General features: G+C 39.3%; 2 protein-coding genes across 2 annotated transcripts; one reads left to right on the top strand and one right to left on the bottom strand.

Moving 5' to 3' along the window:
• The first annotated feature begins 27,131 nt into the window (after positions 1-27,131).
• LOC584236 lies at positions 27,132-31,726 on the top strand. Its single transcript, XM_030983647.1, has 3 exons — positions 27,132-27,136; positions 28,424-28,922; positions 30,260-31,726. Exons 1-3 carry the CDS (start codon positions 27,132-27,134, stop codon positions 31,724-31,726), a joined length of 1,971 nt encoding a protein of 656 aa, XP_030839507.1.
• Positions 31,727-42,897: 11,171 nt separating this feature from the next.
• Positions 42,898-49,459, bottom strand: LOC115923241 (C4b-binding protein alpha chain-like). Its single transcript, XM_030983649.1, has 6 exons — positions 49,456-49,459; positions 49,022-49,216; positions 48,201-48,395; positions 47,426-47,620; positions 46,651-46,845; positions 42,898-43,148 (listed from the first exon to the last, which is right to left on the bottom strand). Exons 1-6 carry the CDS (start codon positions 49,457-49,459, stop codon positions 42,898-42,900), a joined length of 1,035 nt encoding a protein of 344 aa, XP_030839509.1.
• Between the last annotated feature and the right edge of the window lie 22,630 nt (positions 49,460-72,089).

Raw genomic sequence — 72,089 nt, forward strand, 5'->3', positions numbered from 1 at the left:
TCTTATGCCCGTAGCCAAGGGGAAGGGGGGGGGGGGGCACGTGCCCCCAAAATTTCCAAGATCGATTGAGCGTTTTTAGACCCCTCCCCAGGACGTCGATCAATATGTGCCCCCCCCCCCCCCCCCCCCCCACCCCCCCCAACATCAAACTCTGGCTACGACCCTGCTACCTCTACTACCTCCCCTACGCCCTAGCTCTACCACCACCCGCCCTCTACCACTACCCTACATCTTCTACCTTCCTATCTCTACTACCTTCCTATCTCTACTACCTTCCTATCTCTACTACCTTCCTACCTACACTAACTTCCTATCTCTACTACCTTCCTATCTCTACTACCTTCCTATCTCTACTACCTTCCTATCTCTACTACCTTCCTACCTATACTAACTTCCTATCTCTACTACCTTCCTATCTCTACTACCTTCCTATCTCTACTACCTTCCTATCTCTACTACCTTCCTACCTATACTAACTTCCTATCTCTACTACCTTCCTATCTCTACTACCTTCCTATCTCTACTACCTTCCTACCTATACTAACTTCCTATCTCTACTACCTTCCTATCTCTACTACCTTCCTATCTATACTAACTTCCTATTTCTACTACCCCCTACCTCTAATACCATCCCGCCCCCACCCCGAACCGCCTCCACCACCATCCGCCTCTAACACCACCCCACCTCCACCAACACTCCACCTCCACCTCCACCACCACCACCACCACCACAGACACTTCCTCTAGTATGATATTGCCTCTAGTACAGTGGCGTACGCAGGATTTTTTTCAAGGGGGGGGGGGGGCGGGGCCCTCTACTACCACCCTATCTGCCACCAACCTCCTTCTACTACCATCCTACCTCTACTACCCCCTACCTCTTATGCCCGTAGCCAAGGGGAAGGGGGGGGGGCACGTGCCCCCAAAATTTCCAAGATCGATTGAGCGTTTTTAGACCCCTCCCCAGGACGTCGATCAATATGTGCCCCCCCCCCCCCAAACATCAAACTCTGGCTACGACCCTGCTACCTCTACTACCTCCCCTACGCCCTAGCTCTACCACCACCCGCCCTCTACCACTACCCTACATCTTCTACCTTCCTATCTCTACTACCTTCCTATCTCTACTACCTTCCTATCTCTACTACCTTCCTATCTCTACTACCTTCCTACCTACACTAACTTCCTATCTCTACTACCTTCCTATCTCTACTACCTTCCTATCTCTACTACCTTCCTATCTCTACTACCTTACTACCTATACTAACTTCCTATCTCTACTACCTTCCTATCTCTACTACCTTCCTATCTCTACTACCTTCCTATCTCTACTACCTTCCTACCTATACTAACTTCCTATCTCTACTACCTTCCTATCTCTACTACCTTCCTATCTATACTAACTTCCTATTTCTACTACCCCCTACCTCTAATACCATCCCGCCCACCCCGAACCGCCTCCACCACCATCCGCCTCTAACACCACCCCACCTCCACCAACACTCCACCTCCACCTCCACCACCACCACCACCACCACAGACACTTCCTCTAGTATGATATTGCCTCTAGTACAGTGGCGTACGCAGGATTTTTTTCAAGGGGGGGGGGGGGGCGGGGCCCTCTACTACCACCCTATCTGCCACCAACCTCCTTCTACTACCATCCTACCTCTACTACCCCCTACCTCTTATGCCCGTAGCCAAGGGGAAGGGGGGGGGGCACGTGCCCCCAAAATTTCCAAGATCGATTGAGCGTTTTTAGACCCCCCCCAGGACGTCGATCAATATGTGCCCCCCCCCCCCCAAACATCAAACTCTGGCTACGACCCTGCTACCTCTACTACCTCCCCTACGCCCTAGCTCTACCACCACCCGCCCTCTACCACTACCCTACATCTTCTACCTTCCTATCTCTACTACCTTCCTATCTCTACTACCTTCCTATCTCTACTACCTTCCTATCTCTACTACCTTCCTACCTACACTAACTTCCTATCTCTACTACCTTCCTATCTCTACTACCTTCCTATCTCTACTACCTTCCTATCTCTACTACCTTCCTATCTCTACTACCTTCCTACCTATACTAACTTCCTATCTCTACTACCTTCCTATCTCTACTACCTTCCTATCTCTACTACCTTCCTACCTATACTAACTTCCTATCTCTACTACCTTCCTATCTCTACTACCTTCCTATCTCTACTACCTTCCTATCTCTACTACCTTCCTACCTATACTAACTTCCTATCTCTACTACCTTCCTATCTCTACTACCTTCCTATCTATACTAACTTCCTATTTCTACTACCCCCTACCTCTAATACCATCCCGCCCCCACCCCGAACCGCCTCCACCACCATCCGCCTCTAACACCACCCCACCTCCACCAACACTCCACCTCCACCTCCACCACCACCACCACCACCACAGACACTTCCTCTAGTATGATATTGCCTCTAGTACAGTGGCGTACGCAGGATTTTTTTCAGGGGGGGGGGGGGCGGGGCCCTCTACTACCACCCTATCTGCCACCAACCTCCTTCTACTACCATCCTACCTCTACTACCCCCTACCTCTTATGCCCGTAGCCAAGGGGAAGGGGGGGGGGCACGTGCCCCCAAAATTTCCAAGATCGATTGAGCGTTTTTAGACCCCTCCCCAGGACGTCGATCAATATGTGCCCCCCCCCCCCAAACATCAAACTCTGGCTACGACCCTGCTACCTCTACTACCTCCCCTACGCCCTAGCTCTACCACCACCCGCCCTCTACCACTACCCTACATCTTCTACCTTCCTATCTCTACTACCTTCCTATCTCTACTACCTTCCTATCTCTACTACCTTCCTATCTCTACTACCTTCCTACCTACACTAACTTCCTATCTCTACTACCTTCCTATCTCTACTACCTTCCTATCTCTACTACCTTCCTATCTCTACTACCTTCCTATCTCTACTACCTTCCTACCTATACTAACTTCCTATCTCTACTACCTTCCTATCTCTACTACCTTCCTATCTCTACTACCTTCCTACCTATACTAACTTCCTATCTCTACTACCTTCCTATCTCTACTACCTTCCTATCTATACTAACTTCCTATTTCTACTACCCCCTACCTCTAATACCATCCCGCCCCCACCCCGAACCGCCTTTACCACCATCCGCCTCTAACACCACCCCACCTCCACCAACACTCCACCTCCACCTCCACCACCACCACCACCACAGACACTTCCTCTAGTATGATATTGCCTCTAGTACAGTGGCGTACGCAGGATTTTTTTCAAGGGGGGGGGGGGGGGGGGCGGGGTTAACATTTTGAAATCGGGCCGAAAATTTTGCAACGACTCAGCCATCCACTGAATAAGCGGGGGAGGGGGGGGGGGGGGGGTAATTTTGACATTTTTCTTCGTTGGGGGGGGGGGGTGAGGTCAACTTTTTTAGGTCAGCCATGGTCATATTTTTTTAATTTTATTTTTTTTAAATTTTAATAATAAAAAAATAATAATAAAATTTAAAAAAAATTACAAAAAAACGGAGAGGGGGGTTTAGAGGGGTTTTCCTCAAAAATATACACATAAAAATACCAAGGGGGGTTCAACCCCCAACCCCCCCCCCCCCCCTGCGTACGCGCCTGCTCTAGTACCATATGGCCTCCGACAACCATATTGCCGCTAGAACCATATTTGGGGGCGCAATCTTTCGAGGGAGGGTTTGAGGGGGGTGTCCCCACTCCCACGGTAGGGAGTTTTGTTATTTTTTTTTACTTGAAAATGTGCAATCTGGGACATACCTAAGAAGGAAATTTGACTTCACGACATGTACTAAATGGGTAAGCGTGTCACGATTCGACCGACCGAGAATTTTTTTTTTCTTCATGAACTCTAGAACATTATTATGAAAATATGCACCCCAAAATAACCTTCGCAGAATGTCAAAGACATGCCAAAGTTATACCAAATATTACATTGCTTACAATATCTGAGAGGTTCCCCTCTTGCTTTGACAAGTTTCCCTTTTCCTTTGTAAAAAGTGCCCCTTCCCCTTTAAATAACTACCCCTTTTTAACTTGGATAAGCACACCTTATATTTTCACATGTGCCCCCTTTCCTTTTTAATAAGTGCCCATTTTTCTTCTGATAAGTGCCCCCATTTAAAAAAGAGCCCCTTTCCCTTCTCATGAATTTTCATCTATGAAAATAGTTCCTTTTCATTCTCATAAGTGCCCCTTTTCATCTCTTGTAAATGTCCCCATTCAATTCTGAGAGATACTCGTTTTACTTTGACAAGTACCCCTTCCCCTCCTAATAAGTGCTCTATTCACTCTAATAAATGCCCCTTTTATTTTGGCACGTCCCCCTTTTCCTTCCTATTAAATGCTCTTTTTCCATAGATCTTTTCAGTCTTCCGTTACGAGCATGTGCTTATCACCCCATTAGGATTGGGTTTTTCCACTTTATAAGATGTAATTTTTCGCACTGCGACCTCAGGAATCTTAAAAAATTTGCTCGCTCGCAAATGAAATTTTTAGACCATCACACCCAACTGTAAGTTATAATACTTAAGCAATATCTTATATGATGTACAAAGAGAAACAATTTTGAAATTATCCCCGATAATGTTATCACAATATAGGGGTATATACCAGTGTCTAAAAAATTGTATATTTTCCCTTTGAGATTTCCCTTTGAAGGTGCCCTTTTTTTCCAGAAAGTGCTCTTTTTTTGTTGGTGCCCCCCCCCCACTTTGGAAGTCGCTCCGCCACCTCTGCTTAGCCTCATAAAAAATGGTGCTACTTCTTGTTCTTGCTTTCCTTTGTCAGAGCAATATCAAAGAAGTAGCCCTCCTGAACAAGGTATTTTTCCAGGATAAAAGGAGCATCACCTTTGGTAGAAGATATGAAAAGTTATTTATAAACGCAATGCAAGGCTTTATAGCGGGGTCGGATCGGATGGAGCATATACCTGATTTTAAGTTCCTTTGTGAGCATCGCATTTTAAAGCTTATCTGTACTAGTTTATAGGAGGGATTAGACCACGCTGCAAGGTCACTGGACAGGTTGTAATCTCATCAACTCAGCTCTCAATCAACATAAGAAAAAGAGGATCATGGGGGACCAATGGTCATCGATTAGGCATTGTTTTCTATATAGAGGGAGCAAGTAGCTACCAGAAGGACGGTGTGACTTTAAAGAAACGCCACAAGAATACAAAGGGACACACAAAAAGCCATGTTTTTTTAAATTTATGCTAGTTTGGCCAATTCTCCCCCTTAAAGGTAATACAAAGATTTCGGAAATTTTGAAAATTAGGTGGATTGTGAATCTTTACAATTTTGATATATTTGGATGCCCCTGTGGATGTATTATAAGCACTACAAAATTTAGCCCCTAAAACACTTCTGTTTTCGAGAAAAAATGAATATTAAAATTTACCGGTGCTCCCGGTAAATTCTGATACATTTCAAATAGCGCCTACGGCCGTACAATGGTAGCTGCGTCCATGAAAATCTTAGAATATGTAGTTGCGATATATAATTTTCAAACGGGAATAGCTAATCAGTCGATTTTAGACAAGAAACATTGTTTCATAGCTAAAATAATATCTTTACCTTGAGAGGGAGCTATACAACTTAAAGAGTTTATTATTTATAATTTCATAACTTTAGACTCGATTTCAACCGCGACAACGATCAATGTATATTGTAGGAACGGATAATGCTTCCAATATGTTAATTTGAACCAAATTCATGACCCATACCAAAACTTTGTAATACATCTAAATACGTCACTATTTTATCGAAAGTCTGTACGAGCATTGAGGGAACCTGATGAAATTGGGACTTTTGCTGGTAGGACTAGTCTTACTTTATCTTCATAACTTTTTCCCGTTTCCTTTTTTGAAATAAATTCTATATTAATTTCCTTTCTTTTCTTTCATTATTTCTTCTTTTTTTCTTCTTAATTTGGTAAAAAAGGGTAAATGTTTCTTTGCTACCTTTCTTTTCTTTTTTAAATTTCTCTTTGACTGTCTATCTTTCTTATTTTCTTTAGTAACATAAACAAGTCAGATTAAAAGTAGTTGAAGATTATACAGAAACAAATGGTGAGATTTATCAACTGTTCTGGTCCAAGAACTCATGTTGGCTACTTTTCTTCTTGTACGTATTATCATTTCTATCATTAGTTTAATGTTGTTATTATTATTATTATCTTTAATAAGTAATTCTTTTATTTTTCTTATCTGTCTGTAAATATTACTAATCTAAATTATTAATTTTATGCATGTCTGTAAAGGACCCCACTGGAAATAAGCTCTCGAGCTTTCGTGGGTTATCCTTTTCAAGCTGACTTGTTATTGATCTGTTATTATTGTATATTGTTTTATGTTGGAAGCTTGTCGAATAAAAATCAATCAGTCTATTCGTTCTTAATTTCTTTTTCTTTCTTTCATTTATTAATTCTTGTTTTCTTTTTCTTTCTTTCATTATTCCTTTCTTTGAAACTATTCCTTCCTTTTCTTTCGGTCGTTCTATCGTGCTTCTTCCTGCCCCCTCCCCATCAGTTAACAGTGAGCCTATTAGGAAAGCATCTACAATTCAATTCAATTCATACTTTATATTGATTATAATCCAAACAGATAGGATCATTCTCATTTTTTTTTACATTGGATAACAAATTTTAAAGTTAAAATGTAACATAGATTATTGAGTGTAAGAGTAAAGATAACAATAACCAGGAATGACACTCATTAAATTACTACTGCACGTCATACCTGAAATATAATACATGGATTAGAAAACATTACAATACTTGTAATACTTTATACAATTTTACCCCTTTTTCTTTTCTAATAAAAAGGGGGGAAATACATATATACATGTACAACATGATAGTAAGGCAATATACATATTACATATGTTTTATGATTACCAAATTTAGATGATCCCGACAACTTGACCCTATTCCTATTCCAAACTAGTGGGATTCCAAAATCCATATTGAATCCAGTTAACTAGTTAGAATCAACTGGTACCAGTACCAGTTGGTTCAACTTGTATCTAACTGTTTTTTTCGACCTGGGTTGGCTACTGGGGCTCGGCCCCTGGACCCCATCAAGGGACTGATGCGGCCCCTGGATGCTCATCTGACCGTAATTAATTACCTAAAGCCCCTGAGCTTCCGGGAGCTCTGCCCCTGGAAGAGCTAGGACCCTGATGCTCATCTCATTGTAATTAAATGCATAAAACCCCTAAGCTTCATGGGGCTCGGCCCCCCTGGACTACCCGCCATTTAGTGACCTGCCAGTGTCAAAAACATGGTATCTGAATATGCTTATCTGACCGTAATTTCATGACTAAAACCCCTGAGCTTCCGGGGAAATCCTTCCCTTGACCCCCCCCCCCCCCCCCCCCCCCCCCCCCATGACAAGACCACAGGCTCGGCTCATTTCGCTCGCTATATACGCTCTACCTGAACATTAATACTCCACTCTGAAAAACGTTCCGCGGGGCCTGCATGTAATAATAATAATAATAATAATAGCTCGTTCTTATATAGCGCTTTTCAGGACCGGAGGCCCTCACAAAGCGCTTTACAGATAAGTATATTCTTACCCCGGTCATTGGATTCAGGGTTACCCGCACACAATGTATGCACATTCTCCACTCCCTGGGGAGCATTCCAGCCAGGCGTCATTTTTACATGCGCACACTTGCTAATCTAACCACATTAGCTTTCGCATCCTACCGGGTACCCATTTAACACCTGGGTGGAGAGTGGCAAATGTAGATCAATGTCTTGCCAAAGGACATTAGTGCTGCGGCGGGACTTGAACCACGGACCTTGTGATCCACTGTCCGGCGACTTATCCACTCGTCCACAACACCTCTACAACATGTAAGAGTGGTGGTGATGCAGTTTTTCTGCCCGGCCCAAACGGTTTTGCCCATTAAATCACTGCCCCTGGAAGGTGATCCCCCCCCCCTCCTGGAATGTTTGCCCCCCCCCCCCCCAATCCCAAAGGAATTCCGGCCATGCCGGCCGCAAGCTTAGGGGTATATTAAGACATTTAATTACGATCAGATGGAAAATTGTTGATACCTTATTTGTAACCCTGGCAGGTCAAAGGTTGGCGTGGAGTCTAGGAGGAAGAGCCCCCAGAAGCTCAGGGGTTTTAGGCATTAAATTACGGTCAGATGAGCATATTTTGATACTTCACTGATATTTGCAGGTCACCATTCTTTCTTTCTTTCTTTTTTCTTTAACATATTTTTTCAAAAAAGTGAGGGGGGGGCTCGAGCCCCCAAGCCCTGTCGTTCTGCAGACCCTGACATGTAGCCTTCGAAATAAGCATACTTTTTGGCCTGATTGTACATTTGGGAATTTGTCATTTTCCAACAAACGCATAAAAAGTATAAATAACAAAAAAGTGAGAACAAATCTCGGAAAGTTGCATTTTGTTGCAAAACATAAACGCTCTATTGGCAATCTATACCGCTCGTGACGGCTATCAAGAAAGGTTATGAATTGTACCGGGGGCTTCGCTCTCGGGCTCTAAGGTGGGCCCGTGAATCCCACTAGAAGAGTTTGCGCTATAAACGCCTCAAGAGCTTCAGGGGGCTCCACCCCCTGGAGCCCCGGAATTGACTCTGCCCCTAATATAGACACCACCCAAAAAGGATAGTTTGAAGTTGGTATCTCTCAAGACGGCTACAATGTATGTATTGCTGATTGTGATTGCTTAACCCCGAGAGTGTCCAGGGGCTCTACCAGCTCCTGAACGCCACACTGGCTGAAGGGCTCAGCTAATAAACGCGCAAGGTGTACTACGTACACTGACTTTGCCCCTTTTTGAAGTCCTGGATCCGCCGCTGATTTAAAGGTACTATGTCCCATTTGCAGGCCAAAAAAATGAAAACGTTAAATTCCAACGTCATTTGAAAGATAATACCAATTTAAAACTTCCCTGAAAAAGGCGGGGCTTGAAAATGTCTTAAAGTGGGAAAAAACGACTATTAGTTGTCGAATCGACTTAGGAGCTATAGAGCCAATAAGTAATAGTCTTGATTTTCAGACCATTGTACCGAATGATCATACGTTTTAGGCTGCGCAAAGATTCAATCAGTTTAATAGTGTCTGACAGTGAAGTCTAGCAAGTTAACGGGTTTCCTTGCATAATTTGAATATTAGGACACTGCTAACGTTTAAATTTCACAGATAGGACATACAATATATATTAATAATTCCTGCAAAGTTCTACAGAATTTGAGGTTGGCTGCAAAAGGGACAAAGTACCTTTAAGGCACTTTGATGACACAATCTCAATACTTTTCTCATGGCAGGGATGAGTAATAAACGGTTTTTTTTCTTCGGGGGGGGGGGAGGTGAGGGGTGGGGGAAATGTTAAGCGTTATCCAGGGGGAGCCGTCCTCTGTCCCCTTGAATGAATGCTTTTTGAAGTATTTTAAACCGAGAAAAAAGCCATTATTTTTTTCCTTCCTTCCATTCCTTCCTCTCTTCTTTTTCTACCTTTTGTGTGTGTTGTGTGTGTAATTATAAATGCTGAGGGCAGTACGCAGTTTTACAATTACCATAGACGATTGGGAAGACCCTAACCCTACGCCCCCATCTCCAACAACCATGGCTGGGTTTCAAAAGAGCCGAACCATCATCAAGGAGAAGAAGAAAAAACAGTCCCTTATAAGTATGAAAATAATAATAATAATAGTTCAGTTCTTGTATAGTATTAAAATAATAACATCTCTATGCGCTTCCAATGAGCTTTGGACAATTACCCTAGCTTTAGCTCCGGCAGCCTTATCACCGCACAGTGCATTTCAAGGAATAATCCTACCAGATACCCATTAACCTAACCTGGGTTGATCGAGTGTGGCAAATGTAGATCAATGTCTTGCCAAAGGACATTAGTGCCGCGGCGGGACTCGAACCGCGGACCTTGTGATCGACAGTCCGGTGACGTATCCACTCGACCACAACACCTGTACATATAGTGAGAGTTTTTTTTAAGGGTTTTAGTATGAGCTAAAAAAACGGCTTTAATTTTTATAACGCTTGATCTGCAAGACTACATACAAACTAAAGTTTAAGTTCAATTTTAATCTGTTTCTATTCTGACCATTTGAATTTTAGTCCGTTTCTATTTTGATTATTTAAATTTAAACGACTTAAATTTCTATTCCTTAAATTCTATCATAAACGACTCATGTGGAAAACTAGTCACCGCACCCTTTCGGCAAACCCAGGGGGGGGGGGGCTTTGAACGAATGGTCGCGTTCTAGTCAACGCGACGCGACGCGACTCGACGCTCCCACCCTTTCGGCATAAGACTACATAATCCTACCCTTTTGTTTTGTTTGGGGTTATATGGGGCTTGAACACTTTCGGACCTTGAAGGTTTTCGCGTCATGTAGGTACGAAGAGGTAATGTGATCCGAATATGAACCAAACATATACATCTTTTTTGTCGGGGTGGGGGTAGTGGACTTGGGGTCAGGGGCATCGCTAAAGGGGCGGATCCAGCCGGCGGCAGGGGAGGGGGCCCAATTCGTGAGAAAATATTTAGCGGCGAAACACTCAGCCGGCCGATATTTTGCTCGGGGGGGGGGGGGGGGGTTGTAAGCTGATAATTCTCTCAGTGAGTGGAGGGGGGGGGGGAATGAGCACTAATTTTTGTTTTTGGCCCTCGAAAATTTGAAAAATCGCACACCCCCCTTGAGCACCAGGGGAGGGGGCCCATCTAAAAAAATAAGGTAAAATTAACGTGTTTTTACACGTTTTTTTTCTGCAGGGGCTGGGCCCCCGGGCCCCCCTGGATCTGCCACTGCATACCGACACCAGATTGACAACAGACCGAACGATTTAAAAAAAAAATTCTAATTACTTATTTATTGCTACCGAATTGCTACCAAAATGCTCTCAAATACAAATAGATGGATAACAAGGTTAGATATAATGTACATTAATTATTCTTATTATTTATTTATTTTTACGGAATTGCTACCAAAATGCTCTCAAATACAATTTAGAAAGTACAAACAGATAGATAACAAGGCTAGAACTAATGTACAATAATTATTCTTATTATTTTTGTATTATTACCGAATTGCTACCGAAATGCTTTCAAATACAAATTAAAAAATACAAACATACAGTTTAATAACAAGGATAGAAATATTGTACAATAATTATTCTTATCATTTCTTTATTGCTACCGAATTGCTACCAAAATGCTCTCAAATACAAACAGATAGATAACAATTAAGGTTAGATATAATGTACATTAATTATTCTTATTATTTCTTTATTTTTACGGAATTGCTACCAAAATGCTTTAAAATACAATTTAGAAAGTACAAACAGATAGATAACAAGGCTAGAACTATTTACAATAATTATTCTTATTATTTTTGTGTTATTACCGAATTGCTACCGAAATGCTTTCACATACAGATAGAAATCAAGGTTAGAAATACAGTACAATAATTATTATAATATACGGTGAGAGTCAAAAAAAGTTTACACCTAGATAATTGCTGATTATTTTTAAGATCATGTATGTACAGTAAATTATTATACATCTTATGAAAGAGTGTTTTATCCCAAATCATTTGGTACCATTTTTGTGCGGTATTTGTTCACGCTTTGATGAACAGGAGGTTTGTTTGCGAGATTGCAAAAATCGACTTGCCGATTTTACCATTACAAAAAAAGAAAAAAAGAAAAGAAAAGTAAAAATTTTGTTAAATGCTTAAGGGGGGGGGGTTAACAACACTAATTAGTGCCCACATCATCCCCGGCTTATTCGGCCGGCTGGCTGAATCGCCGCTAAATATTTTCTAACAACCAAAAAAAAAAAAAAAAATAGGGGTATTTTTTAGATTTGCACTATTTGCTTAAATATGTGATAGAATAAATTTCCCGAACATAATGTTGATAGTTAGAGTATATATTTTAACTGCGCTATTTCAGACCAGGTTTTTACCGGGGGACTTCATTTTTTTGAAAATTTCTCACATTTGCATTTTTATGGTAATTTATGCAAACAAGGTCATAAAATTCACATTTTATCCAGAAATCATAATTTATTCATATTTAAACATTTTTTTTCACTACATATATTCGTTAAATCATTTGGAATGATACGACCCAAAAATTGGAAGAGCCAGTTTATTTTTATGTTATCTCTTGTTTTGATAATTTCCTATGTATTTCATTATTTGTTTTACTTATGTCTTATAATGTTTTTGTTGTTTTATTTCATTTCTAACTACAATTCAACTATTTTGACCCCAAAACGAACACCTAAGACCAAATAACCAATGTTTATCTCTTTTTAGGAAAAATGATATTTCCATATGTTTTGTACACAAATCACAAAAAATTGCGATTTTCGGGCTGACATGCAAAGACAAAAGGGCTTGGACTTTGTAACTATACGCCCGATTTTCAAAAAAAAAAATTGTTCTTAAAGATGCATAAGATTTGAAAGAAAAAAGTCATGAATGTAGCAACAGCAAAGTAGGAGTGAATGCTATCTTTTGCAACAGAATGCAAATATTTAAAATCCGAAAAAGTCATATTTCTAATTGTAATGTAGTCTGACTAATGCTGAGCAAACAAAGACCTTTAATATCACCACGATAACATTATAACATAACGAACTATCTGTACAATCAGAAGATTAGACATCCATTTCTGTTCATTGTGATTAAATACATATTTGAAATACAGATACATGTATGGTATACTCTATAGGATACATACGTATATATATATATATATATATATATATATATACATGTACACGAATCCCTTTTAAAACATAAATTAATTGATGAAGATATATTTATGTTCACCCAGTAAACTATAAAATTAGATTAGCTTTTCGTCATCATCAATAACACCTATGAACATCAAATTTGATGAAAATAAGATATCAATAGACTGAAATATAATGAACAAGTATACAAATGCTTTTAACCGGTTTACCTAGGTAAATCATTTGATAATTCAAGTTACACTTCTGCATTCTCAAAATTTTATCGAGACTGTATTCAAATTCCGTACATTTTGACATTGGACAATACGAATTGTTGTGTTGTTTTTTATTGGGGGGGGGGGCTAAGATATAAAAATCTTAGTAGGGCCTAATTAGTATGGACATTTTGACAGCAAATGAGAGTTTGAAAGCTATTATTCGAGCAAGCATGATAATAACCAATCACTTCAAGATTTTGAACCATATACAGACTTGTTACTAAAAATGTCTGAAAATTAAGCTTCGTGTCTCGAGGTTTACATGGTTCCGTTAATTTCATATTGAAGAAGCAAAACACAATAAAAAAGAGCATATTAATTAAAAGCAAAAACTCATACAGGACATAACATGAAAAAAAAAACGTTTCATTTGAATCGTTTGTCTAGAACAACCAATCGATTTTCGGCGTTAGCGTATAGTATACATTATAGAAAATATAGGCTTAGTTGCCATTCATTGAGAAACCAACCCCGCTCCCCAAAAAAGAAGAAGAAAAAAAAAAGAAGAAACCACCCAAATAACAAAACACACTGGTTTTTCTTCGGTGGTTTTCCATGTCATATCTGATATGCCAATGTTGACTGCGCTGAATCAAATAATCAATAGACAACCTGACTCTTTTCTGTCAAATATCAATCATGGATTTACATTTGTGATGTGCAAATGATAGGGTTTCACAATCCCAAGGTTTTCTTTGACGTCGAATGATCGACTGCTTTGATCGTAATTAGTCATTACAGCGATGCCTCTGTGACTGCCTGTGTTAATTACTGTCCAGTAGAGCTTGCCATTGAAGTAGCTAATATCTCGCCCGAAGTTATTATCGTTGATGTCAGGGTCAATCATGTAGTCTGTGAGCTCGTGATACGATTGGTTCAGGTCCTTGTAGAAACTTCTTTTTTTGTCATTGTCTGAGAAAAATATGCGTCGTGGATCTCCTGTCAAAACAAAGAAAATCAGAAAATCTTACAAGAAAAATTATTCTCCTGAATAATTTAATCTTTAATCTAATACAAATTTAATAACAAAACACAAACAACTATATATTGAAAAAAGTCAAATCCTGAAAAGACAAGTCAAGACTACATACAAATTGGAGATGCTGCATGTATGTGGTATACGTGGCGTATAACATAATGATCATTTCAGTTAAGTTTGAATCATATTCAAACATTCTATAGTTTTCTCCTTTTTTGCTAGCTCATGACATATCATAACAAGGGAAACGCTATCGGCCGATTCGCCTGCATTACTCAATTCGATATGATGAAAAATTGAGGTTGGAACATTATTTATAGGCAGGGTGGCCCATTAGCAGGCCCCACAAAATGAAATCCTCTAAATGTAATCAGCATTTTGAAGTGAACATTGACTAAGAATCATCAGAAGAATTATTTAATATAATTTGCACCAAGATTTATGTTTAATGAAATTAGATGAAACTAGATGGAAGTTCGACTGCGAGCAGTCGAAAATGATGCCTCCGCCATAGAGCGATTTCACAAACCAAAACAGTAGCAATTTTCAAATTCAAGTTTAATTGTAATCCATTAACAGGTTCTCAGAAGATCGTGATTACAAGCTATTTTTCATATACATGTATGACCCTTTTATCTTTGACGTCATGACATTAAAATCTACTCAGTTCATTGGCTTTGCAAGATACATAAATTTTCTTCGTTTGATGGTAATCTGTCCATCGGTTCTATTGATGTGATTACAAGCTATTTATGCATACATTATGAGTCCTGTGACCTTTGACCTCGTGACCCCCAAAACTAATCAAATCATTGGCTCTGCAAGATACATACATGTCCTTCGTTTGATGGTAATCTGTCCATCGGTTCTAATGTGATCACAAGCTATTTTTGCATGCATAATGAGCCCAGTGACATTTGACCTCATGACCTTCAAAACTAATCAATTTATGGGCTCTTACATACATGACCTAAGTGTGGCAGGAATTCATCCATCAGTTTGTGAGATAACGCGATCACGAGCTATTTTTGCATACTTAATGAGCCCTGTGGCCTTTGACCTCATGACCTCCAAAACTAATCAATACATTGGCTCTGCAGATACATACATGACCTAAGTTTGGCAGGAATCCATCAATCGGTTCTTAATAAAAAGAAAAACAAGCTATTTTTGCAAACATAATGAGCACTGCGACCTTTGACCTCGTGACCCCAAAATCTAATTAATTCATTAGCTCTGCAAGATACATCTAGGACCTAAGGTTGGCGGTAATCCATCAATTGGTTCTTGAGATAATGCGATCACGAGAACGGGACGGACGTACGGACGGACGGACAACCAGAAAACATAATGCCTCCGGCTACTTTGTAGTGGAGGCATACACATTTATTTATTAATCCTCATTTTTAAGTTCTGAAAACATAATCCAAGTCTACTGACCTTTTACCTTGACTTTGTGACCTGGAATGTGTGTCATATGATTTGTAATACCTGGGGGGGGGGGGGGGGTTATAAAGAGTTCGTAAAGTAACGCATGACTTTACGAACGACTTGTATATGAAGTGCCAGATAGGATGCCCAAATTTTTCCTGATATTTTAGATAACCTCAATTAAATTATGGCAAAAAATATACTTTGCATTAAAAATGTTTGTTATAATAAGAATGTTAATCTACATCTGCACAGTTCAACTTAATAAATAAAAATCAATAATGATTGAGCATCCCATTTGGCTTTTCATATACAAGTCGTTCGTAAAGTCATGCGTAACTTTACGAAAAGCTTTATGAAACACCCCCAGATAATCTTTGGGTACAAGTTTCATTGATTTCAAACAAACACTTTTGAAATTATGCTAAAAATTTAAAATCTTGATGTTGATGTCACAACAAAGTCTAAGTTTGCAGACCTGAAATGAAATTTGACCTTGATTTTGTCACCTAAAAGACTAATCACATGATTGGTGATACTTGATTACCCTAATGTTCAAGTTTCATGGAATAGGAATGTATACTTTCAAAATCATGAACAAAATTCGAAATCTTTTTTTTTACTAAACTGCATCATGATGATTGAAGTAAAGAAAACAAAATAAGTCAAAGTGGTGTCAGCAAAAGAAGCTGGAGAAGAGAGCTAAGCCATCACAAAGGGCAAAAAGCCAGAGGGGAAACGCCAGCCACAGAGGCCGAGCTCGGCAAGACGGTCCCAAACTACAACCGGTACCGGCTTACACCAGACAAGCGTAACTGGGCTTCAGACCAGACAGATAGAACCAGGGTAAACCCTGTCGTCCACCAAGACGCTTCGACACAGTGAGAAGCCCAGTCTTAACAGTTGGAGAGACGTCAGGCCGAGGTCTAAAATTGCCACAGCCCTCTCCGTCTAAGCCACAGTCCTAGACTTGACATCAGAAGGCTACAATAAACCTCATAAAATACCAACTACAAACTTCTTACCCCTTGCCGAATCGCCGGACGACGAAGCTTGCTCAAGAGCCTTGCTAAAGCTGGAAGGTTTAGCTAAATAGGCTCAGCATGGTCACCACTAGACCACGCCTCACCGCATCAGAGGCTGCAAGAGCTTGGTACAAAAGGCTTACATGTGGTCGAGACCTTTCTGTTGAGTGGTGAACTCAACTGAAACAACCGCGAGAAAAAGCCCCAGTCAGACTGACGGCCTAGGAGCACCCATCCCTACGGGTGAGGGAAGGTACCCAAAGCAGATGCCGACTTCCTACCTGGAGGAGCGTCAAGGACAGCAAGAGCTAACTACAGGCCCAACTCCCACCAACAACAGCACATAGTGGAAGGCCAAAAGCAGCACCAGGTAACCCGGACTTAAAGGCCCGAATTCACAAAGCAAGGTTTGAGCTCAGACCAAGGTTTGTCGTCAAACCTCCTTTTGTTTCGCCAAACCTCCCTTTGTTCTTTTCAAACCAGGTTTGTAAATAACAAAAGGAGGTTTGGCGAAACAAAAGGAGGTTTGACGACAAACCTTGGTCTGAGCTCAAACCTTGCTTTGTGAATTCGGGCCACAGTGTCTCGGATGCCGGTGTAGCAACACCCGCGAAATCCGAACAAACCAAAGCCAGGTGTGACCAGGGCCGGCTCATTGCTAGTCGAGGCACAGGAAGGGGCAGCAACTGAGCCTCCGCCCGAACCCAGGATGCTTTTCGGGTCTACTGGTATCTACAGTCGCCAAAAGCATACAAAAAGCCAAAAAGCCCAGCCCGCGAGCTTCTAGAGAAGTGCAAGTTCAGGTTCATTTATTCAAAACCACACACAACATGATATAATCTTTCACATAAAAAGAGACCAGCATTAGTACATTAATCAACATATATGAACTTGATTACATCATGAAATGAATGGTTTTAGGACCCCTGTTTAAGCTAAGCTTGTGAGCGGGGCCCTATATTCAACAAAATACATACATTAACGATATGGCAAGGTGAATAAAAAGTATGCAATGTTTGTACACACACACACGCACACACACACACACACACACACACACACACACACACACACAGCAACGACACTGACGAGTAGGTCCTTAGTGGTCTATAAGCATTTGAGAATGAGAAATTACTAAGATACAAAGTATAATTATGTCAGTCCTCCAAATTAGATACGTTTTAGAAACCTTCTAAACCTAGAAAGAGTTGTACTATGTGTTATATCATCAGGCAAACTGTTCCATTCCGTATCAGGACAATTACCCCCTGGACAATCACCCCCCCGGAAAATTACCCCCGGAAAACTACCCCTCAAGGACAATTACCCCCTGGAAATTTACCCTCCGGAGAATTACCCCCCGAGGACAATTACCCCCCAAGGACAATAACCCCCCGGAAATTACCCCCGGAGAATTACCCCCCGAGGACAATTACCCCCCAAGGACAATTACCCCCCCGGAAAATTACCCCCCGGAGAATTACCCCCCGAGGACAACTACCCCCGAGGACAATTACCCCCCGAGGACAATTACCCCCCGAGGACAATTACCCCCGAGGACAACTACCCCCGAGGACAATTACCACCCGAGGACAACTACCCCCCCCCCCCCGAGGACAATTATCCCCCCCCCCCCTCGAAAAACCATTACCGCGGCCAGTGGACAATCACACCCAGGGAATTTGTAACACTGTGACGTATAATGCGAGCTCCTCTTCAAATTGCTATTTAGAGAAAATGTCATGAAATTTCATTTTCTTAGTTATTTATGACGGAATAGTTTTGTTTCGTACAGGGGTTGTGTATAAATTATATTTATATTCGTAGCTCACATTCAAAGCCCTCGTACCCATCTGCAAAATCTTTTTGCTTGACGTACATGTATCCTCCTAGGAGGAGATTTCACCCACCCCTCTCGCTCTGTATCCATTCCACCTTTGTGAAGTTTGACTTAATATGCCACGTGTATTGAATCAAATTCAATTGCCAGAAGACGCATGTATCAAATCAAAGTACGGAATTTACATTTCTTAGAAATTTAACAATACATTGCGCGCAGATGAGTACGCGTTAATACAGCTAGTCTCCCCAAAAATGACCCAACAAAGAAATTAGGATGTAAGATATCATTATGTATGCATCCTCTGTAACTTTTCTAATCAGCTGATCGTATATTTGTCTTTGTATGTATAATGGGCCCTCATCCATGATCTATTCCAAAATTAAGGTTCTCTTCATGTTTATAAATGTAATGTAATATATATATATATATATATTTCTGTTGTCATGGTGAACTAAAATATGTTTTCTTGTACTGTAATTTATTTTGAAATAAAAATTGCCTTCAACCTAAATATATGGTATGTATGGTGCCATATTAAAAGAAAATAAGTATCCGCACTTGGGTACATTCATCTCAATGATTTTGTAATTCCAGAGCAGTGTTTTTTCAACGGGGGTGCCGCAAGAGAATGTTAGTTACATGACAATTTTTTTTGGCAAACGTTGATTTTGTGAAAAACAAATATCAGAAACGGGTAGAGTATTTATTTTCATGAGAAAATAAAATGTAAACAAATAATAAAATGTCTTTCTTCCTCGCTCGCTGACAATATTTTGCGAATATATATCTTTTATTTCGACATTAAATTGTTACCACACTCATCGCATCGTGTCGAACAAAAAGTTGAAATAACGCTGCACAAGAGAAATCCTTCGTAGAAAACAGCAACCACAGTGTTGTTACATACATTATAGTTAAAGAAAAATGGGTAGTAATGAGGAAGATCACGCGCAAGTATTTGAACGAATGTGGGTTCATGCACGGGATTTTATGGGCTCGTAGCCTTCACAGCATCTCTCAACGTGTCAGATCGTCTTTTGCTATTGAATCCTGATTGTCCCCGGGGGGGGGGGGGATTGTCCTCGGGGGCGGGTAATTGTCCTCGTGGGGTAATTCCTCAAGGGGTAGTTTTCCGGGGGGTTATTGTCCTTGGGGGGGGGGGGTAATTGTCCTCGGGGGAGTTGTCCTCGGGGGGTAATTGTCCTTGAAGGGTAATTGTCCTCGTGGGGTATTTCTCCGGGGGTAATTTTCCGGGGGTAATTGTCCTTGGGGGGTAATTGTCCTCGGGGGGGGGTAATTTTCCGGGGGGTAATTGTCCTTAGGGGGTTATTGTCCTCGGGGGGTAATTCTCCGGGGGGTAATTCTCCGGGGGGTGATTGCCCAGGGGGTAATTGTCCTAGAACCGTTCCATTCTTTGATGCAAGAGATATGGAAAGAGGTCAGACCGTCAGAGTGATATTTGTTCTTGCAAAAGGCTGATGAATAAGACCCCTTTGACGTGTATTATGATTATGAATTTATGAGTTTTGACGGAATAAATCTTTTAACGTACATTCATGAGGCATAGACTGAAGTTTAAACATAAATAATACGCAATTGAACGACACAAGTCCACTTAGTGTTAATATTCTTACTCGAAGGAACAATGGAGAACTTGGATGTCTATAATTAGAATTAGTTATAAGCCTTATTGCCTTCTTTTGCAATACTCTCAACTTATCAAGATATGACTTAAAAGTGTTCCCCAAGCAACATTACAGTATGTCAATTAAGGAAGAATAATACTCTTATATAATGTTATCAGCACTCTTTCAGGTGAAATGAATTTTAATCTAAAATTGACACCTACACTTCGGGACAACTTAGTGCATACAACATATAAATTCTTCCAAGATAAATGCCCATCCATATTTAACCCTAAGAACTGAACATTTTCACTAAGCGCAAGATCATGGCCTCCAATATTAAGAAAAGTAATAACATCTGGAAGCTCTTTACCCTTGAGCTAAAAATAACACATTTGGTCTTTTGAACATTCACCAATAACTTATTACAACAATACCATGCATACCATTTCTGAATCTCTTGATTTGCAATTAGTAATAAATCTACAGCCTTCTTATCAACCAGCAGCAAGCTGGTATCATCAGCAAACAGTGAGTATGATAATAATGTTGATGAGTGTATTATATCATTTATATAGATTAAAAACAACAGGGGACCAAGAACAGAACCCTGAGGTACACCATATGTAATAGAAGGAAGTTGGGAACTAGTACCATCCACCACAACAAATTGAGTCCTGTCCAACAAATAGCTTTGGAACCACGACAATGCTACACCACGTATTCCATATGCTCTAGTTCGTTTCCTGAGGAGGATACCATGATCAATAGTATCAAACGCCTTTAGATAGATCTAAGAATATCCCCAGACAATACTTGTCTCCATCAAAAGCTTTTATGATATTACTTAAAAAATTAAACACACCCATTTGTGTGGAGAAGTGCTTACGAAACCCACACTGCTGAGGAATCAAGATATCCTTCTAAGATAGAAACTCATTTAAGCGTTTTAAAATTATTTTCTCAAGAATTTTAGAAAAGATTGGTAACAATGCTATTGGCCTATAATTAATGACATTTTTACGGTCAGATTTTTTATATACTGGTACCACTTTAGCTTCCTTGAGTTTATCAGGAACAACTCCCTGAGCTAAAGGCATATTAATGATTTTACATAAGGGATCAATAAAAAGGTAAATGTACTCCTTGATAATTATAGGTGAAATATCATCAGAACCACTAGATTTAGATGGTTTCAAAGATGACACAATATCGATGATCTCAGAGTTTGAAGTGGTTTTAGAAACATAGATGCATTATCTTCACACTGTTTCATATAATCACGAAAAGATTGTGGTACTTGAGGAATATATCTGTACTGATTTTCATGGGTAATCAAATGAAAAATTTATTAAAACTTACAGCCTTAACCTTGGCAGATGATAGGAGTACTCCATTAAAATCCATCTCTTGAGGAAGTGAACGCCTATTTGACCGACCTAACAATTCATTGATATGAGACCAAGTTTTTCTTATATCGCCTTTAACACTGTGGAACAAATCATTGTAATAATTTTGCTTGGCTATACGAAGAGTATTAACCAAGACAATCTTATAATCAACATATTTCTTTTTATTCTCAGCTGGCAGTCTCTTGACATAACTACCATAAAGCTTATGTTTACGATTTATTGATTTCAATAAATCACGAGTTAACCATGGCTTTTTACATTTACTCTTTAATGTTTTTTTTTACATTTACTCTTTAATGTTACCTCAACTAATAGGAAACATAAATTAATTTCAAAAACATTTGTGGAAAATGTTCATATAAGTCATTGACGCCTTCCAGTCAACCAATTTCAGCAAAGTGTTGCTTGAACCTTGAGATTGTATTATAATTTATTCTCCGCGTCAAAACCTGTCCATCTTTCTTAACAGAAGTTACTACAGAACCCGTTAAAAAAAAATATAGGCATATGATCTGAAATATCTGAAAACATTACACCTGAGCCAATGGCGTACCTATGGGGGGGCAGGGGGGCAGAGTGCCCCCCCCCCCTGACGGGTTCCAGGGGAAAAAAGAAAAAGGGGAAAGAAAAGAAAAGAAAGGAAAAGGAAAGAAAAAGAAAAAAGGAAAAGTGAAGAAAAAAGGAAAGAAAGAGAAAAAAGGAAAAAAAGGAAAGAAAAAAGGAAGAAGAAGAGAAAAGGAAGAAAAAGAGAAAAGGAAGAAAAAGGGAAAAGAAAAGGAAAGGAATAAAAATGGGGAAATTAAAAAAAAAAAAAGACCATGGGGGAGGGGGGGGGGGGGGGGCAGTTGACCCCAGATATTTTGAAAACGTCCAGTTCGGTTGCTCGAACTCCCTTCACTCCTTTTGCTTTTGAGATTCTTCGGAAAACTTTTAACGCATCTTTCCCCCTCCCCCACCAGAAAATTATTCCGCATACGGCCCTGAAAAATTAAAACAAATGAAGATAGGAAAATATAAGTGATATAACAAATTTGAAACTCTTCGCTGGCGCGAACTGCTTGCTAGCCTAGTTTTGTATTAAATGTTTTGACTTGCTCGTCCCCCTGAAAAAAGAAAAGGATTAGTATTGCCTAGAATACAATTGTGCCTGCCCCGACCTGCAACCATGGCAAAAATAACACACAATATATGTACCAAATGTTACTAAAAGAGACTAATTCAACACTCGCTCGCGAATAAAATGAATAGACATTGCTTTGGAAACAATTGTTTGACCTGCAAAAGGAAGAGTTTTTTCGCCCTCTCGCCAATTGTATTTTTCTCGCTCGCTACACTCGCTCGCGAATAAAATGAATAGAATCTGAAATCTGAAATTTATAAACCAATTATCATTACAAAAATTTTGCTCGCTCGCTACGCTTGCTCGCCAAAATAGAAATAACACCGCTTTTAATAATCACGTCCCTGACATGGAACAATGAACCAAAGTTTTATGTACCATATTTTCCCTATAAAAGAAAAGTGATTTTTTTTTCGCTCGCTACGCTAGCTAGCTCGTGGAATTATGTGCCCACCACTAACCTGCTACAATATCATTAAAAAGAGAAATGTAGGGGGTTGCCTGCCCGCCAAAATGGGATTGACATTGCCTTAAACACGATTGTGCCCGCCCCCTACCTGCAACAATGAAACAAATTTTATTTAGCAATTCATTGAAAGAAAGATGTATTTTCGCTCGCTAGCTAAAATGGGTATAAAATCACCCTAAACACAATATTGTTCCCGCGCCCTGCATGGGACAATTGAACCAAGTTTAAGTGGCAATTATTAAAAAAGAAGTGACTTTTTTCTTGCTCGCTACACTCGTTTGAAAAAATGAAATTAACTTTGCTAACAAGTGAATGTTCCCACCCCCAACTTGCAACAATACCAGTTTATATACCAAACGTTACTAAAAGATTTTTTTTGCTCGCTCGCTCGCCAGAAGTGAAAATTAGCATCGCCTTTTTTTTGTTTGCCCCCCCCCCCCCCTGACGGAGTACCCCAGGTACGCCACTGACCTGAGCTAAACTCATTTTGAATGCAGTTTGTGAAAATTGTGTCAATCAATGTTACACTAATTTCAGTTATACGGGTAGGTTTAGTGACAAGAGACAATAATCCAAATGAGTACATAATATCAACAAAATCTTTAACACTATGATCATTATTATAACTCAATAAATTGATGTTGAAGTTACCCATTAAATAGATTTCCTTGTTTTCTTTACTCAATATCTGTAGCTGATGTTCTAAATTTTCAACAAGGATGAATTATCATAGTTAGGAGCCCTATACCGTGCGTCCCCAAAAAAACTATACACTTTTGAAATGGTTGCCGAATAAGAAAATATATCATTCTGGGGATTTATGTTATATGTATGGAAAGCTCATACACTCAACTTTCATATGACACCAAAAAGTCCGAAAATAATTCATGCTTGGGTGAGCATTGCTCACTTTTGTAAAGGGTATGGAAATTAGGTTGCGCAGGAATTAGCCTTCCAATTTGTGAAAGGTAAATCCTTTTGAGCTTATAACATTGAGGGTGATATGATACATTCATGATTTGCTGAGTGAATTTCATGGTTTATTAAACCAAACTTTTATGCATGAGTGAACAGGAATTGCATTTTTTTATTGTATCATTGTAATTTTCCCTGGTAGACTTAGTGTTCATGGTGTGTTCATGGGAGTCAGGATGGGGTGATGGTACCTGAAGAATAAGTAGCCAACATCAAAGTCACAGATGTAAAATGTTTATGAGCTTTCCATATACAACTTTTCCTCCAGAATCATATTTTTTTTTATTCGGCAGCCATCTCAAAAGTGTATAGTTTTCTTGGGGGCGCACTGTATACACATCCAACAACAATCTTTTTACTGAAGCTTGTTATTTGAACAAAAACAATTTCACACCCTGAATTTGACCCAGATAAATCTACACGTAATATAAATTCCAAATCATCTTTAATGTACAAAAATACCCCACCGCCATTCTTTTCTGCTCTACATAATATGAACAAAAGAAAAGCCAGGTATCAGAAATATTGATATTAGATGTAGTTTTAAACCAAGTTTCAGAGACACCTATCTTGCTTTAAGCAAGACAGCAATTGTAACAAATCATCATAATTCTTACATAAATTCCTGGCATTTACATGCAAAAGATCAATATTTCCTTGTAGATTTTGTTGAAATGCACCGCAATCGACATATGCACAATCTCTTAGCATTATGTTCACAAACAAGTTGGTGATTGGTGATATGGTATCAAGAGCGAGAAAGCGAGTATTTATGATAAGTCGTCTTCAAAAGGCATCTGTCCCAAGTTGTGACCTAGTCAACATCTACTCATCTTACATACGTCAAGCTTGTAGTATTCATCTCCCCTTTGGTCTCCAAGCATCACTGCAAATCAGTACAATGATATTGATATGTCTCTAACGATCATGCTCTAGAGTACCTCTCCATCTGCCGTATGTCGGAGCGGCATGAACAACTACTGGATTCCTTTGCTCGTAGTCTGTTGAAATCTCCCCGGCACCGGAATCTTCTCCCTCCCTTACGTAGTGATATCTCCTCTCGTCGCCTACGCTCTTCACATCTTCTCAACACCCCCTCTGTCGAACTACCCGGTATTATTCCTCAAAGATGCCCGCTATTGTTAGACTGCTTAATTCACCTTGAATCTTTGAAATAAAACTAACGAGTCAACAAAACAATGTCTTTGTTTATATTTCCACATGCATTGGCATCTACTGATTGCTACTTTCGTATCTCTTCTTCTATGTGCAATATCAATTAATAACAGAACCTGAGAATGATTTTTCCAATCAATGTGAAATATTATATACCTATTTATGCCTATTTACTTCTTTATCGATGTCAACATTACATCTTTATCATCACTATACTTAATGCATTCAAGGTTTCTTCACTTTATACTCTCTGATGTACGATTGATTTGCCAATTTCGTTGAGTTCAGGAATATCACTTTGTTTAAATAATATTGAAACTTAGCTTTAATATCTTATCTTTAATCATATTTTATCTGTATACACTTTTAAATGTTATCCCACCTACGTATCACTGTTGCAATAAACCTGTAAATTGTTAATTATCAAATTTCTATTTCATGTACAACGAATGACAATTTTATACCATCAATGAAACTTGTCAATCGTATTTAAATATACACAATATTTGTTGCGTGTTCTATATATTTTAATGTGTTATTGATGTAATGTTATATGCCATGTACTTTTTACTCTGTAAATTGAACAATTTCAGGTTTTAGTTGCATGTCCGATAACTTCTATTTCAATAAACCAATACAATACATCTTCTTCTACAATGGTATCTATTATTAACTATTTAGAAAACCAATGGCACAACAAACCCTATACACATACAAGTCTTGTAAAAGACTACTCAAGATGGACCTACCAAACATGCACACAGACAGGGCATACTCACATGGATACATAACAAAGCACACACAGACATTCACACACAAAAAGACACACACACACACAATACATGGATATGAGTAAATATAAGAAGTATAAGAACAAAGGTAACGGTAAAGACACACATAGTGAAAGAATAATAGGATGAATAAGAGAGAATATAAGGATGGTGAGTAAAGAAGTTTAAAAAAGGCAGAAATCTTTGGAGATTACAAGGCAAACATGCAGCCAGGAGCATATTATGAGAATATTGTAATCATGTTTACGGAAAAAAGGTCTATCTCAGCCTTCTTAGGTCTTCAACAGAGTTAATGTTCTTTTTATCACCAGTTTCATTGGGGGCGATAACTCTGCCATCACTTGGCCAAACGACCTTCACTTTACTGCAATTTTTTGGCCTGCTTGAGAAGGTCGGCATTGGTTCGGGTGAGGTCGTCTTGTTTAGATTTCCTCTGGCCTGCTAGCTTCCGTCGGTTTCTTATTAATAGCTGACGCTTCCCGTATGACGCAAGTAACAATGATGGGCCGGGGACGAGGACGACACCCACCCCCCCCCCCCTGACGTTGGCTCGCGATGTTTCACGCCAACCCTATGGCTCCGCTCTATGTCCTCTTTCGTGATGGGGACTTGAAGAATGGAGTAGGCAAGGTGCAGGACGACTCGGTGTTTTCCTTCTCAGACTCCTCCAACCCAGTGAAACGGAGACAGTTCCTCCGGTAGTACTGCTCCTGATCATTTGCAGCTCGTTGCAGGGAATGGATGCTCACTGATTGCTTGCAAACCTCCTCCTGCAACGGCTTGATCTATTTATCCTTCTCACGAGCAGAGGACTCAAGGTCAAGCACTTGACCTTGAAGGGTCTCAACGGCAGATGCAAGTTCAGCTAGGCGTTTTTCAACTGCCGTTCCAACCAATGACAAGAAATTCTCGAACAAACCGACTGAATGCTCATGAGTCTTCTCTACTTTTGACCCAGTCAGAAGCTGGACGTCAGAACGCTTGCGCTCCTTACCCGCAGACACGGGAGACGAAGCGAGCATAGCGGCCTTACTAGACTTCGTAAGCCAAGAAATAAGCTCAGTGCGACCGGGTCCAACCCGCTCCTCTGCGTCAGAGGCTCAACAATCAAGATTACGGGAGCCCCTGTGAGATCGGAATCTTTGCGTTTCCCGAAAGTGGATCAAACAACGTCGTGGGAGAAACCGGGAGCACTCTTAACGGGTCGTTGTATTGCAACCATGTCGTAAGACACATAGCTTGACCCACAGGCGGAGCTCAGTGTGACGACTTCCACATGACTAGCCGACCCTATGGTGGTGCCTGTCATAACTAGAAGGGGAGGAGATCTCCGGAGGAGGGAAAAACCTCCAAACTCACAAGATACCTGTCACCGGACTGGCAAAACACCGTGAGCGGTATACCTGCGGAGGGAGAAGGAAAGCCTGGGCCGTACTTAGCTGGCAGAGCCAGTGAGAAGGCCTCCGGTAATTAAGACTCTAGGAGAGCCTGCACGTCGGCTGGCAAATCGCGCGGGAGCCGCGCCGACTAGTATCTCGAGTCACCAACCTGCCCTCAAAATTAGTTACATGGAGAACCTGGCCCCGAGGGGGCGGGCGCAACCACGATCATTAGTCTCCTCGCCGGGCGGCGACTGAGATATAGGAGGGGCAGCCTCGGCCAGGCGGCACCGAGCCGCCGGGAAAGACCGAAACCGGGTACCAAACCATTATGTGAACAGGATCCTGAGTATCAGGAACATGTAAACAGGCCTGTATACTGTAAGGAGAGATCCGAAAGATCTTACACAATCCAGGCAACTGGTACCAGATCAAGCCACCATGTCGGGACGGGTCAGAACCAGGACAGGGTCAAACCGGACCTAGGTCCTTGACGCCCGTGTCCAAAGCCCATACAGAGCCGACCGCATACAAGGAAGGCCTGTACCACCAGAGGTCGGCCAAGAGGGCTGTTTTTTGTAATTTTTTTTACCCCGCCAGCTTCTTTCAGCAAAGAGCTTCAAGTAGTCGAGAGTCTCAGCTTGATCGATAGCAACGGAGAAGGGTTGTTATTGTAAGAGTTAACATTAGACTCATTCCCTACTTTTACTTCTCTAGTCTCTTCTTCCCCATACATATTCATTTCACATCAATTTTGTTAAATATAAATCGTTACAAGAGCTGGACTGGACTTATACTGTGTCAGACGTGTTGTTTTTAGAGCTCTGTGGGCATGTGATAGGAAGAGACTTGATAGGAGATAGGACTTGTGAGTTAGGCAGTGATTTGGAAGATTGGTGTATGATTGATTGGCAAGAGTTTATTTTATTAGTTTACAGCATCTAAAATAGGCCGTATCCCTCCTCCTAGCCGTAGTCTAATTTGTGCCCAAGGCAGACATCGACTTAGAAAAACACATGACCGAGACATGACCGGGACATGGCTATACTCCATGACTACCCGCGGACGGGAGCAAGAGGGGTACGGGGTTCGGGGGATTCACTCGATTAAATACACTCGAGACCGACGGACAGTACCCTGAACGGGAGGGTTGGACAGTCTCTTACGACTCCCAGCCCGTCTGTGACGGGAGGAAGCCGTCTCCTGAGGATTCAGGCCGTTTTCAGTACAGCGGGATCACTCAAACTGCACGTGTCACTGGCTGGAGCAGAGCCAGTGATCGGGTTCCGAGTGTCGATCAGTGGCCGCAATGGCGACACTCTTCCCCCGGGTCCGAGTGTCAGTGGCCGCAATGGCGACACTCTTCCCCAGAGCACGAGCGTCAGTGGTCGGCAAGCCGACGACGCCCGCCTCTATCGTGCGGTGGGGACTAGTGATCGGGTCCCAACAATGGATGTCATACCGAGCCCGACAGAAGTCGAGCCGGCAAACAGTAACGAGCTTGTCCGAGAGACGGTAGTAGCGCTCCCTAGCTTACCCACCGCCACACCGAATGAACGAGTGGTCGGCTTGACGAACACACTTCCATTAGCTGCACTAGCTGGCGGAGAGACGCGGGTACCAGGCTCCGACGTATCCATTACAAACCTGCATACAAAGAGAAAACAAACAAGAGAAACGCCAGACAAAGAGAGCGAGGTCGAAATAAACTCCCCGCTCACTTTATTTCCAGCTATGGGGCTTTCACATATACTAGAGAGAGTGCTGTGCAGCGCCAATGGCTGCTCCCACAGGCTCTCCCTTTCTTGGCATTTTTCAAGCTGTCAGAGGAGACTTCTCATATTGATTTTTATACCAGATCATAGAGGAAGTGGTAAAGAGAAGAACTATGGCTCCTGTCAGAAATATGAAGTCACCATTCTTTTGCATTTATCGTTTGATTTTTGCTGTCATTTTCTATCATCATGCACCAGTTCACCATTGGACTTCAACACATAGCAGTGCAGCTCCTTTTCATCCAATTGTGTTCTTTCAGACTGCCCCGCCTACCATTTTTTCACTGGACTCTCTCAGAGGATAAGCTGTCTATTATCAACCTGGACTCTTTTGGTTTGAATCAAGAGTCTCCCCATTTAGTCATGGCTTTGAATGTGAAGCTTATTCAGTACACAGCATTGTATCTTCACATCTTGCGTCCCATTGATGATGTTTGTAAACTGGACAGTGAAGTGTGCCTCAGGATCAAGTCTCTGCACTTATCACGTAAAACATGCACTGTTCATGTAGATCAATGTGGGTCATGTTTGAGATACTGGAAGGGTGGCAAACGACGACGATGGAGAAAACGTGGGAGGAGAAGTGGCAAATGTATAAAATGCCTTCAACCAATCCCAGTCGTGGTCTCTACATCAGACCAATACCCATGGTACCGGCCTTTAAGACGTATATCGCCGCGTCCAAATCCGAATCTTATCTATCTGATTCAATCGCAGCAAACGCCTAGGTGTACTGCTAATGGATCTCGATCTGGTCAGGCTCGTCTCAGAATTGGACACTGGAATGCACGCTCCATGAACAACAAAACGACAATGATTTGTGACTTGATCATAAGCAACGACTTAGATCTTCTGATTGTGACCGAACCATGGCTGCGGGGAGGTCTTTATGATGATCCTATTATTGCAGACGTTGTAGCGACTTTGCCTGACTTTCATGTGGTACATGAACACCGCCAGAGTCGGGGTGGTGGTATATGCATCATATATCGCTCTTCTTTGAAAATCACTAGAGACTGCTCTACAAAATTCTCATCTTTTGAGCACGTGGATATTCTGGTCCGCGTCTCTTCTTCTGTGGTTTTTAGGACATTTGCCATTTATAGGCCTCCCCCATCGTCTACAAACAAACTGACGTATGACAATTTTGTGGCAGATTTTCCGACACTGTTAGAATCTGTAACAATCGATCAGCATCAGCTTGTGCTCATGGGAGATTTCAACATCCATGTTGACGACGAAACTGACAGAGATGCTAGGAAATTCCTCGATATCTTAGACACATTTGATCTTCAGCAGCATGTAAAAGGTGCAACTCATCGAGCCGGTCATACCTTAGATCTCTTGATTTCCAGAAAGGTTGATCATCCTATTGTGGCCATGGACGTCGTACCAGGACTTCCTTCCGATCACTCGGCAGTCCTGACTACGCTCAATTTTGTAAGTCCAGCAACTTCCAAGAAGCAGATAACTTGTCGGAAACTTCGGGACATTGATGTGGTTCAGCTTAAGAATGACATACAAACCTCATTGCTTACACTTCCTACAGCCAAAGATGCATCTGACATGGCAGAACAATACAACATCGTACTAAAGGAGCTACTTGACAAGCATGCGCCTGAGCGATCAATACTTGTCACAACCAGACCAAAAGCTCCCTGGTACACCAATGAAGTTCGTGAGGCAAAACGATCTAAACGGCGTGCTGAACGTAAATTGAAAAGTTCTGGTCTGGAAGTTGGTCGTCAACTGTTCAAAGAGGAATGTAAATCCTACAATGCAGTTCTATCTCAATCAAAATCTCGTTACTTGATCGACGAGATTGCGCAGTGTGACACCAAGCATCTTTTCCAGCTTGTTCAGACGCTTTCCCGCCCAAAGTCACAGCATCTTCTACCGGACCATGAGTCAGACATAAATCTGGCTAATGATTTTGGACAATTTTTCTACAACAAGATTCAGGACATCGTCACCAATCTTCAGGGGATTACTAGCCGCTCATCAGATTGTGAGGATGGAGTGACGACGCACAAACTTTCTTCTTTTGAACCTGTATCAGAATTGGAGGTGCAAAAGGCGATCCGTGAGAGTTCTTCTAAATCGTGCCGACTTGACCCAATACCGACTTGGCTCATGAAAGATTGTATTAATGAGCTTGTACCATTTGTAACTGAACTTGTTAATCTGTCCCTGCCTTCTGGAGAGGTACCTGCAGCGTACAAGACATCACACGTCACTCCTCTCTTGAAAAAAACATCTTTGGATCGAAATGAGTTTAAAAACTACAGACCGATCGCGAATCTTCCTTTCATCGCCAAGACTCTAGAGAGGATTGTAGCTGATCAGCTCAGGACACACTTAGAAGACAATGGTTTATATCCTGTCATGCAATCCGCATACCGTCAGTTCCATTCGACAGAAACAGCCCTCTTGAAGGTTGCCAACGATCTCTTGTTAGCCATTGACAAAGGACTTGAAGCTATTCTTATTCTGCTAGACTTCTCGTCTGCGTTCGATACGATCGATCATAGCATGATGATACAACGTGCTGTAATAAATAGGGATTTGAGGGAGTCGTCCTGCAGTGGCTTGCCTCCTACTTGGAAAATCGATCTCAGGTCATCGTTCTCAATGGTGTCCAGTCCGAAGCATTTCCACTAACTTGGGGAGTACCACAATGATCCGTTGTGGGACCGTTGGACTTTATACTCTACTCTGGTCCCCTCAGTGACGTCATAAGGTCCCATCAGGGTGTTGAACACATGATGTATGCCGACGATACACAAATGTATCTAGAACTGAAGCAAAGTGAAATCGCCAGTGGGGTGGTGCGACTGGAGCAGTGCATCGCAGATGTGAAAGTCTGGGCTCGTGATAACAACCTCATGCTTAATGGTGCCAAGACAGAACTCATGCATGTGACGTCAGCATTTCGAAAAGCCAGTGAGCTGCCAGATTTCGAAGTCGACTGCAATACAATCAATCCATCAAAATCGTCTATTAATCTCGGAGTCGCAGTGGATGATAAACTTACCATGAAGCAACATATTCAGAAATCATGCAGAGCCGCTTCGTTTGGAATTTATCGGATCGGAAAACTCCGAAAGTACCTAGACCAAAGTTCTACTGGGCGCCTAATAAATGCATTTGTGACATCACACATTGATTACTGTAATAGCCTGTTGATAAATCTACCCAGCTCACATCTGACCAAACTCCAACACATCCAGAACACTGCAGCCCGTCTCCTCACACGCACAAGAAAGTACGAACACATAACACCCATTCTTCGTTCTCTTCACTGGCGCCCCATTCCACAGCGCATCCAATTCAAGGTACTGCTTCTCACCTACAAGGCCCGTAATGGACTTGCTCCGGTATACATCAATGGACTCATTTCACCAAAGGTACAAACCTCCTCCATCAGGCTCCGCTTATCATCATCTGTTCATCTTCAACTATCATCTGGTCCTCGAACTCACCGGCACCCGCTATGGAGATCGTGCCTTCTCTGTATGTGCTCCTAAACTCTGGAATAATCTCCCCGTCTCTGTCCGTGAATCCCCAACTTTTGACACTTTTAAACATAGACTTAAGACCTATTTATTCAACACGAAGTAATTGTCCATCATCATACCGTATTTATAACCACATGTCCTATCTTCTTGTAATCTATTTATTGTCTAATGTACATAATTATTGCAGTTTCATTAATGATACTTAATTATTGTATTTACATTTTCATTTTTCATTATCATGTTATTGTTATACATTGTTAGTTAAGTAATTCGTCCAAATTAAGCGCATTGTTCATTTCACGTTTCTTGTTGATCCTTATTACATATTTAGTTTAACCGTACTTTTCATTTCACTTGTTTTGTAAAGCGCTTAGAAACTGTACTTGTATACCAGGGCCCGTATTCAATAAACTTCTAAGACATTTTTCTTAAGTCTAAGAAAATGTCTAAGAATTTGCCTAGGTTAAGAAAGTTGCCTTAGCCGTATTCTAAACACGTAAAGCAGTTTGTCTTAGCTAAGACGAAAGATAAGACAAATTCTTAGACCCGATGACGTCATGTGGGAAAGTTGATGTGGTCGGCTCGAGCGAATTAATTGCAACTCGATTTGCCTATGTAATTTGCGTGTTAAAATAAAAATCGCACCGCACGAAAATTATACACTAACATGTATGGGACAGCGTAAGGGAGGAACGATGCTCACATAATTATTTCGGGATTGACCAACTGACACTAAAACAGTCTAGTCAAGACCACCTGAGGATAGATCTAACATCCACTGTAGGCTTTTTATACTTTTCTGTCAAACAACTCCGAGGAGCCCAACCGGGCTTACTTATTATGTCGCAGCCGCAGGGTCTGTGAGTATGAAGTGAGCGCTGTCACTAGCCGGCCGACCAGCGCTAGCATTGGATTTGGAGCTACCCTTTCATTGTTTTACATCGTCTACTGTTATGATGGCCTAAAATTAATCAAATGGCTAGATGTAACCTTTATCAGACTCATACTATAACAAATTTTGTCTCACCTAATATTATGCCGATTGCACATTATTCCCTGTTTCCATACTTTAGCGCCAAAGACTAATAAAGTAAGAGACGGTTTCTTTATATACGACAGCCATGTCATGATTTAGTGTTATGCATGTATGCTACTACTCGTTTAGTTGTGTACAAACAAACATACAGTACAAGTACACAGAGCCTAGCCTATGGCTTGGCGCTCCTGCGCGCTGCGCCGTCGACGCTGTATACGCGAAGCTTACGTTGTTATATAGGTCAACTGATAACCTGCGCTCGCGCTGCATGCATTGTTTTTATTCCATTTGATCGAAACCCGAAGCGGTTGCTTGCAGCATCACTGAGCTGCCGGTGCCAAAGCCCCATTTAAGCATCCTCGTAGTATGCTTAAATATAGGGTAGATTTCTTACTTATCTTAGATATCTCGATTGTATTAGAATACGACATGCTACTTAAGTCCTTTTTCTTAGATAAAATCTAAGAATCCTTCTTAATCTTAAGGCAAATTTCTTAAGTCCCCATTGCTGTTATAGAATACGATTTTTGGCTAAGATTTTTTCTTAGCCAAAATTTAAGAAAAAGTACTTAGATTTCATGCTTAAGAAGTTTATTGAATACGGGCCCAGAGCTATATAAATCTTAAATATTATTATTATTATTATACACTCCGGGACCGTACGACGAGTAAAATTTGGGACATTTTGGGAATTTTCGGCCGGTGTCCGGCCGGCTGCCGTAAGGTTCCTTCGGGTGCCGGGACAGTTTTTTAAGCCGTACGGGCGCCGTGGTGCTGAATTGGCTGCTTCCAATTCTCCCGGCGTTTTTATCTGACCGTTAGGTCGTAGAAAGCCCGTAAAGGACCCGTAGGGCACCTTACGGGTTCCGTGCGGGCTCCGGAGGTGCCCGGACGGCCCCTCACGATTTTGTAGGGTAAATTCTCATGAAAATCTTTACAGGCGCCTTGCGGTGCTCAAGTGTGCCGTACGTGAACCCTACGGCTCCCTCACGGGCCCCTCAAGAGCCCCAGTGATATGCACAATACCGGGCGTCTGCCGTCCAGGGGCCATTTGAAATGAATATTGCCCGTGCGGGCTCCTCAGGACGGCATTTCATAATGTACAACGCAGCTTTAAATACAGGAGGTGCGGATGTCAGAGGACACATAATTCAGTGCACCGCACAGCACCCGTCCGGGCGCCTTGAGGACCCCGGCCGGGCTCCGGCCGGGCACCTTCCGGGAGTCATAGGTGCACCTGCTCATCGGACGGAGCCCGTAAGTTTACCGGACGGCATCCTACCGGCTCCCTTACGGGCGCTTGCATTTCACTCGACCAATTTTCACCGGGCACCTACCGGGCACCGCAGAATATGTGACCACACGCGTAGAAATTAAAATCGGAAGCTTCTCGTACGGTCTCTAAATCCACGGCAAACCGCCGGGTAGGGAAAATCGTACAGGGCCATGTTTATATATGACCTAGGCATAAACAGTTTCAAATAAAATGTTTTTATTCTAAACTAAACCCAACAGCATGCACGAGAAATAAAACTAAACAATCATGAACAGACAATAGGTCGCACCGCAGAAGCGGTAATTCGCGAAGCGTAACGAGCTAAGGCGGGACGTTAGGGCGATGAATAAATTAACAGCCTAACCACACGTAAGAAATCCCAACCAGCAAGTACCGTAACGCCTGGACCAAACGCCTTAACCCAAGCGGCGTACCGAAGCCTGTAATTTACGGTCGTGAAAGAGGAAATATGCGGAGCAGAAATGATACTCAAATTTCCGTAAAAATAGACATGTGACTTGGGAACCCGTACCACCAAATTAATAGCAATTAAAAAGAGGGCGGAATTCAATGCGTAAAAAGAGCTCAGCCTAGCGAAAAAAGGAGAAAAACCTTGATTTTAAATGTGACTCAGCAGTAACGATGTCTCTACCGGTAGACGAGTCAGAATAGAAAGAGGATTAATGGCTTAACGTTTATAGTCGGCGAATAACAAAAATCAATATAGGGTCCAGAACTAGACTAGATGGGGAGGGTTAAGAGCACTTTTTTTGTCCCGGATTTTTTTTTTTTTTTTTATAATATTGTTTTAATTGTTATTTTTTATTATTAAAACAAATTTGAGGGGGGTGGGGGCGTTTCCTCCAAATCACACACATTAAAATTTTGAGGGGGTCGACCCCCCCCCCCCCCCCCCCCCCGCTGCGTACGCGCTTGTATAGTAACATAAACAAGTCAGATCAAAAGAAGTTGAGATTATACAGAACAAAATGGTGAGATTCATCAAGTGTTCTGGTCCAAGGACTCATGTTGGCTTCGGCGAACTTTCTAAAGCTGGTTTACTTGAAGTCAAGCAAAGATCAAAACAACTTGTATTGCATCACGTGCACAAAATATTATAGTATTAATGACTGCTTTGAGAAACATAGTATAGTATTAATGACTGCTTTATATTAAAGCAGTCATTAATACTTTTATATGCCGAAAAAAAAAAAAACTTTTTTCGAAGATGGGATTCGAACCCTTGCGTTCAAAAGGCGATGTAGCTATAGTTAGCGCCTTAAACCGCTCGGCCAGCGCGCTCAGTCACCATATGTATTAGTTTTTTTTAATATATACATTAAAATGGATTGAAAACGGCTTCGCGTGGTCGATGCTTCGCCGCTGCTCCATTAAACGGGCCCTTCTTTTACTTTTGCAATGCATATTAGCACGAACTTAGATCAAGATCTATCGGCAGATGTTTTTTGTTTTTGTTTTTGGAAGTTTATTTTCATCTTCATGTCAACAATGCAAGATAAAATTGTCGGTAAGATCGATCGAGATTCAATTGTATTGAAATTACCGACCAATTCTTCGAACACGTACGGTATCCGCGATCGCTCAGACCATTTTTTAACATGTAACCCTATGGGGTAACCATGGAGACTGACCTATTTTCCCAATAACCATGGTTATTGGGATTTTGAACTGTTTTTTAACCATGGTTACCGGGAATTTTCGGGAACAGTTAAAGTTTATGAATGCAATTTCGACCAATCAGATTGCTGGATTACTTAAGTGAGGTATATAATTGTTTTTATACGCTCAAGGGAAGGTTACAATCGAGCAATTGCCCGAGGCTTGCCGAGACATAGCTCGATTGTAACCTTCCCGAGAGCGTATAAAACAACTATGTTTCGAAAATTAAAGCAGTCATTAATACTTTTATATACCGAAAAGGCTCATAGAATACATGTGCGACTAACCAATCATGGTATTCAAGTTTGTTTACGCTATCGAGAAGGCAGACAGTGTAAGGGCACAAGGTACATCATAGTGGGACTATGAACGGGCTGGATTTTTGGCACAAGTCAAAAGTAAGGACAAGAATCAGTGATTATCAATAAAACATAAATTTGGCATGAAATACCATCAGGAAAGCTATCTAAATTTGTCAGAAATTAGCAACAAACACACCAAATTCAGCGCTGCAATGACGCACAAAACGGCGTAAAATTCAACTTTTCATCCACAAAATGAATTCAAACACTTGCATTATACAATCTTCAATACCTGTATCACCGTTATCGCAAGCAATAAAATCACAATCTATATCTAGACCTAGATCTACGGCTAATAATAAAACGTAGGGCCTACCCTTTTGGTGTTCTTGCTGTCAAGCGACCAATTCTTTTTAAACAAAGAATGTATGGTATCCGCGATCGCTCAAACCAGTTTTTAAGTAAGACTGAACTATTTTCCCGGTAACTAATTTTGCCCTCGAACTATTGCATGGGAGTGGCATTTTTCGTTAATTTACGGGAATGGCTAAAACCATGATTGCAATTTCAACCAATCAGATGGCTGGCTTTCTTAAGTGAGGTATATAAATCATATTATATCCTGCATCAAAAATTTGTCGTCACATGACCAGAAATATTTGAACTATTTTTAAAAAGCACTATATGAGAATTCTATTTGGGTTTACTATTTGGGAGTGGAAAAAAATGTGATTCTTTTTTTTTTAATTAATTTTTTTAATTTTTAATCTTAATTTAATGAAAACAAAACATTTTAAATCTTTTTAGATAAAAATTGACATTTTTTTTATTTTAAGAGGAAATAAAAGGAATACCTAATACTTCATAGTCATAGAAGAGAAGCGAATGACACGTTATATGAATCAAATTTGTATTCTGCTGCCGGTTCATACTTTTTCATTTTGTATATATTTATGTAGCCTATTTGTACGTTATAGAAATTCTACAAATTCATCCTTATTTTCTTCTTCTTCCTCTTTGTCCTCCTCCCCTTTTTCTTCTTCTCCTTCTTATTTTTCTTCTTGTACTTATTATCATTTCTATCATCAGTTTAAAGTTGTTATTATTATTATCTTTGATAAGTAATTTTTTCTTTCTCTTATCTGTCTGTAAATATTACTATTGCAACTTATTAATTTTGAACATGTATGTAGGAGACCCCACCGGAAATAAGCTCTCGAGCTTTCGTGGGTTATCCTGTTCAAGCTGACTTAATTTAGATCTGTTATCAGGTGGGCTGTATAACGTACAGACCACCTTATAATTTCGTTAGAATTGCCTTTATTTATCAGGTGGGCTGTATAACGTACAGACCACCTTATAATTTCGTTAGAATTGCCTTTATTATATATTTTTCTTATTTCTAACCACTTTTTTGTGAACAAGATAACTTGGAAATGGCTCAATCAAATGCCTAGAAATTTGGCACACATATGTATAGACATATGTACAAAGCACAATAACGTTTTCAACATTGACCTTCACTGATGACGTCATCTAGGCGCCATTTTGTAAAATTTTACGAAAATCAACTCATGATCATATCTTCATAACCAAAAGGTATTTCTCGTTCATATTTATCATGATCAAGGTCAATATCCGTCCGGTCAATTTCAGGTCAAATAACGCGCGCGTGCGCGTACGTCCGCGCGTCAATGCGCGCGCAAAATTTTGAAATGCTCAAAATCGTCTGAAAATCATTTTGCATACGTTTTAGGCCATTCTAAGCATTTTATAAAAAATCGCGCGTACGAGCATGCGCGCGCGTTTTCGCGCGTAAAACTTTTGCACAACATTGAATTGCCTTTTTTTTTTCTTTCATAATATACCACATATATTTACAAACATATTGATACCATGTTTGTCTCTTTATGACTATTAATAACGGAATGATCGACCGTTTACCATAAATCTCCATGCGCGCGAGCTCTTGTAATACATATTATATATGGGCAAAAACACGCCTATACAAAATCCATTGTAGCTCTTTAGGATGCAAGGTGACCCCAATTTGTTTTCATATTTTAAAAGAGTATGATTCGGAAATATTGTTTCATGTCTCATTTGACCCTCAATTAACTCATGACGTCATCATAATGGCCTCCGAACTCAAAATTCCAATTTGCATATTATGACGTCAGCATATTTATGGAAAATTGATTGTATCTCTGTAAATATTGATCAATTTTCTTCCAAATTTTAATATGTTCTAGCTGAGACAAATTTCTACAAATGCAGTCGTACTATTCTTCATTTTGACAAAGGTATCATGGCGTATTTTTGCGATTAAAGGAGGCATGTCAATTTTTCACATTTTGCGTGTATTCTCTATGGGACATGACTTTTTCTCAAAACTCGATTCTACATTCCCGTCTTTCGCGGGCAACATCTACGTCATTTTAGCTTCATTTACGCTGAACTTCGAGTATGATGTAGCTGAGACAATTAGCTATCTCAAATGTGCCCTTCATTTTGTCTAAAATGTTAGCTGGACCAGCCCACCTATACTTGTACCAAACAAGTATTACAAATCTAGTTTATTATATATTTTTCTTATTTCTAACCACTTTTTTGTGAACAAGATAACTTGGAAATGGCTCAATCAAATGCCTAGAAATTTGGCACACATATGTATAGACATATGTACAAAGCACAATAACGTTTTCAACATTGACCTTCACTGATGACGTCATCTAGGCGCCATTTTGTAAAATTATACGAAAATCAACTCATGATCATATCTTCATAACCAAAAGGTATTTCTCGTTCATATTTATCATGATCAAGGTCAATATCCGTCCGGTCAATAAAAGGTCAAATAACGCGCGCGTGCGCGTACGTCCGCGCGTCAATGCGCGCGCAAAATTTTGAAATGCTCAAAATCGTCTGAAAATCATTTTGCATACGTTTTAGGCCATTCTAAGCATTTTATAAAAAATCGCGCGTACGAGCATGCGCGCGCGTTTTCGCGCGTAAAACTTTTGCACAACATTGAATTGCCTTTTTTTTTCTTTCATAATATACCACATATATTTACAAACATATTGATACCATGTTTGTCTCTTTATGACTATTAATAACGGAATGATCGACCGTTTAACATAAATCTCCATGCGCGCGAGCTCTTGTAATACATAGCATATATGGGCAAAAACACGCCTATACAAAATCCATTGTAGCTCTTTAGGATGGAAGGTGACCCCAATTTGTTTTCATATTTTAAAAGAGTATGATTCGGAAATATTGTTTCATGTCTCATTTGACCCTCAATTAACTCATGACGTCATCATAATGGCCTCCGAACTCAAAATTCCAATTTGCATATTATGACGTCAGCATATTTATGGAAAATTGATTGTATCTCTGTAAATATTGATCAATTTTCTTCCAAATTTTAATATGTTCTAGCTGAGACAAATTTCTACAAATGCAGTCAGTACTATTCTTCATTTTGACAAAGGTATCATGGCGTATTTTTGCGATTAAAGGAGGCATGTCAATTTTTCACATTTTGCGTGTATTCTCTATGGGACATGACTTTTTCTCAAAACTCGATTCTACATTCCCGTCTTTCGCGGGCAACATCTACGTCATTTTAGCTTCATTTACGCTGAACTTCGAGTATGATGTAGCTGAGACAATTAGCTATCTCAAATGTGCCCTTCATTTTGTCTAAAATGTTAGCTGGACCAGCCCACCTATACTTGTACCAAACAAGTATTACAAATCTAGTTATTGTATATTGTTGTGTGTTGGAAGCTTGGCGAATAAAGAATGAATCAAACCATTCTAAATATGAAATACGTACGACTAAGATCAATGCTCAATCCGCTGATATAATATAGGCCTACGTCTGCTGCGGCGTTAAATACTATCTCCATGCTTCCAGATCCATTGAGAGGTTTGCGTTTGATTATTGCAGCCTCTGTCCAATACAAGAATCTGAAAATGTCAAATCAATTCAATTCATATCAATATCAAGAAAATCAGACGTTGCCAAGACGTCAGCCTTTCACCAACATAATATGGGTAACCATCAGGGGCGGCGATTTCTTTTCATGACCGGGGGGACGAAATGCGAGGAACGAGGGAGGAGTGACGTAATAAGCAAAAACTCTTTTTTTGGGGGGGGGGGTAGAAAAAAATCTGCATCGTCACCGCTCTTACATGTCACATGCAGGCCCCGTGGAACGTTTTTCAGAGTGGGAGCAAGTGGGGCGTAAATTGGCGTGGGGTCCAGGGGCAAAGCCCCGGCAGGGGTCAAGGGGCGGAGCCCCATGAAGCTTAGAGGTTTTAGGCATTTAATAAGGGTCAGATGAGCATATTTTGGTACCTTAATTGTGACACTTCCATGGAGGTCACTAATCGGAGTGGGGTCTAGGGGGCGAAGCCCCCAGAAGCTCAGCGGTTTTAGGCATTAAATTACGATCAGGTGAGCATCCAGGGGCCGCCTTAGGCCCTTGGTGTGATCTAGTGGCGGAGCCCCCAGAAGCTCAGGGTTTTAGGCTTTTGAATATGGTCAGATGAGCATCCAGTGGCCCGCTTAGGGCCCTGGTGTGGGCCAGGGGCGAAGCGGCCCCGGAAGCTCAGGGAATTACCATGCCATTTTAGCAACATTCGTAAATTAGTCACTGGTATCGAATTAGAAATAAACCACGTTCGAATTTTATCGGGAGGGGGAGGGGGGACTGCCCCAAGCCCGAGTGAGTGAGCATAGTGAATGAGAGGGGTGAAGGGGATGAAAGTACCCCTCACAGGTTTTAAAGTTTTGTTGTATTACAAAATTATATTCCTTGGCAAAACTATAGTATGAAAACAAACAATGTACTTTTTTCACACTTCACTTTTCTACAATAATTACTTGTAAATTTTGAAGGATGTTATGCGAGGGAGCATAGTTCCCGAGCCAGGAGATTTTTGCATTTTTATTTGTCTAAACGCTGCACTCTTGGGCCCTCCAAAGCCTAATAGTGTGTTGAAGTCTTTAGTCAGTATTTGTTGTACATTATTTTTTTGCACTTTTTCAAATTTTCCGGGGGGGGGGGGGGGACGATCCCCTCCTACAAAAATCGAGGGGGGACGTGTCCCCCCGTCCCCCCGGGATCGCTGCCCCTGGTAACCATGGATAGAAATGAAACATATCCTGCAATATCTTTTGAGTAAACCTGGTGTGAGATGCCTCAAATAAAAAGTAATGCATTGCCGTGGAGCAAAAGAGCCTCAGTATTGAAAATCGTATATAATAAAGGCAAGCCTCGCAATATACTTTACACGCTGCAGTTCATTATAATTGTCAACATTATTATTATTTTAATTATAATTCTTATTATTAAAATCATTATTATTAATAATATACTTATATTTTTGGTTAAAAAAATTTCTTTCATCATTCTTAATTTTGTTACTTACCCCTGTTCCTCATCCACCTCCAAACAATTAGGTGTTTCTCTGTCATTTTCTACAAATTTCGTCTGTAATTCCCTTGGAAATGCGCTGCCTTGTCCAATAAACACAGATCGTATTTCACGTGGCCACTTGCTAACGTATAGAATACGTGATGATTCAGCTATCGCAATTCCGCGGATCTTAAACAAATCTGAAAGGAAATCATGAATTCTAAATATCTGGAAATGGGGGGGGGGGGCGGCCTTGTAAGGATTGGAACAAACCATTTATTTATTTTTAAAAATTCCAAATAGATACAGAAAATAATAGCAGTTAATAAACTAACACACAAACAAATAGAGATTGCACATATTACTAATCCCAATACACTAGATGTTTTTTTGATATCCGTCTCATGAAGAAAGTATGCTGTGGAATAAGCTCTATGTCAGTGTCATATGATGTCATATTCCTTGACCAATTCTATTCATATATACAAGGATTCATGATATGATTCTGTATTTGTTAATCATTAGATAGGGGGCAGGTTTATTCTCACGTCTGAGCGTATTTCAAATGTTAACTGAGGATATTTTCTACATTAGACCGTATGTACCATCACTGCTTTCAGAAGTGACCTCCTCCCTGTTTTCACCATCCACATCAGCACGATAAACTCGTTCTGTTTCCTTGTCAGCCCAGTAGATCTTCTTCTCCACGGAATCATAGGTAATAGAACGTGGTTGTTTAGTGGATGGAATGTGAGTGAAGTCTAGGTCATCTTGAAGATCTGCAACAAAAATCTTGTACTCGGTGTCTTCATCTGTCACAAAGATCTTTGCAGTCGCTTTGGAGAGAAAGAGAGGAATTTATATTCGACAAAGTTTTATCCTTGTACGTATTTCAAACAGCTGAAACAGAACTTTGGCACTGATACTTAAACAAATAAATTTAGTGCTGGTCATATGATTACGAATTGCGAAAGAGCTGTTTGGAACAGTTGATTGTTGTAGTACAAAAGATGATTGAAAGTGTTGGTTATATGAAAAATACTTGTCTCAATTTACAGACAATCATATCCAGTGCACACAGATAGATTTGGCGAATGGACATTTGGAATGCAGTTTGTGCCAATTTTTCAACTATTTCACGTCATTTTTCGAGCATCCCTCATGCTCGAAAAATGCCTTGAAATTTAAGAAGTAATACTTTTCAGAGGAAATATATCTTTTTGGTTATTTTTTTCTTCAGAATGACAGTAAATATTGAGAAAACTCAACTTTTTTTCTTTTTGTTAGAAAATTACTATTCTCATAATGTATCCATTGCAATTTGTAGAGCACAATGAATGAATAAACTGAATAGATCTGTATATGAAGGTTAAACAATACGCAAATTATTAAAAAAAGAAGAAGAATATGTTACGTTAAGATTGATTCAGCACCAGTAACATGATAGCTATGTTCTCCCTCAAGGTCTCAGTTCTATGATAGAAGACGATTTCTGTCTACGTCTACAAATACTTTTCATACCTTTAGGCTAAATCTTGATTTTACTTGTATTTAAAAAATTCAAATTCAAAAGAGTAAAGGCCATCACACACTATACGATCATATAGCGTTACGATTTCGAGAAATACAATTATCCATGTGATTAGATATGAAAATCTAAAACAGGCATCATATTTCTGATTTAGGTTCAATGATAAAATTTAGTGCATTTAAGCCTTCCCGTCTGACGTCACTGCTGAATTCTGAGGATTTAGATGTTATTGATCATTTGACTATTCATAATGTAAATATGGGCAATAGCTAGTACTTCGACGAAAAATGGTCTGAATGCGAATTACAACTATATGTGCTCCTTCAATACACCAGTTTACAGTTGTGTGCGCCATTTTAAACAAAGCGAATGACCTAGAGGTCATGTATTTATGCGTAAATTAGGATTGCGCCCATGCAAATTTTGATAATATCACTGCCCTACGCGCTGCGTTGTGCGCGCACATCATTATTTGCATGGGCGCAATCTTAATTTACGCATAGATACCACTGGTCAAAGGTTATTGGCCCCGGAACGGGGCCAATAAGCCCAGTTCCGGGGCCAAGGACCCGAGGTCAACTGTCTGCGCATGCGCACTGATACAACTGTAAACTGGTGTATTGTGAATAACAATACTAATGTACAAATCATATATATGTCGTTCTTCATTCTTGGGCTGGTAAAGATAATCAAACGAAGGAACACAGTAAAGTCACATTCCATCAATGGTAATGCTGATATACAAAACCTTAACGAGTCGTAGGCAGTAGGCCACTTCTCGATTAAAAAATTATTCTGCGTCACAGAGCGATCGAATGGTTATCTATAGTACAAGTATTACCTTAGACAGATTTTTGACGTTCGTAAACTTTGTGAATTTGTGTTATGCAGGTTTTGAGGTGAGTAATGTCAGAATGTAGATTAATATAATATATACAGAAAGGCCACTGTTCTCCTCTTTTGCTCGGTTTTCATTCCTGTAAAATAGAGCTTAGTTTCATGACTATCGTACAAAGGATTATGATTATCGAACAATCTGACTAGCGAATTAAACGGAAAAGTTATTCTCTCCTTGTACAATTTTTTTTTAAAGATCGCTGTATGGAAATACCTACTATAAAAGTGTCATTTGACAGAACATTTCATTAAAAAAAACATATGGCAAACAATATTTCATTATCTATTTGCTTTTTTTGATTAGGTTTATGCCTGTAGACTTCGGACTAATTTGTCGCATACATGTTATCCGAAAGTATATTGTTTAGAAACATGCCATTACCAAAACAATACCCGAAATAGGAGAATTATACCTATCGTTAGATTTGTGGAAAACATGTTGAAAAAACTGAACATGCTATACATTTTGATAAAGGGAAAAGGTCTTATCATTCCAGTAATAATGTGAGAAAATATTCTGAAAACATAACAAACAATAAACAACAAGAAAAAAAGAACAGCAGCAGCACATACAGAAAGTAAAAAAAATAACAGAAGATAATAGCCTCCTTTAAAGGAAGCGAAATAAGAAACAAAATGAATATAATAACAGGATAGATACAATTAATATATGTTTGCACTGCGTGAAAGATAGATTGAGAGAGCGTAAATAGAGTTTTCTTATGAGTAGTTGCTGTAGAACGTCAGGTGGCTGAGCCCGTCATTGACATGCTACGGATGTAACTTTGCTATATATGTTTGGGGTCGACAGATCAGCTTAGATGAGTTTAATTGTGTTTATATGTCATCCCTGCGCAGATTTTTTTTTTTTTTTTTTTTTTTTTTTTTTTAACTTATGATATATTATTTCATTCGTTACGTTACGTTTTATTTTAGTTTATTTGATTTGATGTTGATTTGATAAAGAGCAATCCAACCCTTGTAATAAGTTGTGTGAAGGCAGAAAAATATCTGAAACAGAATGGCAACGGTTTGTAATGAATCGAACCAATAGTAAGGAAGTTATGAATGCTTGAAGTAAGGGATCACTAAGTCGATGCAAATCTCAAATTGGTAGTTTGGTCAGTGGAGATTGTGAGGTAGGACATGGTCCAACTCTCCCATTAGCTGTGTACCAAAAAATCACTTATTTCTGTTTTTCTCTTAAGTTCCTTCTCCCGTTGGGCACTACTGAATATACAGTGCGTCCCAGAATTTCAAAGGGAAAAATACATTTACAGAAAGTTAGTTTTCTGCCCTTTCAAATGACGCCTCAATCAGGAAAAATGAGCCATGAATAACAAAGGTCTGTTTGTTTAAAGTAATGCTTGCATTTCCATAATTTTATTAAAACAAATCCGTTCCACCGGATGTCTGCCCTTACAACAAAGAAGACGAAAGACTTTATGCATCGCTGACGTCAACGAAACAGAGTTTCTTGTTTGTTGCTACGGCAGGCAGCCAGTGAAAACGAATTCTTTTAAAATTATGGAAATGCAAGAATTACTTAAAAACAAATATAACTCTGTTATTCCTGGCTCATTTTTCCTGATTGGGGTGTCATATGAAAGGGCAGAAAATGAACTTTCGGGAAATATGACTTTTTCTTTAAAATTTAGATACTATTATCCTTTCGTCAAATTGATTTTAATCACTCATGCGTGAAATATGCACATTTGAGACCTGTGATTCAGGTGAAAAACGATGAGACAATATTATCACTGTTGGTTTGAGGGTTAATGGAAGGGGCTCTTTCTGGAGCATTGTCACGGGAATCACCGTTTTATATTTCACATAGAAAGAGCAAATTTACATGATGTAATCCTATCATTCAAAAGATTTGTTAAGATAAAGGCATGAATATTACATACTTGAGCAAGTAGGTGGTGGTAGAGACCAGCTAGCAATAGTTCCATTACTGTTCAGTTGACAAACTACCGTCAGGTTATTAGGGTCTAGTCTGAAGCCATGACTGCAGGTGTAATTGTATGATTCCTCAGGGTTTCCTTCGGTGATTGAAATAGACTCTGTGTTCGTACCATTTCCAGGTGAGCCACATTTGACCTCTGATTAATGTGAAGAAGGATACGAGAATATTATCATTGTTAGTTTGTTGTTATACCATTTATTCAACCTTGCGGTTTATATTTGTTTTCAATTGTCGCATCTCAAAACATAGAAAAATTGATTTATTACAACGTAACTTTTTGTTCCTTTTTAAACCCTAGAAACAGGCTGCTAAAATTCTATGCCTTCATTTAAAAAGATCATTTTCTATATTTAAGACAACATGGTTGATGAGACCCAAAAATATCAATAAATAATTTACTAAATATGCTACAAATTCAACTTTGTTAGATATATAAGAGATCGAGAGATCAGCTCAGATGAGTTTAATTTTGTATTTGTGTAATACCTGTTCATAGCTTTATTCTGAGGGTGATTATTTCGTTCGTTACGTTACATTTCTTTTAGGCGGGCCTCTTCCTTAGCAGCTGGAAGGGGGGGGGGGTGTATATTTCTGGGTCATTGACAAGGGCAATCACAATGTTATCATAATCATATTTCACATAGGAAAAGTAACTTCCATGATGTAATCCTATCATTCAAAAGATTTGTTAAGAGAAAGGCATGGATATTACATACTTGAGCAAGTAGGTGGTGTTAGAGACCAGCTAGCAATAGTTCCATTAGTGTTCAGTTGACAAACTACCGTCAGGTTATCAGGGTCTAGTCTGAAGCCATGACTGCAGGTGTAATTGTATACTTCCTCAGGGTCTCCTTCGGTGATTGAAATAGACTCCGTGTTCGTACCATTTCCAGGTGAGCCACATTTGACCTCTGATTAACGTAAAAAAGGATACAAGAATATTATCATCGTTAGTCTGTTGTTACACCTTTTATTCAACCTTGCGGTTTATATTTGTTTTCAATTGTCGCATGTCAAAACATAGAAACATTGATTTATCACAACGTAATTTTTTGTTTATCTTTAAACCCTAGAAACAGGCTACTAAAATTCTATGCCTTCATTCAAAAAGATCATTTTCTATATTTAAGACAACATGGTTGACAAGACCTAAAGATATCAATAAATAATTTACTAAATATGCTACAAATTCAACTTTGTTAAATATATTAGAGATCGAGAGATCAGCTCAGATGAGTTCAATTTTGTATTTGTGTAATACCTGTTCATAGCTTTATTCTGAGGGTAAATGATTTCGTTCGTAACGTTAAATTTATTTTAAGCGGGCCTGTTCCTTAGCAGCTGGAAGGGGGGGGGGGGTATATTTCTGGGTTATTGACAAGGGCAATCACAATGTTATCATAATTATATTTCACATAGGAAAAGTAACTTCCATGATGTAATCCTATCATTCAAAAGATTTGTTAAGAGAAAGGCATGGATATTACATACTTGAGCAAGTAGGTGGTGTTAGAGACCAGCTAGCAATAGTTCCATTAGTGTTCAGTTGACAAACTACCGTCAGGTTATCAGGGTCTAGTCTGAAGCCATGACTGCAGGTGTAATTGTATGCTTCCTCAGGGTCTCCTTCGGTGATTGAAATAGACTCTGTGTTCGTACCATTTCCAGGTGAGCCACATTTGACCTCTGATTGACGTGAAGAAGGATACGAGAATATTATCATTGTTAGTAGGTTGTTATACCTTTTATTCAACCTTGCGGTTTATATTTGTTTTCAATTGTCGCACGTCAAAACATAGAAGCTTTGATTTATTACAACGTAATTTTTTGTTCCTTTTTAAACCCTGAAAACAGGCTACTTAAATTCCATGCCTTCATTTAAAAAGATCATTTTCTATATTTAATCCAATATGGTTGATATTTAATCCAATATGGTTGATATTTAATCCAATATGGTTGACAAGACCCAAAGATATCAATAAATAATTTACTAAATATGATACAAATTCAACTTTGTTAAATATATTAGAGATCGAGAGATCAGCTCAGATGAATTTAATTGTGTATCTGTCTAACAACTGTTCATAGCTTTATTCTGAGGGTAAATGATTTCGTTCGTTACGTTACATGTACATTTCTTTTAGGCGGGCCTCTTCCTTAGCAGCTGGAAGGGGGGGGGGTAAATTACTGGGTTATTGACAAGGGCAATCACAATGTTATCATAATTATATTCCACATAGGAAAAGTAACTTCCATGATGTAATCCTATCATTCAAAAGATTTGTTAAGAGAAAGGCATGGATATTACATACTTGAGCAAGTAGGTGGTGTTAGAGACCAGCTAGCAATAGTTCCATTAGTGTTCAGTTGACAAACTACCGTCAGGTTATCAGGGTCTAGTCTGAAGCCATGACTGCAGGTGTAATTGTATACTTCCTCAGGGTCTCCTTCGGTGATTGAAATAAACTCCGTGTTCGTACCATTTCCAGGTGAGCCACATTTGACCTCTGATTGACGTGAAGAAGGATACGAAAAATATTATCATCGTTAGTCTGTTGTTACACCTTTTAATCAACCTTGCGGTTTATATTTGTTTTCAATTGTCGCATGTCAAAACATAGAAACATTGATTTATCACAAGGTAATTTTTTATTTATCTTTAAACCCTAGAAACAGGCTACTGAAATTCTATGCCTTCATTCAAAAAGATCATTTTCTATATTTAAGACAACATGGTTGACAAGACCCATAGATATCAATAAATAATTTACTAAATATGCTACAAATTCAACTTTGTTAAATATATTAGAGATCGAGAGATCAGCTCAGATGAGTTCAAATTTGTATTTGTGTAATACCTGTTCATAGCTTTATTCTGAGGATAAATGATTTCGTTCGTAACGTTAAATTTATTTTTAGCGGGCCTGTTCCTTAGCAGCTGGAAGGGGGGGGGGGGTATATTTCTGGGTCATTGACAAGGGCAATCACAATGTTATCATAATCATATTTCACATAGGAAAAGTAACTTCCATGATGTAATCCTATCATTCAAAAGATTTGTTAAGAGAAAGGCATGGATATTACATACTTGAGCAAGTAGGTGGTGTTAGAGACCAGCTAGCAATAGTTCCATTAGTGTTCACTTGACAAACTACCGTCAGGTTATCAGGGTCTAGTCTGAAGCCATGACTGCAGGTGTAATTGTATACTTCCTCAGGGTCTCCTTCGGTGATTGAAATAAACTCCGTGTTCGTACCATTTCCAGGTGAGCCACATTTGACCTCTGATTGACGTGAAGAAGGATACGAAAAATATTATCATCGTTAGTCTGTTGTTACACCTTTTAATCAACCTTGCGGTTTATATTTGTTTTCAATTGTCGCATGTCAAAACATAGAAACATTGATTTATCACAAGGTAATTTTTTATTTATCTTTAAACCCTAGAAACAGGCTACTGAAATTCTATGCCTTCATTCAAAAAGATCATTTTCTATATTTAAGACAACATGGTTGACAAGACCCATAGATATCAATAAATAATTTACTAAATATGCTACAAATTCAACTTTGTTAAATATATTAGAGATCGAGAGATCAGCTCAGATGAGTTCAAATTTGTATTTGTGTAATACCTGTTCATAGCTTTATTCTGAGGATAAATGATTTCGTTCGTAACGTTAAATTTATTTTTAGCGGGCCTGTTCCTTAGCAGCTGGAAGGGGGGGGGGGGGTATATTTCTGGGTCATTGACAAGGGCAATCACAATGTTATCATAATCATATTTCACATAGGAAAAGTAACTTCCATGATGTAATCCTATCATTCAAAAGATTTGTTAAGAGAAAGGCATGGATATTACATACTTGAGCAAGTAGGTGGTGTTAGAGACCAGCTAGCAATAGTTCCATTAGTGTTCACTTGACAAACTACCGTCAGGTTATCAGGGTCTAGTCTGAAGCCATGACTGCAGGTGTAATTGTATACTTCCTCAGGGTCTCCTTCGGTGATTGAAATAAACTCCGTGTTCGTACCATTTCCAGGTGAGCCACATTTGACCTCTGATTAACGTGAAAAAGGATATGAGAATATTATCATCGTTAGTCTGTTGTTACACCTTTTATTCAACCTTGCGGTTTACATTTGTTTTCAATTGTCGCATGTCAAAACATAGAAACATTGATTTATCACAACGTAAATTTTTGTTTATCTTTAAACCCTAGAAACAGGCTACTAAAATTCTATGCCTTCATTCAAAAAGATCATTTTCTATATTTAAGACAACATGGTTGACAAGACCCAAAGATATCAATAAATAATTTACTAAATATGCTACAAATTCAACTTTGTTAAATATATTAGAGATCGAGAGATCAGCTCAGATGAATTTAATTGTGTATCTGTGTAACACCTGTTCATAGCTTTATTCTGAGGGTAAATGATTTCGTTCGTTAACGTTAAATTTCTTTTAGGCGGGCCTCTTCCTTAGCAGCTGGAAGGGGGGGTAAATTTCTGGGTTATTGATAAGGGGAATCACTATGTTATCATAATTGTATTTCACATAGGAAAAGTAATTTCCATGATGTAATCCTATCATTCAAAAGATTTGTTAAAAGAAAGGCATGGATATTACATACTTGAGCAAGTAGGTGGTGTTAGAGACCAGCTAGCAATAGTTCCATTAGTGTTCAGTTGACAAACTACCGTCAGGTTATCAGGGTCTAGTCTGAATCCATGACTGCAGGTGTAATTGTATACTTCCTCAGGGTCTCCTTCGGTGATTGAAATAGACTCTGTGTTCGTACCATTTCCAGGTGAGCCACATTTGACCTCTGATTAACGTGAAGAAGGATACGAGAATATTATCATCGTTAGTCTGTTGTTATACCTTTTATTCAACCTTGCGGTTTATATTTGTTTTCAATTGTCGCACGTCAAAACATAGAAGCATTGATTTATTACAACGTAATTTTTTGTTCCTTTTTAAACCCTAAAAACAGGCTACTTAAATTCCATGCCTTCATTTAAAAAGATCATTTTCTATATTTAATCCAATATGGTTGATATTTAATCCAATATGGTTGACAAGACCCAAAGATAACAATAAATAATTTACTAAATATGCTACAAATTCAACTTTGTTAAATATATTAGAGATCGAGAGATCAGCTCAGATGAGATTAATTTTTACTGCTTAGGTGTCATCAATTGTTACTAGTTAAAGTACCGATTTTTAGTGAAATCAGTTGAGTCAAGTGAGAATCAATAGCACAGCTAGTAATGCAGCTATGCGTGGTCTAGATCTAGGCCCTGTAGGCCCTTGCTCCACTCTCGGTCCGGTTCCTGAGCTACCACGGCACTGTCATAATTGTATTTACAATTGTACAATTTTATTTGAATAAGGTAGATTCGTATCTGCTTACCAAATGAGCGGAGCTTTAATATAGAGTAAAGGAGGGGGGGGGGGGGGTTGGCCACTTAAGACAAAATCCTATTTTGGGACTCTTTACTTCCTATTCATTCTCATTTCTTGCTCAAATCATGAAGCAAATACTATTATTATTTAAACAAAACATGAATCCCAGAAAAAAATATCATTTTCATGTTCACTGTTTCGAAGGTAGTTTTCGGCTTAGCGATGCAGTTTTCGGCCGCATGAACAAAGTCAATAGGATCTCGCTAATAATCCTCAATTTCCATTTGAAGAGTGTACAGTCGCTGTTCAGCGCAAGTACAGATATCCGTTGCCATCCTCTTTCATGAACTATTTTGTATTTTGTATCAAGTTTTTATATTTCATTTCGAGATTTCAAACAACTTATTTTAAAAAATCCCAGCCTTTAGAACAATCTGCAGTCATAACGGATTACACGTGGCCTTTTTTCAGCCGGAGGCATGCAGCACCCTTAAAGTTTTTAAGCTTCAATGGATATCCTTACTTAAATTATAATATAGATTTGTGTGTTACAAAAGTGATCAAAAAGTATCTTTATTGAGTTCCTTATGCTATAAAACATGTATTTAGTCATTTAAATTTTGTATTTTTATTTGGGTTATCTAGTTGCAAAGTTATAACAAATTCAGGAAATGCATACTAGATAGATTTTGGAAAGGTTGGCACTGGCCGTTCATAGACAATTATTTCCCTTTAAATAATGTTTCATACCTGTGGTACAGTTGGTGTCTGTATAGCCGGTAACACACTGGCATGAGTAATCGTTGATCAGATTGGTACACGTGCCTCCATTCATACAAGGAGTAGAAGAACACTCATCAACGTCTAGAGAAGAAAAAAAAGAAGTGGAGCACCTTAAATATACAGGTATACAGGTATACTTAGGGTAATTGATTTCATTTGTTACGTAACGTGTTGTTTTTATGACGCCAACTAAACTGAATTGAATATAATAATGTACACATTTAACCTTTTCTATGAACAAATGTCTGCGTCCAAGGAATACCACAAGGTTTCATCGTTCACTCACTGCAATGAAAATCAGACCTCTCAATGGTTTAATGATGATTTCTTATTTTCTTCACACTAGATAGAGTTTGGGGAGGTTGGCACTGGCCGTTCATAGACAATTATTTCCCTTTAAATAATGTTTCATACCTGTGGTACAGTTCGTGTCTGTATAGCCGGTAACACACTGGCATGAATAATCATTGATCAGATTGGTACACGTGCCTCCATTCATACAAGGAGTAGAAGAACACTCATCAACGTCTAGAGAAGAAAAAGAGGTGGAGCACCTTAAATATACAGGTATACAGATCAATATGAAGTCTCGGATTGAGTTGAGATTCCCAAGCCTTAACGTAGCCAGGAAATTTAAAAAAGCATTTTACATGTTTTATATTGTCAAAATACTATTTATGTTACGCAAAGTGCTCACTATTAAGAGCATGGAAGCTACTTAAGCATACACAATTACATTATACAGAGTACAATTACAATTGTTCGTATAGTTCAATTTAGTATCGGATTTAAATAGTATACAAATAATGAATGGTTATGAGTTCAATAGTGCGAATATTTTCATGAGTTGAAAAATTAACATTCTATTCAACGAGGCGTCAGCCGAGTTGAATAGAAATAACGTTAATCTTTCAACGAATGAAAATATTTGCATTATTGAACGAATGAAAAACATTCTTTATTTGATTTATACAACATCACAGAAGATCTAATAGAACGTTAATCAACAAATTATGCTTTACTCCTTATATTTATTAAAGTTGGAGTCAAGCCTTCTCGATTACATACATTCAGATTGCCTTCGCGTCAGATACACACAGGGATACGCGCACGGCAGAGAGGTACGCAGTCTGCATATAACCAAAAATGCACGCCCGTGCAATATAACATCTATTGAATATCATGTGACCAACAATCCTATCAAATGACAAGGATCCACGTAGGTGTTGTATAATATTGACTATTTGTTGCCTAATCATATTTCTTCTTTATTCTCCAAAGCGAATAAAATAGAGACTGAAAATTGAAAGGTGCTATAAAGTTATTGTTTATTGTTATTATTATTATTATTATTATTATCAAACATTTTATACAATGAAGAAATATACACTACCATGAGTGTGTACGATAACCTGAGCTATTTGCATTACAGCATTAGGTACCAATGCGATGTGTAATATTGTAAGTATTGCTAGTACTGTTTTTATGCTCAAAAGAGCCTTTTCAACAAGAAACGTGTTTCTTGCATGTTATTTGAAGATATTTCCTAGGCAGGATGTACCTATGTTGCAGGTTCTTCCTGTATATCCGGGCGCACATTTACAAGAGAATCCGTTGACATCATCCATGCAAGTACCTCCGTTCAAACACAGTGTTCCCACACAATCGTTGATATCTAATAGCAAAAATAACATTTTAAACAAGTTAAAACTACTTTAGTCAAGTGCCTTAGCTAACCTATCATTCTGATTCAGGCAATGATTCATTGAATTAGATCTGATTTCTTAGAGGAACAGTTTTTATTTATTAAAAAAGGCTTCTCTTATACGACACCTCCCCTCCCCATGCAACAAGATGCAGATTGTTTGACTTTTGGTATTTTGTTTCTGTCTTATTTGTTGATGTTGTAAGCATTTTAGCGTCCAAAAATACATCAATAACAAAGAACGGATTAATCATAAATTCATATATTAATCGTTGACATTAGGTTTAGATAATTACCGATGTCACAGATCGTCCCTGTATATCCCTGAAAACACGAACAGGTGAAACTGTTGAGTCCGTCAGTACAAACACCATTGCCATTAGAGCACGCATCGGGTTTACAATCTTGTATATCTGTAATAAAGAGTGAAGCGATATCAAATCTTATGCTAAGGGAGTAACTTCAGTATATATTTAGATCATTATATTATTACAAATTTCATCAAATGGTCTAATGAATTAAAAGGCAACACAACCTTTGCATGAAGGCAGAAAAATAAGAGAAACGGAATAGCAAAAGATTGAACTGAATCGGACGAATATTAAGAGAGTTATGAATGTATAAAATATGGCATTACTAAGCTATGGCTTACCAAATTTGTGGATAAACCTTTAAGGACATGTAACACGGTCGCAACTATTTTCGAATAATCACTTCAATAACAATTTCAATACCCCATTGTATGTCCCACGACAATCTTGTTCCGATTACATGATACGTCATTGTCACGTTGAGGACCCTTAAATACTTGACGCACAAGGCTATTGAAATTGCCTTGGGTTATTATTCTTTTTTTTTCTCGAAATTTTTCGCTATAGTTGTTATGTTCAGCAATGTGCATATATCTCTTGGGCATGGATATCATGAAATCAATGGTCTGGTGTTGGGTATTTAACGTGAAGCAAATATATGAAGAGGCGCATCAGTTTCAGTTGTAATTTTCCTTTAAAACATTGATCATTTGTTTCATACAGTACATTACATATATAACGGTTGAAAATGAAATGAAGTAGTAAGCAAATTATTTGCATGGGGAACTTCTTGAAATATTTTGTTTCCTATCCTTAGAATATATATTGTTTTTTGTATACATATCAATCTAAAATTTATCAGTGGATGATATCACAAAGAAATTACGAGTTAGAAATACTTTAATTGAAAGGTTTGGCGTAACTTATATGCTAATATTCTATAGTGATATTTGGCAACACATTTTCTTCATGTTCTTAGTAACATGAAAAGTGGTACATCTTACAAAGTTAATCACAAGTTATATTCTAGTTTTATCCTTGTGAAATTCGCACAGAGTTTATAGGATACCATTACAGCATTACCTACTATATTACTGAGGATAAGTAAGTAATCATTAAAATGTTGCCAAACGAAATATCATTGTTTATTATCGGCAGAGTCCCTAAGTGAAAATAACTGCAAATGACATCATGTATAACAATAATAAATTATGCAGTAGGCTTGTGGTTGCACAATGTGAGAGAGGGGAGGATTGGGGAGTCCTGAAAAGGACTCTTGGTAATCTTTCTTTCTTGAGTGTGTGTAGTCCTGAAACGGACTGTTGGCGTAGTCTTGAAAAGGACTGTTGGCGTAGTCTTGAAAAGGACCATCTTGAGCAGGAAATCCAGCACGTCACCACAGCTCTAACTACCATCAACATATACCCAAGACATAAGATCAAGTCCAGGACTCCAGCCAGCAAGCTCGCAGCCAACACCAGCCCTGAAGGAAACCAACCCGCATCTACACCACCGAAACAATTCTGTTGTTCTACCCTATATCGGTCAAGCCTCTCACAAGATCCAACACATCCTTCAGGAAGCAGACATCCAAGTTCGGTACAGTTTCTCCAACTAACTCCAATCGATACTCCACTCCCACAAAGACAAGCATCCAAACCACAAGAAAGCTTGAGTCTACAAGATACCATGCGAATGTGGGAAAGTCTACATTGGTGAAACTGGGAGAAATCTGGAAACAAGACCCAATGAGCACAAAACCAGCTTCAGACTCAGCGATTGGGACGAGTCCGCCAAACTCAAACACGCCCAACAACATGAAAACACCATCAAATGGGTCAACAGTCATCTCATCTCCATAATTTATGTTATAAATTTCGTGTAAGTTGTGAAATTTGATGAATGATCACCTGGAAGGAAAGTTTCTTCTTTTGCTTTAGAAGACAATAACATATCGTCGGCCTTATGCCAAAAGGGCCTTAACACGATTGTGGGGTTTATTCAGTTATTAACATCACCTTGTAGGTTTCAACATTTTCTCGTTCTCTTGAAATTCGATTTATTTATGAAGATAATTATGAATTTCAAAAGGCCCTTAACGCGTATCTCATCTTTTTCCTTACGCCAAAAGGGCCTTAACCTACACGTAAATCTTTTACCAATGACAGATTATTTCGTAATTTCCATTTAATTAATGGTAGAAACACCATTAAAAACTTAAAAACATGAATAGTCTACAATATACACAATGTACTTAGAATAATCACTGAAAGTATATGTCATGAATTTATATCATGAATTCTGAGTGATATTTAAGTTAGATGTGGATGCATGAAATGCGACCGACTCATTGAAATACGCAGATGTCAACGAATGGGACTGTAATGAAAATAAACAACGTTCTCTAAAAAATAACATTACCGAAAGCTGCATTATATAAATAAAAATATTCAGATATCAAAAATATTTTTTCTAACATTTTAATTAATCAGTTTTATCAGTTTTCGTGATCCAGTAATCGTAGCAGGGGCTTTCTGGCAAACCAAAGGTGTTGCGAAACAAGACAATTTCTTTACGCCAAAAGGGCGCTAACTACGCATTTGGCATTACGCCGCGTAGGTTCCAGCCCTTCTGGCATAAATACGCTACCTTCAAGCCATATTCCAAAAAGCCCCTTACATATTTTTTGCACATAGCATGAAAATTTCTGAATATTTTATAATAAAATTTTACACGTTTCATGTAAAACTTAAATTACATATTTATCGAAATTGACTTTAAAAAAACAAAAACAAAAGGAACACAAACATTTGATTATTAGAGAGGCCAAAACTTTAAACGTGATTATCTCGGATTGGTCAAAAACACTTAAGGCCCTTTTGGCATAAGGCCGACGATATTTGCTATTCCATTCTAATAAAGCGCTGACACGCCGATTCCGAGAAGCCATCGAAATTCACTACCACAACACCGTGCCCCAAAACTGAGGATTAAAAATCAACGACATTAGTACAGACGCCTCCGTCACTGCCTACACACCCGCCAAACCCACAAAACAGCAGCCAGGCTCACAGCTACAATGCACAGCATACATACAAACAGCACGCCACAACGCCGCCAACGTCGGGGACACACACAATGTCTCGCCGACACCATAACGCCACCTACCTCAGGGACACACACAGCGTCTCGCCGACACCACAACACCGCCTACGTTTGGGGGCACACACTAGCATCTCGCCGACACCACAACACCGCCTACGTTTGGGGGGCACACACAGCATCTCGTCGACACCACAATGCTGCCTACATCGGGGACACACACAGCATCTCGCCGACACAACAACGTCGCCTATTCTGGGGACACACACAGCATCTCGTCGACACAACAACGCCGCTTACACACCGCTTACACACACAGTATCTCGCCGACACCCCGACGCCACCTACCTCGGGGACACACACAGCACCACAACGCCGCCTACGTTGGGGGCACACACAGCATCTCGCCGACACCACCATACCGCCTACGTTGGGGAAACACACAGCATCTCGCAGACACCACCACGCCACCTACCTCGGTGACACACATAGCATCTCGCCGACACAACAACGCCACCTACCTCGGGGACACACACAGCATCTCGCCGACACAACAAAGTCACCTACTCTTGGGACACACACAGCATCTCGTCGACACAACAACGCCGCCTATTCTGGGGACACACACAGCATCTCGTCGACACAACAACGCCGCTTACACACCGCTTACACACACAGTATCTCGCCGACACCCCGACGCCACCTACCTCGGGGACACACACAGCACCACAACGCCGCCTACGTTGGGGGCACACACAGCATCTCGCCGACACCACCATACCACCTACGTTGGGGAAACACACAGCATCTCGCAGACACCACAATGCTGCCTACATCGGGGACACACACAGCATCTCGTCAACACCACTATGCTGCCTACATCGGGGACACACACAGCATCTCGCCGACACAACAAAGTCACCTACTCTTGGGACACACACGGCATTTCGCTGACACCCCCAACGCCACCTACCTCGGGGACACACACAGTATCTCGCCGACAGCACAACGCCACCTACGTTAGGGAAACACACAGCATCTCGCCGACACCACCACGCCACCTACCTCGGTGACACACATAGCATTTCGCCCACACAACAACGCCGCCTACCTCGGGGACACACACGGCATCTCGCCGACACCCCAAGACACTACCAAGAATTCTTTCCATCCTTTTCTTCAGTAAAGATTCTTCAGTAAAAATCTGAGACAATGTCTGTTAATCTTCGCTGGATGCGGCTGGAAAGATTACTGATTGTTATTATCATTTGGGGATCGCAGCAAAAATTTACTATTTTCCCGGTACCCGGAATTTTGCGTGAATCTCACTCGTAAACTATTAACCGGTACTGGCATTGTTCGTCTCTTTACGGGAATGACTAAAATCACGGATGGCTAGATTCTAAAGAGAGGTATATAATGCTTTATATCGGCGCCTCAAACAGTAAGCTTTGCATATTTCCGTGTTAATATTAATTGTGATAACATAATGAAATTAAAAAAAAACATACTGTCGAGGCATCTGTTTCCTGTCCTTCCCTCAGTACAAATGCATGTGTATCCAGCAACTCCATCAACACACGTTCCTCCGAAACTGCATAGATTTGTAGCGCACTCATCTACATCTGAATAATATAAGTTAGCAAATAATACCATGTTCAAGTGATGATTTCAAAGACATACTGATATTCATATACATTCATTCAACTGGTACAACCTATATGTAACAAAGACTACAATCTCTGAAAAAAATCATGTAACAAGAAGGCACCCAAATATTATCAACATTTATTATACATTGTACATTTGAACTCCTTTAAAGGAGCTACTCAAAGAACATTCACTAACAACTGATAATTAGAACAAATTACATATGGATGGAAAGATTTTCTCTTGAAAAACACGAATAATATGCTGAGAATTCATATAGATATCATGGAAAGGCGTAAAATGCATTTTTTCAAGACCCTTCTAAGACCCCCAATCGCCCCGAACGTAAGCCAAACACACGAGCGTAGCGAGCTCTGAATAGTGACGTCACACACTGGACAAACAGTCTGCAGCTAGCCAGCCGTGTTCCATGTGTGACGTCACAAATATTGACGCTCTACAAAGGACCGCTGAAGGCAGAAAATCTGGATCTCAAAACTAACATTTTTGAGAGTTGATTACTGCGGGCCCCAAACATATCTTGAAGAGGAGAGTTGTTGTATTTGATCAGTAAGGCTCCCCCTTCGCAATGATATGAGTTTTGCATCAATTCAAAACACTTTTGATTCTTTGTGTGTCTACTTTAAACTCAAATGCTTTTAATGAAATATCCATCTATTTGAGTATTTTGGGCACCAATCTAATTCAGATTATTTTGGGGTAAGATTTTTTACTACTTACTTTCAGAGCATGTTTCCCCAGTCCAGCCCTCGGCACATGTACATATTATGGTAGTACCAGAACTGATACATGTAGCTCCATTCAAACAAGTGTTTGAATTACATTGTGGCAGACCTAATGGTATGAACAAGAAAAGAGATTGTCTTTGATAATCAAGATAACATAAAACTATACAGTAGGCTTGCGGATGCTCCATGTGAGAGAGAGAGGGGGGGGAGGATTGAGGAGTCCTGAAAAGGACTCTCGGTTATCTGTCTTGAGGGTGTGTAGTCCTGGAAAGGACTGTTGGTGTAGTCTTGAAAAGGAATGTTAGTTATCTTTCTTAGCTTATAGTTCTAAGGAGAACTATAGCGCCGATTTGAGAGGATGGGTGGCAGGAATGGCTCGACGTTTCGAACAGGTTGACCATCCGTCGTCAGGAGTGGAGAATAGCTGGAAACATTGTTAAACAATGCCTTTAACGGGTTTAAGAATGTAGGCATGTCTTATTGGTCAAACGACACTACGTGGCGATGCATCTTTCTTTCTTTCTTTCCAAGCCAAACGTGAACAAAAGTTCCTATAAAAATGTGATAAGTGTAGTGTAGACTTTCATACACAATAAGACCAAGATTAGAGATTCATCATTCCCGTAATTAAGATGGTTTTATTCAGGATTATAAATCTTAGAAGTTACATACTTTAGCGTACTTTCGTTGACGATCATCGAAATTTCACTAGATCAGGGGCGGCGGAGTGTCTTTCAAAGTGTGGGGTGACGGGGCACCAAGAAAAAAAAGGCACTTTCTGGAGAAGTGGCAACTAAAAAGGAGAATCCTAAAGAGAAATATGCAATTTGTTGGACATAACTATATACCCATACAAAGTGCTTAGATTATCAGGGATGATTTCGATATTTTTTTTCTCTCTTTACATGGTTCAAGATACTGCTTAAGCAACATACTTGCAGTTTGGTGGGATGGTCTGAATATATATTTGCGAGCTGCTAAGAGAGCAAGCCAACATTTTACGATTTGTGAGGTCTCAGTGTGAACATTTACATCTTAAAAAGTTGAAACACAATCCTGATGGGAATTAAGCAATAAGAAACATAAGATATCAACTTTAAATGCCAGTGAGCTTTGGGGAAAATTTTACTTAGGAGCCTTTATTTAAAATTAGGACCGCTTTTTATGGTGAAACGAAAAGTGGGCATATATCCGAATGGAAAAGGAAACTTATTAGAAAGAAAAAAAAACCTGCTTTTAAAATATCATAGAAAACATAGTTGAACTTTCGAATGTAATGTCCATCAACATTCTTTATAATACTGGTTTGAGCAATTAATTGCAGCACATGTAAGCATTTTCAACGCTAACATTCCTCAAAACAAAGTTCAGAAACAGAACCTGCAGTCGAATCGTACACAAATCTTTATTCCAACCCTCTCGCACGTCGATTTTTCGGAAGTGCAACATGGCGGACCCACAAAGTCAGTTCTGTGAGCCAATGAAATGTCCAGGTGTAGAGGTCGAGTGGTCACGGCCAGCGCTGTGCGCTCACATCATTTGCATGGGCGCCGTCTTAATTTACGCGTAAACCACTGACCTCTAGAGGTCAATGCCCATTGGTTTGTTTACCTCTAGAGGTCAGTGGTTTGTTTACCGAAGTTAAATAGGCGCCCATGTCTGCGCATGTGCATGGTTGTAACCGTAAACTCGTGTATTATTACAACGCAACAGAGGAGACAAAATAGGATAATAGCCTAATATCACCAACATTGCGAAGTGAGATCAAAGACTAGTGCTGCACTGAGTGTTAACATTGATATGGTAGGAGAAAATTATATCAGTTAATTGGCTCATCTAAATTTTTATACCATGCGGACAACAAATATCATTCATGAATTTGGCGCTAATGCGCTATTGGCAATAGTCCAAGATAATGAAATGCTCTGCGGGTATAATTGGTGGCAGAATCGTAGAAGAAGGGTTTGGATTCGGAAAAGGTATAAACAAAAATAAATCCCATATTTGTGATCTGGCATATCATGGGAAGGAATTTGACATACATTATGAGCAAGATAGCTACCGGGCTTCTTGCAACCTGAAGAAAGCATATCACAAGGTTAACAGGATTTTTTTTTATACCAACTGCATGTGTTCCGATTCCACAAAGTACAACACATGAGATGTGTGGTAGAAAGGGTCATGTGAAAACATTTTCTGCAACCTCGCAAATATCAACATGATTGTTGTTCCACATCATGGATCGGTACTGACTGAGTCGACTTTTATCCAGTCTACTTTACCGTATCATCAGGAGTGCTACCTCAGGAAATTGGAGCTGATACTATGAACATGACGGACAAAGAAAGAGGACAAAATACACAGTTCCCCATTCTACTCTCAACAATTGCTGTGGTAGACGAAGGAACATCCCTTCACTACTATTATGTAAAAATGTGTAGAACAGGTGTCACATGCATATTCACCTTTGAATAAATCCAATACTGATGGGGTTATACTCACATTCTCACAACGAAAGACTGAAAAGACCTTTGATAAGTAACATACTTATATCATCTATGAAATCAATGCGAGAGAGTGTAGCGAGCGATCTTTGGGAGAAATCGCCCTTATATTCACTTTAAATTAGGGGCACGTTTAAAAAGAGAAGAAAAGGGGACACTTATCGAAAAGGATAAGACACTTAATTCTTATACCTGAAAACAAGCACTCACCAGGGATTAAAAAGGCACTTATGAGAATGGCAATTGGGAATTTGTCGACGGAATTGGGGTACCCATCAGATTTTGATAGAGGCATTCATTAGAGTTTAACATGGGAATTAATGAAAAGGGGATAGGTCCCTCATTAGAAAGGAAAAGGGGCACGTATCATTGTTAAAAAATGAAATTGTCAGAGGTGTAAAGGGGCATTTATCGCCCCTGAAAAGCGGCACTGGCTAAATATGAAAAGGGGTTCTTATGAGAATGAAAAGGGACACTATTAATAGGTGAAAAGGGAGCATTTATGAGAAGGGGAAGGAGCTATTTTGTTTTAATGGGGGTACTTATCATACGGAAAAGGGGGCGCTTATTAGATTGGAAAAGGGGCACACGTGAAAATAAAAGGTGTGCTTATGGGAGTTAAAGTGGGTAGTTATTAAAAGGGGGAAGAGGCACTTGCTACAGAGGAAAAGAGGCACTGGTCAAAGTAAAAGGGGCATCACTCTAATTTGAAAAGGGTAATTATCAGAGGTGGAGGGGGTACTTGTCAAAAGTGAAATGGGCACTTTTTAAGGTAAAATGGACCCTTTTGCTCTGTAAATATTTCACTTCTTACAAAGTTATAGGGGCACTTTTCCTAAGTAAGAAAGGGCACTTTTTGGGTACTTGAAAAAGCCTCTGGCTATGAGGCTGGCTTTTTATGTTCATTTATTAATTCATTCAAAATGATTTATTTCAAATAAAACTTTCATCCCGGCGTTAACGAGAAGGTTGAGTTGTGGGAAGAGGTGAAAAATAATTTGTGAGCATTACTATTGCTTATTATGCAAGTGTGGAAGAACATCAGTTAAGACATGTTCCCTGAAAAGCATGAATGCCTTCATATTCTAAATATGCATGTAACATCGTAAAAATCGGGGGCAGGCTTTTTACGCCACGTGTTCGTGTAGTCCCATATACATCTTTCTGTGCAAGTGTTTGTAACTTTACCAAGATTTGGCCAAATTTCTTATCATTTTGATGATTCCAGAACCTTGCAATACACACAAATTCTTATATGCTAGATGATCAACCTTTTCTGGTCGGTTCCACACCGTTTCTTTCACAATGCAATCGCATGACCAGAACTCAACTTCATCTTTAAGCCAAATTACAAAATTTTACAAACAAAATTAAAAACACATGATGTAATATAAAACATTTCATATTATATTGAGTCTGAAAAACAAATCTGTATAGATACGAGAAATATAGCTTATTGCAACATTATGTCCACGTTACCATGACACATTGGAAACGCTTGAGCTACTTAAATTCGGCTGTCTTCGCCGACACCGTGGTCCCATCTGGACGTCATCGTACTATAATACGATGGCATTACGAGGGCTTCACGTAGTCATGTTGCCTTCCGAAGACATTCGGGCAGCTTCTTGTTTCCTTCGTATTGTCTTCGTGAGGCGATAAGTGCTCGATGGCACCGATGATCACACGAAGTAATTACGATTTGACAAGATGCCATCACGATGGCCTTACGAAGGGCAACATGGACTCACGAATACAACACGAAAATGAACCTTCGCAAGGTCTTCGGGCAATTTATTGGAACGCCAAGTTGCTGCCGGAGCCTGAAAATCGACCGGCAGTCATACGATCGCCTCAGATGCCCTCACGAATGGCCCGATATGGCCCGATGTGTTTACGATCAGAGCCGAATTTGGAATTTTCCTTCATCGTGTGTCCATCTTATGTCAACTTCTGGACAGTGTGACGCGAGCATTACAAACACATACAAACACGCACGCTCACGTGCACATGCACTTGCACAATACACTGACCAACTCATACACAAAGATCGTTTAAACACTTTTTTATTACAAGGTTTACCTTAAGATTTTTTTTTTTTTTTTTTTTTTTTTTTTTTTTTTTAGGCCGCCATCCTTGTTAAGCTTTGCCTATGATTGCGGTCTCCTGCACTTTTCCAACAGAATATTTCGGATAATACTTTAAATTTATGATAATATGTTATGGAAATATTAAGTTTCGTTATTATATGTACATAATTTATGTGAAAAAAACATTTTGACATGAAGAAATTATTGTTTGTATAATTATGTTTTATTATAACAATACATTTATATGTTCTTTGTTATTCAGTTATATTATATTTAGAAAAATGCAGAAACAAAATAAAATAAAATCTATGTATGCAACATAGTCAATTCATCTATTGCAATGTACCTGCATGGGGATTTACTGAAATGTTACAAACGGAAATGTATTCATGATATCAGTTATGCCTATGCCCATTTATAGCACTTTTATTTCAGAGGGCAATGAAAATACTCACCTATTTCACAGTTAGTCCCAGTAAAGCCATCAGCACATTGACATGTGTAGGTGCCTGTACCTTGCTGACACGTTCCACCATACTGACAAGTCGTGGATGAGCACTGGTTGACTTCTACAAAGTGATCAAATCAAATTTACTTGAATTATAATTATTGAATAACATATGATGTCCTGTAAAATTACAGGTTTTCCGAAGTTTGTATTAGCCTTTACAGTGACGATACTTCGAAGGGGGTTGATATTGTAATGAAGGCGGCAGGAAGAAATTCATATAGTTATGTTTGTGCATTTTAGTATCAAACATAGGCAATGAGATGGTCATACGTTGGAACAGGCATTCGTCACGTGATGGAAGTTTGTTTATGGAACATGAGGCTCGCCAAGTACATTCTATGTATCACTTTCTAGGGTATACCTACATCTGTTTACTTCATTCCAATATGATGGTCGTGAGCTATACCATGCACTGATACAGTATTGTCTTTAAGAAGAATGAAAAATGAATAAAGAACATAATATTGTGGAATGAATGAATCATGGGTTATCCATCTACAATATACAGTTATGGAATCCCTCTTAACAAAGCTTAGATCAGACATTACACTGATTACTTTATAGAATCAAAGGCATGTGAAAAGTGATTTCGGTGAATTGTCAATGGATTTATTCAGATGAAAGCCTGTAAACAACAATGAAGCCTATAAATGAGAATCCCTCACAAGGAATACCTAGTTTGATATCATAAGAGGAAAATGCATGTACACAATAATCTTTAGGCAATTTGCATTGTGACAATTATTAAAACAGATAAATGACATATTTTTATCACCACACACAAGTTGGAAGGAATCGTCCATAAACTTAAATACGTTTACTTGGTAATTGACTCCTCTTATTTTGTGAAGTTATCAAGAAAATGAAGATGAAAATAATGCTGAGAAACTTTACATTAGACTGTAAGTAAGAATACAATAAATCTGTCAAAGGACTAAAATTATTTATTGGGGTAAGGTTTACTTTAACTTTTCATCCACTATGATTCTATACCTTCTGTAATATAATTAATGGCCTTGATTGACACGTTACATGTAACTAATATTATGCTTACTTAACAAAGATACCTGAAGACTGAAAGTTTTCCCGACATAAGAACAATTAATGTTTACAAAGTGAATTCCATCCATAGAGGTGCTATTTTGCATTAGTCCGGTCAACCGTCAATTTATTGAAAAAACTACCGCAATTCCCCGCCCCCCCCCCCCAAAAAGGGTTCAACCGTTTCCGGTAGTGTGTGACGTCAGGAATAACATACTATAATAATAATATTGGGTTCTTTATAGCGCTCATATCTATCATACTTGACACAATCGTGATATATCCATCTTAGAGATGCAATTTTGGTGTCTATGCCAGGGTTTTGGTTTGCGACAAAACCATTTAGACTGTTTATGAGTTATGATTTTCAGAAAACCTTGAAATCCAAGATGACAGCTAGTATCGCTACATCATCAGACTTAGGTTACTAGGGAGCCTCTTTTGATCAAACTACATACCAGGTGAATAAAAAAAAAGGTACATCAAACAAAAGGGTTTCATAGCGAAACATATGTACAAAAATAATACAGATCTATTCGTTTTTTATTGTGCCTCACCCGTTTCGCATCGTGAACCAGCGAATCCTGGTGCACAATAACACGTTCCTTCCTGACATGTTCCTCCATTTCCACAGATCACATTGGCACATGCATCGGTGCTGGTACCAGTACCACCTGTAGGGATCATGGGCACTCAAATTAAAAAAAAATGCATTTTTATCTCGTTACGAACCTTATAGTACATATTCATGTAGGCCTAACATGCGTATGAGCCGCATGAGTAGGTGAGTGAAGAGAGATTCATTTTTAAAAAAGCCATAATTGAAATGTAGTTTCTGTTATTCTTATGATGCTATCACATGCAGCTTGAAAGATAACAACCATTTTATAGTACACAAAACTGCATGAAAAAAAAGTTAAATCAAATATGTGCTTACTTCCTTGCGGCACTGCCCGTTCGTAGAGTTCCAAAAAGTTCCCAAAAGATGAATGAAAAAGTACAGAAGTAATTGTTAAAATATAATATCAACAACAGTTCCATGCCAATATCGTAAATTTTCATCGGATGTATCCGGACGCATCCGATGAAGATTGCTACACGAGGAAAAAAGCCGATTAAATAGCCGATGATAAGAAGAGAAATATGCGATTAAATTCTCCTGCTCAAGAGCAGGAGAAATTCTCATTCTATCGGTGTGACACCGATGAAACAGCCGCTGTGAATGCGTTCGGGAGAAAACAGCGATTAAAACACCGATTAATATGGTCTAATGTCGCAGTGTACACGCACTTTATCGTAACCAGCTGCGTTTGTTGACTTTTTGTTGAACATGCTGCATGCCAAGGGGCGCGGGCTTAATAATTACGTAATGATTCTTCACTTCCGGCAAGGGCTCGCCACAGCGAGTGAATTTTACCGGCAGTATGAAAGCAACAGCAGGGAAAACGGCGGTTTCACCTTTGTTTACATAAGGAACATTCAGTCGGTATTTTCATCGGTGTGACTCCGATAGAAGCCAGTTTGAAAGCAGTATAGAAACGTTAACTGAAATTATTTACCCCCAAAAAAGAAATTTCTAGCTAAAGTATCTAAGCATTCTATTTAAGTTACTTCGATCTACAAATTCGTTTCGTAAATTTATAAGTATATACATTAAATGAAAATTAAGTTATCACCCACACACACACACACACACACACACCCACACACACACACACACGCGCACACGCCACGGCACACACACATGAACACACATTAGCAATTAACTCCACGTCGTGCTACAAAGATCGTACAATGGAAATTTCAACGAGTTTGGTAAATGCTATGTTGAAGTAAATATTCATCTCATCACATCTTTTAAAAAAAATGATTACCAACAATATTGTTTTGACTCACGGAACAGTGCGAGGGAGACGGCTCCAATTATTAGCAGGAAGACGATAAGAAGCAAGGTGATGGACGTCAAGAAACAGATCATCCGTCTATAACGCGTGTACTTCATCTCCTCATCAGCACTGTTGGAATAGTGCCCTCTACGACCCACTGAAGACGTCCTCAATCCGCTGTTGTAGGGACGACCAAGAGTCACGTCCGCGTGGAGGGAAGCATCGGATCTAAAGAACACTTGCGGTGGTGCATGTTCGAGCCTCGAGTTAGGGGGTCCACCTCTGTACCAGTTATACTGGTAAACATATGAACAGAGAACAAGAAAGACGTTACATGACAAGGGCCGTCAAGGGACCACTTTGAAATTGATTGATTGATTGATTGATTTTTTTTATTTCTCATGCAAAACATAATACAAAAATAATTATATCACAACAAATATAACAACAAATATGTAATGAAACGATAAATATAGTGGAAATAGCACGAGAAAAGAGGAACTAACTTAAAGCAGAGCTTGGTGAAGTGTTAGTTCCTCAGATGCAAATTTTACAATAAAACATGAACAAAGTATGCTTATAGATCAATAAATAGACAATATGTAGCTAGGAAGAAGGAAAAAAAAGAAGAAAAAAATGAGGAAGAAAAAGAAAGAAAAAAAATGAATGGAGGAAAATAGTAGAAAACAAAAAAAGAAGCTCTAGAAAAGGGAGATTGAGAAAGAGATTGAGTCGAGAGTCAAACAAACCGAGATTCTATCATGTACATCTATATGTGTCTAAAAGTTTAGTCTTTAACTTTTTTTTAAAAATGCATAGAATAATACTTTGTTTAAGAGATGGATCTATGTTATTCCAATGTACTGGACCGGTGTAAATAATTATTTTTTGTGCGAAAGCTGTTCTCATTCGAGGAGTGTGGAAGTGATTCGACTGTCTTGTGGGGTATGAATGTATCTCGTTATTTTTTTGGAAAATAGAGGAAATCGGGAGAGGTAAATTGAAGGTGGGGGTGTCGACAAATGTTCACACATTTTCCTTGCATCAAGTAAAAAGGGAGGAATGAGGATTATCAATTTCTGATATTTGCCGACAGAAAAGTGTCATATGATGAAGGGTCTGGAGGTCGGAAGGAGTGTCACATCTCCATTCATCCCACCCCCCCCCCCCTCTAACTGTACCAAAGGCCCTTTTCATGATTACCACTGCTTATAATTAACATGTTTGTTTTTAACGGGAGAAAATAGATCGTTACATTTACGGCGTTCTATCACTGTTATTTATAATTCTGATGGAGGCAACGAGTCCAAGAAAACAAGGAGTAGTAAAAGTGCTATGTCCCATTTGCAGGTCAAAAAATGAAAAGGTTAAATTCCAACGGAATTTGAAAGAATACTTATATTTATAACTTTCCCTCAAAACGAAAGGGTTTGAAAATGGCTTTTTGCAGGGAAATAACGATTATTACTACATTAGTTGTCGAATCGACTTTAGTGATTGCAATCACCTAAATAATAGTCTGATTTTCAGACCGGTGTACCGAATGGTTGCAAGTTTTGTGCTGCACAAAGATTCAATCAATTTAATTCTGGCCATTACAAGTAGTGGGTTAATGATGTAGACAAATGCTCATGTACCATGTCCAGCTCATTGTATATGTTATAACCAAAGGAAAACATATATCAGTCAGTCACTCAATATTGTCTGACAGGGAAGTCTAGAAAGTAAACGGGGTTCCTTGCATAATTTGGATACTAGGACACTGCTAACGTTTAAATTTCACAGATAGGACTTATCGCCCCCCCCCCCCCTTTTCACGAAATGACGGTAATGAGGAAAATCGCATATAATTTCAGTTTTTTTTTTTGTTGCATTTTTGGACATCATTCACTAACATCTTAAACCTCACTACATTTTGAACCACAATAATATCTAATTATGTCACTATGACGATGACGTAAACAAGAAAATACCTAGTAAAAGGATTTCCTGTTTTCACGAAGTGACGGCTAAGTACGCGCTGCGCTTACAGCCGGCCGTCACTTCGTCAAATTCTCGACCGCTCTTTTTCTGCTTTTATTTGTTTCACGAAGTGACGGGAGTGAAAATTTCGCTATTTGGAACAGTCACAGACCATGAAAAGGTGAGTTTTTTTAAACGAAAGTTAGACTTAGAGTTTAGACCCTATAGTAGACTACTTTTGTTTTAGTTTTAGTTTTACTTGTACTTTTAATATTAGTAGTTTAGCTAATTATACATTTGATTTAAAGTCTAGATCATCATTTCATGGATATCAATTTATGGCAGCCACTGGTCAGTAATCTAGAGGTGAGTAGATCAGGATCTAGACAAAACTGAGTCACTAGGCCTGTTTTCATCAGCTCGAGATTACCAAATATCGCGCTATTTCAACAATCCCGATCGCAAATTATCCAGTTAGTTTGCGCCTTCATCAGCCCGAAGTTGCAATTAGTGGGATATTTGGTCGGGATAATCATCCCAAGATATATTGGGATAGTTTGCAAAATATCCCACTATATTGCAAAATAGCCCGCTATTTGTCCGGTGCGTCCTTACCAGCCCGAAGACTCGCACTATGCGCGAACGCTGAGCAAAATATCTGGAGCTGATTTCTCAAGGTCGAGTTTCAAGTTTCGAGGTCGAATCTCGTAAGCTCGGTTGTAACTTCGGGATTATTTCCCAAATCAGAAATATCGAGCTATTTGGCAATCTCGAGCTGATGAAGTCTTGCCTATTGTGATTGTACTTGTAAAGGTGTGCTTGGGGTGTAAGCAGCTTCAGGGCTCCAAACCCAAGGCAAACATGATAATAATGATAATAATAATGACATTAATAATAATATTAACGATAATAATCATGATAAGGATTTTATAAAAGTAATGATAATAATTACAATACAAATTATAATAATTACAAAAATAACATTAGTAACACCACCAACCATAATAATAACTGTTATTGTGATACTGCTGTTGATACTACTCCTTCTACATGTACTAGGAAGAAGGAGGGGGAAGAGGAAGAATCTTATTGTTTATTTTCTGTATTATCGAGGCATACAAATGCACAGGGAGGTAAGAAAGGGAAAAGTAAGGCGATAGAGAGGGAGAGATCGAGAGGGATAGAGAGAGAGAGAGAGAGAGAGAGAGAGAGAGAACGAGAGGTCGTAGCCTATAGCCCGGGTTCAAATTCAGATCTCTCTTTAATTTTTAGACCCGGTACTCATGATCAAAATGTTATTTGATTGCCATGTGTACGTCACACCGAATAGCTCCTCACCTTTCCTGTTGTAAAGAACTTATTGGCATGCACCCAGTAGTTTTCCATCATGTGTTTGATCTTGTTATTGAAAACAAGATCAAACACATCATCATAATCTACAGAGTGCAACCAAAAATTTCTTAACAACAATTGAAATTTCTGTCAGGAAACCTAACAATAATTCCTGTTTTTGATTCAAAGAGCATCGTAGTGACGATGAACAAATAAGAATAATAATACACGTCGTTAAGCGTGAGACCGCTCACGTCTATCTCTCCCCGCCACATAGGTCGCGTTTATCGACCAGATTTTTGGCTAGAATCAGGTTTCTCAAACGTCTTTCAGGCAAAT

This window comes from Strongylocentrotus purpuratus, unplaced genomic scaffold (genome assembly GCF_000002235.5).
Source record: "Strongylocentrotus purpuratus isolate Spur 01 unplaced genomic scaffold, Spur_5.0 spur5_scaffold_13, whole genome shotgun sequence".
NCBI classification, from domain to species: Eukaryota; Metazoa; Echinodermata; class Echinoidea; order Camarodonta; family Strongylocentrotidae; genus Strongylocentrotus; species Strongylocentrotus purpuratus.

What these genes read in the sequence shown, in the direction of transcription:
- LOC584236 (XM_030983647.1), top strand. An exon ending in CGCGGGTACCAGGCTCCGAC is followed by an intron (nt 28,923 to 30,259) that starts GTATCCATTACA and finishes ACAATCGATCAG; the next exon opens with CATCAGCTTGTGCTCATGGG.
- LOC115923241 (XM_030983649.1), bottom strand. An exon ending in AACACCACCTACTTGCTCAA is followed by an intron (nt 46,846 to 47,425) that starts GTATGTAATATC and finishes CACATTAATCAG; the next exon opens with AGGTCAAATGTGGCTCACCT. An exon ending in ACCACCACCTACTTGCTCAA is followed by an intron (nt 43,149 to 46,650) that starts GTATGTAATATT and finishes TTCTCTCCAAAG; the next exon opens with CGACTGCAAAGATCTTTGTG.